This window comes from Vipera ursinii, assembly GCF_947247035.1.
Source record: "Vipera ursinii genome assembly, chromosome: 1".
NCBI lineage: Eukaryota > Metazoa > Chordata > Lepidosauria > Squamata > Viperidae > Vipera > Vipera ursinii.
In genome coordinates, this window is record NC_139512.1 from 110,318,732 (window position 1) to 110,390,820 (window position 72,089).

The 72,089-nt window shown below is 40.1% G+C and overlaps 1 protein-coding gene across 11 annotated transcripts; it reads right to left on the reverse strand.

The window, feature by feature from the left end:
• Positions 1–8,861: 8,861 nt before the first annotated feature.
• Positions 8,862–48,334, reverse strand: KMT5B (lysine methyltransferase 5B). Of its 11 annotated transcripts, none has more exons than XM_083349215.1 (11): positions 48,300–48,334; positions 41,138–41,231; positions 29,587–29,818; positions 27,720–27,867; positions 19,436–19,601; positions 18,154–18,263; positions 17,338–17,504; positions 17,038–17,057; positions 16,791–16,927; positions 15,368–15,564; positions 8,862–12,173 (listed from the first exon to the last, which is right to left on the reverse strand). In XM_083349215.1, exons 2-11 carry the CDS (start codon positions 41,201–41,203, stop codon positions 10,699–10,701), a joined length of 2,718 nt encoding a protein of 905 aa, XP_083205341.1. In that variant the 5' UTR covers positions 41,204–41,231; positions 48,300–48,334; the 3' UTR covers positions 8,862–10,698. The 11 variants fall into 11 exon arrangements, with proteins under 11 accessions (XP_083205341.1, XP_083205336.1, XP_083205340.1 ...); XM_083349210.1 differs by lacking the exon at positions 48,300–48,334 and adding an exon at positions 47,772–48,271; XM_083349214.1 differs by lacking the exon at positions 48,300–48,334 and adding an exon at positions 46,917–47,146.
• Between the last annotated feature and the right edge of the window lie 23,755 nt (positions 48,335–72,089).

The following is a 72,089-nucleotide window of genomic DNA, read 5'->3' on the forward strand; positions in this document are numbered from 1 at the left end:
CATTTCCGCAGAGATACCAGATCTGGGCTGCAAAATTCTAGGTGACAACTGGGTGACAGCAAAATGACACATTGTCATCATTACAAACCAGTAGGAAGGACACTTCCTTCAAAGAAGAATCCCTCTATAAAAGATAGTTACAGTTAGTTGTCACTGACATTTTGAGCCTGTTCACACCTTCTGTTCGTCTGTTTGCCAGTCTATATACCCACCCATTTATTTATTACACAAGGAAAGGAAGATACACGGAAATTACTAAATAGAATTATTGCATGGATATGTTTGCAGAGCAACGTAATATTAGAATAAAATGCAAACTATATAATATTAAAAGAAACAGTTCACTTTTATCTTTATACATCAAGATACGATGTATATCTTATTAGACCAAACCAAGAGACAGTTTCATAATAGTTTAACTTTAGCATTTCCAGAACTGTTACATTCAATTTTTATTAAAATCAAATCAGGAATTAGCTAAAAGACCTGTACAGTGATAGCTATATAATTACAATTGTAATTAAAGAATATAGAACCGTTATTTTAAGAGAACCTGAACCAGATAGGAAATTCTCCTACTCAAATTCTTCTACTCAAATTTCTCACTTCAGTCAGCTCTAAGGAAGTAGAAAACCCTCTTGAACCTTCTCACTCAAAGACCCATACCAGTCTTAACAAAACTTGTAACCACAAGAGGTAGTTATATAACGATAAAGACTAGCTTTTGGAGAAGGTTTTAATGAGAATTTTTCTTCTAAAATTAATGAAATTAAATTTCAAGTATGAAAATGAATTTTTTGTCAGAAAAGAAATTTAGGAAGAGGAAGGTAAGTCATAAATATTCCAAATAAAATCAATATGGCTAGCTAGCCAAATTGGTTACTTAAGTTATTCCCTCCTTGAATTAAGCTCTGGTATGAAGTTCGCTCTTTGTTCTTCGTTATTCCTGAGCTTTGAGAAGAAAGATCTCAAGTACCTTCCTGTCCATTGTCTTAAATGGGGTTGAAGGGAAAAGTGTTGGATAAGTCGGCTGGGATCTAAAGAAATTCAGCCCAACCGGTAGCAACTCAACATATTCTCTTTTAGTGAGAAACTCAAGGAAGAAAGAGTCTAAATGGTAGAGGACAGGAAGGCCTGGAGGAACGTTGTCCATAGGGTCGCGATGAGTCAGACATGACTTCGCAGCTAATAATAGCAACAAATGTGATCTAGAGTTGCCTGGGAAATTTTGGGAGTTGGTCTAAACTTTTGAAAGCAGCCAGGATTGAGAAACATTGCTCTGGAGAGTGGAAAAATCTGTGAACAGAACAGACACCTTTAGCCTGAAATCTTACTGATCCTTCCATAGGAATAAATCCCATGGTATTTCATGGGGTCCTCTTTCTAAGGAGGCCTGTACAGAAAGGAGTGACAAATAATAAGCAGGTGAAAGGTGATAGAGGAGAGAGCTCTAGAGTTGGGTTATGGTAAGGAAATTGACTCTTTCTTCTTGAACAACTTTACTTGGTGAAAATCTCTTCCCACCCTTGCTGCAGTTTGCTCTCTTATATAAAATTTACATATACCTTATCTATACAGATTAAATTTTCCATAGTTGTATAATAACTATACCAAAGCAATATGTGCATTATTTAAATATCTAATCTGAAGAACCAGGCTAGGAATGGATCATCATGAAGATAATATAGGTAGTCCTCGACTTACAACAGTTCACTTAGTGTCCATTCAAAGTTACAGCAGCACTGAAAAATGTGACTTATGACAGTTGTTCACACAACTGCTGCATCATCCCCATGGTAAAGTGATCAAAATTCAGACGCTTGGTAGCTGACTCATATTTACGATGGTTGAAGTGTTCCCAAGTTCAATTTCAGGCAAAAATACAAAAAAGTGCCTTTAGTTTTAATTAGAATTAGAATTTACAAAAGAAAAACATTGTAACATTTGACTTATTGAAGGAGGTCATTGAAGAATGGGGCCAGAAATTAGTACCCAAAATATCAACAATATCAGCAATGAAGTCTGTTTCTATAGAATTCTCTGAATTTGCTGTTACCGTATTTTCCGGCGTATAAGATGAATTTTTAACCCATGAAAATCTTCTCAAAAGTTGGGGGGTCGTCTTATACGCCGGGTCGTCTTATACGCTGGAAAAAAAACAAATCAGTCGAGCGTCCCCGTTCTTGCAAAGCCGGGCCGCCCGGCGCAACCGAGCTATCTCCGGCGCGGCTCCGGGACACGGCTGGGCGGGAGCGTCGGGCAGCTCTCCCCACGCGAAGGCGGCGCTGCCCGTTGGCTCTTGTCCGTCGCAGAGGAGGCAAAGGCCCGACTGGCCCCGCCGGCCCTCCCGCTGCTCCTGCGCTTCTGCCGGCCCCTGAGGTGCAGCGTTTCCTGGGCGGCAGGCAGCACCGGAGGGCAGCCGCCACCCCACCACGGCCGGCGCCCCTCCTGCTTCCCCCCCAGGCCTTGAACTTCTCCCATTCGGCGCAGGGCGGGGCAGCTCTGCCCGCAGCCTCTTTTTCATGTGCCGCTTCCCTCTCACCGTCAGCCAAGGCGCGCTCGGCCCGGGCTCCCGGTCCCTCTTCCCGGCCGGCTTCCCGCCCTGCCCCTCAGGGCATGTAAGTATTTTCCAGCGTATAAGACAAAAAACCTTGAAAAACTTCTTAAAAGTAGGGGGTCGTCTTATACGCCGGGTCGTCTTATATGCCGGAAAATACGGTAGGTTGTAATCTTCAGTAAAACTTATATATTAAAAAAAAACATTTTGGTTAAAGCAAATAGCTTGACCTTCAATAATAATAAAAAATTATTTCGGACTGTAAACCTGATTCTTAGGAGAAGAGTATAAATCTATTTATTATTTGCAATAGTGGTGAATATCTGTAGCTCAGTTGTAGGATGAGGGTGAAGGTTCATTTTCCGAGCTTGTGGGTTGGTTTCCAAACATTTCGTTACCAGGCTAGGTATCGTCTTCAGCTAGGTAACATCTTCATAGTAGGTTAAGTAACAGCTTCAGCAGAGTTGAACTTCTGAACTGCTGTTTAACTCTGCTGAAGACGTTACCTAGCCTGGTAATGAAACGTTCAGAAACCAACCCATAAGCTCAGAGAACAAACCTTCACCCCTATTTATTATTATTTTGATGAAGTGGATCCCTGTGTAAGAGGATATTCATCTCTTGTCTCTGTTACATCTTGTCTTAGCTTTCGTTGTTCGTTCTTACTCAGCAAATTTTATGTATTGGCAATAGTAGCTGGTATCTCTAAGGCAGAGGTCCCCAACCTTTTGGGCACCAGGGACCGGTTCTGTGGCGAGAGACTTTTCCACGGACCGGAGAGTGCGTGGTTTTGTGTGCTGCCTGCATCCCATGATGGGGCTTTGCTTGTTTGTGTGGACCAATTGCTGGCATGCTGCGGCCCAGCACTGGTCCATGGACCGGGGGTTGGGGACCCCTACTCTAAGGAACTTATGGCTCCCCTGTGTTCCATTGCACATTTCTCCTACTTGCTCCACTGCATTTCCCCTCTTAGGAAACCTTTCTACCGTTGATAGTTAAATGAATCACTTTTAAAGCAATCCGACTGATGGAATCAAACGTGGTTGCTTTAACTTATGCCAATGGCTGAGAATGTTGGCGGCAGTGGTCTAAAACATCTGGAGGCACCAACATGCTCAAATGCCTTTTTTACTCACATTTGGCTCCTCTGGCAACAGGATACTGGAGAAGTCACAGACAAAAGATACATTCAAACTGAATACTTTACAGAAATGAAAATATTTCATAACCAATATGCAAAATTCAGGTAATGTAGAATGACACACTCAAACTACTAGAAGTAGGATCTGAGTCCTGTGATTCAATTCTTCTTATTTTCTCTTCCTTTAACTTCCCTCAGATTAATTCCCCATTCACGTTTCCTCAGAAATCACCTCCCGCCACAAGAAAAAGATGCTTTCCTATTTATAAACTACTAGAAGTTGCCAAGTTCTACTTAGATTCAGAAATTAAGCACAGCTAACCTGGCTTTTTAATCAATAAAAAAGTCAGTTGTAAGCTATGTTAAGAAATAGGTTACAGCTATAGAGTATTAGCACCATCTACAGGGGATCAAAACCAATACATTATCAATTTCATAATCCTATTTCTATTTCATACACAAATGCAATCTGAATACGGCATTCTCTGACACAGACTTCATTATAAACATCAAGGCACCCTTGGGTGTAGGAGCACTGCTTTTAATTGCCTTGCATTTCCATTTAGCTAGACTTACTAGGAGCTGGTTAAAAACAGAAGACAACCTCAAAGGCTTGGGCTGATTTTTTGTAAATAAATGCAGAGTTGACTGGTGGAAAGCTGTTGGAAATATGGGTCAAATTTCTCCACTCCTTGAGCAAATCACATTCTTAGCTTTTTAAAGTGGATTCTCACCCCCACAGGTTATTTGGACAAATTACTGAAATGTCAGATATTATCTAAAATTTTTCTATATGTTACTGTTTGTGCATACAGTATTAATACTTTCTATCTGCAACTTCTTATTGTTTATAAATCTTTGCAACAAATTGTTGATTTCTGGGAGAATTTTTGAGGAATTTAGCAAAAGGATCGGGGGAGATTTTATTTACTTTTTCTGGAAAGCTTTTCAGGGCTGTCCACAAAATACTGTAGGGTCAAATGATCAAGCCACAATCATGCTACATGGTTGGCAAATGATTTATTCTTTCACTGTTTTATAATCCCTAATGCTACACTCTTAATATTAATGCTATTATAATTATATATGCCTCAGGTTTATTAGGGAATTTAAAGCATAGATTTAGTTGTGACACTTCATGCAATTTGCTTTCATCCAATAGATTAATTTTAATGTAATCTTTTAGTTTATTTTTCTACATTTAGTTACAATTTTCCATCTGGCACTTTCACATCTAAAGCAGCATAGTCATCTTCTGTAATGGTATGTAGTAAAGATCTTAGAGGAGACAGAAGGAAAGCTGCAAACTGGGCAATTGGCATGTAAAAGATTATCTCAGCCCAAAGAAAGGAGGGTGTAGGGAAAAATTCAGAAGAGACAACGCCGCCCCTGGTTTTAGCAACAGTGAAAGAAAAGGGAAGGGAGAAATACTTCAGATTGTTATGTAACCTTACAATAAAGATATAGAATTAGCACTCCTGGTTTGTTTCTCTGGTCTGGACTACCTTGCAGAGCTAACATCTTCATCGTCTCCTAGATGAAAGTTCTTCATTTATTTAGGGCACATATAGACCACAAAAACTCCAGGCTAAACGTATCACATCTTTGAACTCATTCTTTGTACGATTTGGGTTTCAACCCATCTCGACAGTATCTTCTTATTTACCCTGACTGTAACTCAGGGTAGATCTCACCTTATACCTTTGCATGATAAAAGATCCCAGGTCAGGATGAAATTCTTGAGACCTTGATGGATTAATCATATGACCAATTGGCTGATTGGGTTCACATACTGGTAGGATACACAGAACACACTAGATAGATAGATAGATAGATAGATAGATAGATAGATAGATAGATAGATAGATAGATAGATAGACATATAATAATAATAATAATATAATATAAAGTTGGAAGGGACCTTGGAGGTCATCTAGTCCAACCCCCTGCTCAGGCAGGAAACCCTATACCATTTCAGGCAAATGGCTGTCCAATCTCTTCTTAAAAACTTCCAGTGTTGGAGCATTCACCACCTCTGGAGGGAGGTTGTTCCACTGGTTAATTGTTCTAACTGTCAGGAAGTTTCTCCTTAGTTCTAGGTTGCTTCTCTCCTTGACTAGTTTCCATCCGTTGCTTCTTGTCCTGCTTTCAGGTGCTTTGGAGAATAGCTTGACTCCCTCTTCTTTGTGGCAGCCCCTGAGATATTGGAACACTGCTATCATGTCACCCCTCACCCTTCTCTTCGTTAAACTACACATACCCAATTCCAGCAACCGTTCCCTATATGTTTTAGCCTCCAGCCCCCTAATCATCTTGGTTGCTCTTCTCTGTACCCTTTCTAGAGTCTCGACATCTTTTTTACATCGTAGTGACCAAAACTGGATGCAGTATTCCAGGTGTGGCCTTACCAAAGCATTGTAAAGTGGTATTAGTACTTCACTTGATCTTGATTCTATCCCTCTGTTAATGCAGCCTAGCACTGTGTTGGCTTTTTTGGCAGCTGCAGCACACTGCTGGCTCATATTGAAGTGATTGTCTACTAAGACTCCGAGATCCCTCTCACAGTTACTACTATTGAGCAAGGTACCACCTATACTATAGCTATGCACTTGATTTTTCCTGCCTAAATGTAGAACCTTACTTTTTTCACCATTGAATCTACTTTGAAGTTTTACCATAAGGATTCCAAGAAAATGAAGAACTTTGAACTCATAAAGAAATTGCTATATAAATGCTACAATATTGTTTAGGTAGCTCAAATTGTGAACGCCAAATGTATTGTATAGCACTAACTCTAAAAATAGCATCAAAGCTTAACTATTTTTGCAACTTTCAGACCAGTAATGGGTCACATCAATATGCTTATATAGACCAGACACCTACAATTTTCTTAACGGAGTAGTTAATTATGGATTTGGTTGCTGTCTATAGCTCTCAGATTTCCTGCTGATCTCATCCAAGAACTAACCAAGTCTAGTCTTTCAACCTTACAGGCAAGAGCAAGTGAATACTATACAAGCCTAGATTCCTGCATGTAATAACTCTTCATTTGTCACAATTGATTTGGACTGATCACATTATATACTGAAATTCAAGCCATATTGGAAAAAGACTTTTTGAAAACAAAAGTTCTGGCATTTCCATTTTAAAAAATTGTGGTGTTTTTTTTTTGCTATTTTTATACATCTGTACTGTTCCAGATTTTAAAATGAAATGACTTATGGGAAACAAAAGAAAATTAGAGTATATACAATATGCCTTTTTTTGGCTCATGTCATGGATTCTGTATCACCAGGCCACAAATAAAAAAATATTATTTTCTCCTAGTTAGCTTTTAACTGGCATTCAAGCTACTTCAGATTGATAAGAAAAAAGATTATTATTTCACCAACAATACCACATTTGACTGGACTATTTTCACATTCTGCATTCAATTTTATGCCAAAGATGATAAGCCAGTAACACACTTCAACAACAAATACATCACATTTTAAAAGAAAAAGGGGTGTTCACAAACACAGGCATAATCATACAGTATAATCGTATAGTGCATTAAACAGGCCAATTTTTCCCCACAGCCAATAAATTTAAATTCTGAATTCCCCCCTTTTATTTGTTTCAGATTAGTTTGGGCAAGGAACACTGATATTTATATTCACTCTTTTGCTAAATATTTAATATACTGGATACAGCTCAGAGCAAGGATAGTTATCATCAAATATCCTTGGGATAGTGTTAAGTTGCAGGAAGGGTGGGAAAAAAATGCCAGAAAAGAATTTCAATTCCACATTCCAGACTTTACTGTAACTTGTGTGAAATCCTAAATAACAGAAACGTACAAATTTTGAAAGACTGTTTGATGTAGTGTTTTAGGCACTAGGTTAGAAACCAGATGGTAAGTTCTAGTCCTGCCTTAGATAGCAAGCCAACTGGGGGACCTTGAGCAAACCAGTAACTCCCTCTCAGCCCTAGGAAGAAGACAAGGGCAAGCCTAAAAACCTTGCCAAGAAAACTGCAGTGCCTTGAACAGGTAGTCATCAGGGATTAAGAAACAAAATGCAGCTTGTATAAAAACTGTAGCAATTTAGGGCTAAATGTGTCACTAATTCATGTGAGAAAATTCCCAATGTTCAGGGCAAATCTCAGAGCTTGCTATTATGAGTTGTTAGGTTTTGCATAAATGCATGCTCTTTGTAGCTTCACTAGCATCAGGTTTGCACCGTACTAATTCTAGAATAACTTTTTCTCTGAACAGTGGATAGCAAAATTTCTGCCTTAACCAGTTATAAGCGTGTACTTTTAAAGTAGTGCAAACTGACCATTATTTATTTAGAAAAAAAGTGTCATTTGTCTTGATATTTGTACAGGTCGTCCTCTGTTAATGATGGCAATCGAGATTGTAATTTACATTGCTAAGCAAAGTAGTTGTAAAGCAGGATATCATGTGAAGATATCATATGTATGTGCGACTCGATGGCAGTTGCTATGAAGTCAATCCCTCACCATTGTTAATAATGACATCATGAGGTCACCATTTACAACCTCCTGCCAGCTTCCCCACTGATTTTGCTTGTGGGATGCTAGCCGCGAAGATTGCAAAGGGTGACTGTGTGCCTGTGGGATGTAGTGGCACTGTAACTGCACAGCAGGCACAGAATAATCACTGGGCAAAGACTACCTGTACCATGAGAGAATAGGGTGCTCTCAGATGCAACTTCTCTAGAAATAAATTACATCAATAGTTCTGCCAACATAACTTGAACATCCTTCCAGGTGTGCATTTATATCTTGTCTCCAAAATCACTCTGCTATTTGTTGCCAAGCAAATGGGCTGATCCTTAATGCAACCAGAGCAATGCATAAAGTACAGTAGTGCAATCCCTGAACCACAGTAGTGCAGTGTCTGGCATCACTGCTCAACTAGTTGTCCTCCAGATGGTGATTACATGGCTTAGACATCCTGGGGATTATACACTTATTTTAATGGGAAGACGGCACATTGTGGAAGGTTGTGCTGGAATAATGTTATATAAGTCTTATGCCATACCATATACCACTGGCATACACGTTACTCTAGGTTCTTCTTGGCAGCACAATTATGGTGCAGTTACAAAATGTTAAGGTTAGCAAAAAGATTTACTTACAAAGTAAAAACTGTTTTTACTATACCCAAATTCCACCCCAAACAATATGAATGTATTTACAGTTTGCAAAATTAATAATCCTTTTGGGTGTTTTTTTGTCCATGCTAATTGCTTTTTTCTGGCAAATAATGATATTGGTAGGACTAAAAACAACTGGTAATAATGAAAATCACAACTGTAGAGGAAACGGTACAACTGGGAGTGAAGATAACTATCGTCAGAAACTCAACAACTGGATGTGGTTACAGAAGACTTAACAGGAATAATTTTCCATTGCACAAGAACTCCCCTATTCAACAGAGTCCAATTCGTGCTATTTGCGTCACTCCCAAATTGATAAGATTTCAAAAATTGCTTATAAACATGTATCCGGTAAATCAAGTGGTTTGAAAACTCAGAAAGGAGATGAAATTGAAATTGGTATCCTACCTGATGATTCTGTGCAAAATTCTACACATAGAATGGCAAAGACCAATAGCCCTGATTACATGCCCTATGAAAAATAATGCCTAACTAAAAATAATGAGGTTAAGTTTAAATAAATGGTTAATTTTATAGCATTGATTATGTTGCTTTTCATTCTAGCTCTAAAAAACAGAAAATTCTTTTTTTAAAAAACTATACAAATACTTAAAATCTCAGGATATGAGCTAAACAAGCCCAAGAACAAAAAAAAAAGTCCACTGGTCAGAGCTTAAAACTATGTTTATAATTTCCTATTTATTGGCATTAATGTATTTCTAAACTTAAAAACCCTTCTGGCAAGTTATCAATTTTTATGACAAAATTTTGCACAACACACAAATATTTACAACATGTACATTTTCTTTTTCAGTCTTTTTACACTGGATCTCAAAAGACAAAACATTTTATAGATTACCACAGAACAAAAGCTGTGACTTAGGCTTTTCTTTTAAATTTCATAAAACTATCATAAGTTAAAGTGAATAGGTTTCTTTAAATTCCTCGTAGCATTTTTTTTTACAAGTGCAACAGAAAACTATGAGGATCCAATTAGAATGGCTGCAATTAATTGGATAAATGTTGCCTGTTGTAATCATTGTTTCACAGCAAGTTCTTGAAAAAATAAGCACCAATCATTCTTGCAAAGAACAATTTTATCTAAAAGTATTGAAAAAGTGTTAAATACAAGGTGTTTTAATTTACATAACAAGAAATAAATACACCATCCAAATTTGTATTCTGCATACTGCTACTCTTGTACATATAATGTACTAAAAGTCAGCAAACTGTCAACACCTTTTTTTAAGAAATCAATTTGACTTCAAACCAACGGTTTGCTACTATAACAAAGGCCACAAACAGTACGTCTGGGGACAGCATACAGTGTTAAAACTGACAAACTTCAGAGGGGAAAACATCTAGCAATTAAACGGAAAAGCTGTATTTCATTGCTGGTGATATTAACATACTAGGAAACCTCAATAGGCCGCTACTATGATTTCTTTTAGATTCATTTAGTCAGATGTAAGAGCAAAATAATGCTCTCACAGATTAAAAATTGTTTAGCCACATTATTGTGATTTAATTATCCTTCATGGAAAAATCTGATGGCATTTTTGTAATTATGCTTGAGCCTTTATTTTACAATAGAGCACTTTTCTCTAATTCAGAATTGCACATAAGGAGGCTATTAAAAAGTACAATAAAAATCTGCACAACTTGACTTAAGGAGTCAATATGCTGTACACTTTCTACAATATTATGTTGATATAAGTGAACAAACAATAAAGAAGTGCTTCCACTAACATTTTGAGAAAGTTCATCAACTGAAGAATAATTGTCTGGAATTTTGTTTTAAAAAAATGGATATCCTCAGTTTAAGACCTGTAAGCTTATGCATTGAGCCTTAAAGACTGATCTTCTCTTCTCCTGGAAGAAATGTCAATGTCTATTGAATCCTTTCCAACTATAAGCCTTAAACGCTTAGCTGGAGGCAGAGGAATAAAATCATCCTCAAAATCATCCTCATATTCCTCCTCCTCCTCTTCCTCCTCCTCTTCCGATGAAGAATCATCAATAGTTTCTTCTTCATATTGACTATAATCGTCCACTTCCATCCGTGACTCTAGTAGTGAAAGAGGATCACTGCAACACACTCCGTTCTCATGAAGGTCATCCGTGTAAGTTCCCCTATTTTCTTCTTCTCGTTTTAGCTGTATTTTTAATTTTGTTGAACTACTACTAGATCCTGAGTTAAACCCATTATTAAGCTTTGCTACATATAAATTATTATCTTTCTCATGGTCTTTACTTAATTTGATGCTTATTTTTGAAGAATTCATTCCATCATTTTCTTGGTCATTAGTCTTACTGTTGCTATCATGCCGCCTTCGCAGAGTAAGTTTGGGAATCCCAGAGCTGTTTTCAAGAATGAGTTGTGCATCATACCTTGTGATTCGCCTTTTCTTTTTACTTTTTGCAGTTCTAAAGCGCTCTTTGACTTTGAAAGTGTCAGAAGTTACAATGGAACAGCCACCAGATGCAGGAATACAGTCTTTATACCCGATGGCAGAATCCATTACACTGTTTATCTCTCCTAGGTCAGAGTGTGAACTGATCAAATCTGGCAATTTATCTTTGCCAGTCAGCGTATGTGCACAATCCGTTTCCTCCATTTTTGCCAATGGCTTCACCAGTCTCCCTTGTCGAGATTTCTTTTTAGCCACAATTCTTTCACTCTTCTGACACCTCCCCTCCTCCTTCTGTGTTGCTATAAGAGATTGCTCACTCTCCAAAATCACGTGAGACTGCTGTTCCAAGCTATTGGCTCGCAAGCCTGTCAAACTGTTTTTATAGCTACTTAGCATATTTGGTTCAAGCTTTAAGTCGGAGGTCTCTTTCAGATTCGTTCGTGTTCTCATTGACCTCCGTGTTATGTATGTACAGGGTGATATTTCCCCAGGTTCATGAGCACCTTTCACTGAATTTAATTTATATTCTCGCGCTGCATGCCTCGTTAAGCAGCCACTAGACACTGCAACTTTCACTGGTCCCTCTGTTTCTTTCTCCTTCTTAATGGGCAAATTTTTATATAGAACTATTTTGGGTTCTTTAAGAACCAAATTCCCCATTTCGAGTTTCCTAGATGCATTTTTTTGTTCTGGCCTTTTGCACTGATTTCGCAACTTTATCTTTGAAAGTAAAGGCTTTGCAGGCTTTCTCAGTCTCTTTGGTACCCTGGAATTATCTAAATGAGTTAGTCTGGATGAGGTAGAATTTGATGAAGTTGGAATTCTTGAAATAGACTGCCTGGTTAATGTTCTATTCTTGCTGTTCTTTTTTACACCAATTGATGATTTCCGGGTAGCTGTAGGAGTAAACAAAATAAATGTTAAAAAAGTTCATTCTGCCTTCAAGTTGATATCAAAGTGTGCAGAAATAACGTTTTGCTTATTCCAGTGCTACATCCTACATAAAAAAAAATATAAAGGCTTGATTTTTAATGGGTTTTAAAGCTATAATATTAATGGGTTTTAAAGCTATAATAAATTTAACAAGGAAAAACTTCTGTATTTATTCACTAATTTAAATTTTTGTAATTCAGGCACTTAAAATAATGCACTGAATATGAATACCCTGTACAGACTATACCAACACTGCAGCAATATATGCAGTTAACTAACCTTTCCTGGGGCAATTTTCCAGAAATATGTGGCTTCAGAACTCCCATTTTACCACGATGAAATCAGTTATGCCTATTGGACTTTATGAATGTGGTATTAGAAAAGAAATATGAAACTAGATTAATATTGTATGGTAACTGCTGCAAGATTATTGTATGCCAAGATTGGAAAGTAATGAAATCCTATAGCGGAAGAACAGATTATAAAATTAACTGAACTTGCAAAAATGGCAAAGGTGACCAGTCTGATCAGGGGAAAAAATGATGATTTTTTTTAAAAAAAAAGATTGGATTAAAAGGGATGGGGAAGAAGGGGATAATATTGATTATTGCTTGATAGAAAGAAGGGTAGGAGGCGTCAAAGTAATTTTTTTCATTCCTTTTTCATCTTTCTTTGTATATTTTTACTATATGAAAAAACTGTAGTAAAATATTTTTAAGATATTATCTGTTAACCTCATTATTATAGAAATGAATGGGAAGTCACTTATTTAGGGCTTGACTCAATACATTTTGGTTTAATTTCATATTTTTCATATAATATTACAAGGATAATGCCGTTTAAAAATGTAAAAGTACTTGAATATCAAGTATATTATATATCAATAAATTGGAATTTACTACTAAATGAAGAAATCATAGGTTTATCAAGAACAGGATGCAGCAAAAAGAGAGTATGGCTCCAGAGTTACCACCCTGGATTAACGAAATGGTTTATAAACTTGCACTCTATCTATGTAATAGAAAAACCAATCAGTATTACCAAATTTGAATATTTAATAATATGTTTAAAACCTGGATAGGCTTCTCTATTTGGTTCAAACTGTTCTATGGTGATCTGGGTAGCAAAGTGCAGTTACTTCTATCTTAGTGAGCCTGCAGAATGTCAGCCACTATTTAGGGTATCCTGAACCTTATAGAACAAGTATGAATTATGGTTGTCTGGCACAGCATTTCATAGATAAAATTACTTGTGTTCACTCTTGAGTTGGAAGCCCGAGAGAAGAAAGCTACTGAGATGATTTAGGTAATGTCCTATGATATTATACTGAAAGGTTTTTATATCTGTGCATCTTGAGGATGTGGATAGAATTCTCTTGGTTATGTTACCTGCATGTCAGTCTTTCAAGGTAGATCAGGAAACACACTGGACAGGAAGACTAGAACTATACTACACTGAGATAGGCTATAGTAAGAGAATATTGCCTTTGCTTCTCCTCTCCACCCTCTTATACGTAGTGAATTGGAGACATCCTGAATTCTTTTTGCAAGATGCTTCTTAATTAATGTTTCTGTCCTCTTTATTTATATAGCAACTTCTGCATATTTGCTCCAAGCAGTAAACACTCTTGATGAAAGGGGAGAATCCTACAGCCTTGGAAGGGATGCTGGTCTGCTCATTCCGTAAGTTGTTCAACCTGGATTTGGTAGAATGGAGCTAAATAATTAACATCCATTTCCAGCCTCTCTTTCTGATTTTTAAAGTGCTTCAACTCCTTTCTGAAAGAGCAGCCTAATCAGTGGTAGTTAGAGGATAAATGATGGTCTACATACACTCCATTATGGATATGTCCCAGGGCTCAGTCCTTCTATATAATATTTACATGAAATTTCTAGGTATTATTAGTCAATTCAGAGTGAAGTACACTCAATATGCTCATGATACTCAGTGGTACTGCTCTGTTTTGGGCGCTAAGGGAGATGCAGTGAAGTTCTGACGTATGACAAAGTGAGGGAAAAAGAGACTGAGATTCAATGCAAGCAAGATGGATAGCTGTTAATTTAAATATCTGATTCCAAGATTGAAGCAAACCTGATTTTGATGGGAATTGTGCTCACAACCTCAAAGACTCGTACTCGTTCCTTATTATATTGTTAAGCTATTATAATTTGCTGGGAATGGGCTGCCCCTGATCACCTGTAAACTTTAGTTGGTTCAGAATTCAGTGTTTCCTAGGAAGCCATGATCTTACACATTATAGCTTTTCTGCAGGTGCTGCATTGGTCACCATCTGTTTCCAAGTGCAATTTAATGTGTTGGGTCACCTTGTTTCAGGACCTAAGTATCTAAGACAGGGGTGTCAAACTGCCGGCCCGTGGGCCAGACGTGTCATCTGGAAGCCGCACCCACCCCACTGCCGGCAATGGCAAAACTGTCCCCATACGTTGCGTGACACATGTCTGATCTAAGAGATGGTATTTCCATTTCCATCCAACTCAGGCAGCCCGGGAGCCCTTGCTAAGTGTTTCTATATACCAAGTGAAATATTCTCTAAGGAAGCTCACTTCCTATAGAACAATTTCCCCTGAGGAAAGAATTGCTTCTACTCTTATGGCTTTCTGAAAACTGATAAAAATCTGATTCTTCCAGAAAGCCTTCAAGAATTATGGAGCCATAATTGAAACACAGATCAGCCATTGCATTAATAGAATCTGCAATTTATGATTGTATATTTTAATAATGCACTATTATTTATTATTGTTACTTTTACTATTTATAATATTCGAAACACTAAATACTGGATTAATACAGAGGTAAACAGCACAAATAATAAATGTTTTTGTTCTTTCCTCTTTTCTCCTGTTCACTTTTGTGATTTTTGTTTTTTGTGCTTTACACAAAAAGGATATTAAATATACAAAAAAATGAAAAAGTACAACCAATTACTTCATTAGATTTTAAGCTACTGATTAATTGCAGAATACACTATTCCAAATATCCTTTGCTACCATAAAGCTTAAAATGTTTATTTTCCCTTTAGAAGATCTGTGAAGAGTCTACCTCAATCTTGAATGAAAAAAGGGAAACGTCTTTTAAGCTAGTATGTTCAGAATGCTTACATAAAATACATTTCAAAATATTCTTGCCACTTGCTTACTTGCATTAGCTTTTTCCTGAGTGGTATCTGCATCAGTGTTAGAGCTGACAGATTGACTGTCAGAATTTTTACTGCTATCACCCAATTTCTTAAGCCTGTTTAAACGTTTATCTGTTTCTCTGAGTCCATATTTGCTATTGATCACAGGAGTAGGTGCAGGCAGTCCCACTCTTGATTTAAAAGCACCAGTTCCACGTCTAGAAAAAAGAAGAGTAACACATAGTAATTATACTACACAAGACATTAATAAAATTAAAGCTAATTAAATATGAATTCTGGGTCTGTATTGGTATTTTAAAGAAAACAATCTTTCATATAGTTAAAATTCTGCTATTATAATTTAAGGGAAGTTCATTAAAAAATTTTAAAAGATACTCTAACATTTCTCTTTCTTAGAAATCCATATATCAAGTGAATATGCTTCCTCAATTTAATGAACCATATTTCATTAATAACATAAAATTAGAACCTACACTTCTCTTGCTCAATGGTGCTGTTAAACCTTTGTTTTTCTCAACGTATTATATATTACAGATAGCCCTCACTTAATGACCACTCTGCTTAGTGACCATCTGAAGTTAAAATAGTGCTGGAAAAGTAACTTTATAATTGGTCCTTGCATTTATAACCACTGCAGAATCCTACCTAAGCAAGCAGTTCCAATGGTAGTCAAGGAGGGAACACTTGAGCTCTTAATCCTTCCAATGTGTATGAGGTTTAACATTTATAAGGACATGCTGGGAGAAGTCACCCACCAATTAGATGTGAGACGTAAGATTAATTTATTCCAATTTGCCTTTGGTTTGGACTGATGATGTTATTATTATGATTAATGATGTTGGAAGGGACCTCAAAAGTCATCTAGTCCAACCCCCTGCTCAGGCAGGAAACCCTATAGCATTTCAGACAAATGGCTGTCCAATCTCTTCTTAAAAACTTCCAGTGTTGGAGCATTCACAGCTTCTGGAGGCAGGTTGTTCCACTGGTTAATTGTTCTAACTGCCAGGAAATTCCTCCTTAGTTCTAGGTTGCTTCTCTCTTTGGTTAGTTTTCATCTGTTGCTTCTTGTATGATTCTGTATGACCATTATAGTTAGACTCAGTGGTGGGATTCAAATATGTGAACAACCGGTTCTCTGTTGGATGCTGCTTCCAGAAGTCCATTCTGGGCCTGGGCAACAAAAAATTAGCTAGCAGTTCTGCCAAAGTGGTGCGAACTGGCTGAATCCCACCACTGGTTAGACCTATTCTTTCACATTTTAATGGGTTTTCTTACATTTTTATTGAACTTTGATGTAAGCTTCCAGGCTTAATAGAATTGGGTATTCAATAAATAATATTAATAATATCAATCAATACTAATAACTGGAGGAGGGTATGCTACAATGTTGCCTTAAGATTATAAACTGTACATTCCATTTTACCTTTCACATGTGTAGCATTCACAAAATTCATTATTTTCTCCAAAAAAGCCATCTCCATAATAGCAAGAAATTTCCTCCCCAGGTTCAATATCTCGCAAAGCTTTCACGCATGCTGTATCCCGGCCAGTTGAAACAAACTGTAGAGGATAAATGATTAAAATTTATTTTAATTTTTAAAAAGGTTTTTTTTTAAAAAAAAAGTAATTTCATTTTAAAATTCTGATTATGTAAAACATTGCACACCTACCTTACAGTTGGGTCTGCAATCTGAAAAAGGTCCAAAAGATAAAATCAATTAACTGTTGATAAGACCTGAAACATGAATAATTACAGATACCTAAAATAAGGTTTCATACAGGTTTTATAATGTATTGCAAACTTTAACCGAAACAGGCACAATACCAAAATTCAAAACATTTAGTAACTAATTCTAACTCCATTTCAAATAGTATTATTTTAGATCATTCTAATTTAATTAGGCTATAAATAAAAATACATTAAAAAGGACTTGCAAATTCAACGTATTTTTTAAAAAATGTGTCTTTACCATGATTAATGAAAGCAGCTGGACCAAGCCACAGTTGAGCACAGTTTTTCCGTGTTGAATACATGACACTGAAGTCATTTTCTCCATGTCTGAGCAGCATATTCTCTTCCAGTTCAGAGAGTTCAGCAATGCAACCTACTAATAACTCTATCTTGTCATTTCGTTTCCTAGGAAACAAAGAAACATATTATTTTGTATAATTTTATTTCCATAATACAAAATGCCCCTTTCGAATCCCAGTTTGCCGACCAGACTTTTTTGTGGAATGTTGGCTTTCTTAATGAAAGGTTAAAAAAAGCCCTAATAAGCAGGCATATACATAGAATGAAGGCTACTGCTAAGCTTGTAAGCTGCCCTGAGTCTTCTGAGAAGGGCGGGATATAAATGGAATTAAAATAAAATAAAATAAAAATAAAAAAATAATTTCTAGTAGTAATTACTTCTTGAATTTGCTAAATTCAATAGTAATTGAGGTTGCAGAGGTTACAAGTGGTTCTATACATATTTTACTTATTTGTTTGTTCAATTCAATTTTGGCACTGCCTGACTTCAAAGGTGGGTGAAGTTCTGACAAATCAGTCTAGGAGGAAATCCTTCCTTTCACCTGAAAGAAAATAATGCTGAAGCAGCAGCAGACTAGGAAAACCAAGAATAATGAAAAACAGATAAAAGCTCAGGAGCATTTTAGAAAGGCATCCCTGTCACCAAAAATGTTGCTTTTATTTTATTTATCACATTTTAAGCTACCTATTTCTCACACAATATTATTACTTTAAAAATCTGACTTAGCACCAACTTTTTTTTTGCAATACTTACCACTCTTTTGTTGCAACTATTTTGGCTCCATTTTGCTCTGATGAATAGCGATTGCATGGCAATATTTCAAATCCACTGTCAGTTGCAAACATTCGTAAATAAATAAATACCTGCAGCAGGAAAAATTTTATTTTAAAAAAACTGCTAAGAACTTCACTACACTCTATGCTGCCAAATGCATTGAATGGATGCTATACTTGCTAAAACCTCAGAATATTATCACCTCACTGATATGCTTCACAGAAAACAGTAAATATAAATTAGCATGTATTTTATACAACATACAGTATAAAATTAGAGCTTTCAAATAATCACTTTTGTGTGAAAAGGGCAAGGGGAAAAATAATGTTATCCTTACACACTTCCAGCCAATATCACATGAATTATCATACTGTGTATTAAATCATATCATCAGGAATTCCAGCATTCTCCAACCAGGAAAAAAAGTTACCGTAGTTTTTTAATGTATTATTCTTTAATTCTCAAATGTCTGATAATTCTCTCAGACACAGCACTACCAAAGTATTCAGGAGTATTCCAGGCTTTAGTGTACTGAACTAAGAATTTCTTTTAAAATAACACACCTTTTTCCAAAGGACAGACTTTCAATGTATGAAGCCCTAATTTCCTCAATGTGTAATTCTGCAGAGATGAGATGTAAATTTTATCTTTTAAAAAAACCAATAAAAATAGGACGCTACTAATTGTTTTAGCTATTTAATATTTAAATTTTGCATCTCCTGATAAAACCATTAAGCATATATTCCTGAGTAAGAGTTTCTTGCTTATTCCTTAAATTCAGTCTTCAAACTTATATTCACTTCTTATATACCACTCACTAAGGGAAAGCTGTATTTTAATATATCAGTTTAAAGTCATATCAATAAACGTTCATAGGGGACATAATTCCAGTTATTTATCATGATTAGGTAATCAAGTATATCTTGATTTACAGGGCATAGCGTTTCACTCTAAAGAGCACACAATTCCCTTCATTTGATTCTAGCTGCCTTGGATAACATCCTGTTTTTTTTCCTTTTCTTTGAAGCTTTCTAATATCTCAGTCCATTCCCTTTTTCCACGGTTAATTTTCATACAGCTAGTTAATTTTTAAAAATCTTACATAATATTTATTTATTAAATTATCAAATTTGTACATTGTCCGACTCTGGGCATTTGCTAAAGATAGAAACATTTTTTTTTCTACCAGTTTAACATCCACAATATCCTATATACTGTACTTGTAACAAACTGAACTTGGATTAAGTATAAATACACCTACATGTTCTTTGAACAACCTTTCCTGCATTTTGTTCTTGTTAAGAAAATAGTGCCGGGCCCAGTCACCTGACGTCAAGGACTTGAAGGCTTTTTCCAAGTGCTCATCTTTTTTAAAACGCTCAATCACCTCCTTCAGTTCCTCCTGTCTTCCTTTGACTGGTCGAAACCTCAGGCAAAAAAGGGAAAAAAAACCAAGATAGAACTTCAATCAAGCTGCATTTTATTTTCCCATTTTATATATTCAGATAAATTAAATTACAATAGGAGCAGAAGTAGAAATGAATATTGTTTCAACAGGTTTTTACACAAATGATTAAAAGAGGAATAATTATAGTTACTGGATCAGGAGAAACATTTTAATAACAAGAAGGAAATATCAATCGCCCCGTAAAAGCGTAGGGGAAGGAACGTCTGAAATGTAGAACAGTATTTGTTATCTCAATGATGAAATATGTTACCGTATTTCTTTTGCACGAGAGATACCAATCAAATAAAGCTTTTAAAAAACATACGTACATATATAGGTTGTTTTACAGATGTATAGTGTTAACCTTCAAGGTAGTCCAGACAAGAAGCACAAACCATGTATTACTATCACTGCCTTTAATGTAACAGTATCTTACAGGTCTGAAAAGCATTTTTCTCCTCCTTTACTTTTATTCTGCACAAAACTAGAGAGGGTTTCTTCTGAGATGCTCAATTGCCTTCTATGGGAGGAGGTACCTTTTGCATGACGGCTGGTAGGCTGAGGCTCCCATCTCCCAAGATCATTCCTGCAGACCATTACATGCACTGAGGGATGAAGATTTTCCTCATTACAACAGATTCCTCTCTTTTGATACTTTTGAGCATCATTTTCTCCCGTATGTTCCTATTTACACGCTCCAGTTATGTGAGATTTATCTTTCTTCTGACTTCATTAATGCAGTTCATCCCAAGGCTCAATCTTCTATGTTGCACTCACCTATGCGATGCTGCAGCAAAATATGCTGAACTCTGATATTGTACAGTTAGGTGATGTGTTAAAAAATGTCCAAGGAATTTAGTCAAAACTTTAATTGAACTTGGATATTTTTAGTTCTGTTTAATGTTCTTATAAAGTGTTTGTTAATTTTACTTATTTTCTTTGCTTCATGAGCTTTTTTTCATAGGAATAGGTGGGATACAAGCTTTCAGAGAAAATCTGATTTAGAAGTAATTCTCGATTTACTATCACAGTTATGACCAGAATTTCCACTGCTAAGCAAACGGTTGTTAAATAAGTCACACCCCAGGTTTACAAAGTTTTTTTGCCATGGTTAAGAGGATCGCTGCAGTTGTTAAGTGAATTGTGTGGCTGTTAAGTGAATGCGGCTTTCCTCATTGGCTGTGCTTTTTGAAGCTGGCTGGGAAGGTCACAAATTGTGATTACATGTCCCAAACATGCTACAACCATCGTTGCCAAGCACCCAGATTTTGTCCATGTTATCCTGGGAATGCTGCAACGGTTAAGTATGAGGACTGATTGTAAGTCACTTATTCAGTGCCACTATTAACTTCAAAATAAATGATTATAAGTCAAGGACTATCTGTAGTATAGAGATAAAACAATATAATTTTGTGCTATCTGATCTCTTTAGCAACAGTATCATGTTTCTAGATTCTGAATGCTGAAATAGTATTCTTATTACACAATTTAATGAACAACACAGAGAATATTTTGGTATAATTTTAATTAGGAATCCTGTATTTTTCTTGAGATGGTGTGGTGGGCTAATTATCCTGATTTTATTTTTTTTTTGCAAATTCATGCATTGGCCTCTGTAAATATGGCTTGGCTCATTTATTTATTTAGTAAATGTATATGTTACCCATTTTGCTGTCTCATGATTCTGGGTGGCTTATATGATAAAACAATATTATAAACAATTAAAATAATAAAACAATAAACATTAAACACTTATTTGAAGCTATTGTACAGATATTTCTCAGCAATACAGGGCTATGGCATTATTTTGCTTTGCTTTTCAGTTATTTGTAGGAGATGGTGAATAAATGGTCATACAAGTGGTACTTGCTTAATGGCCGCTCCTTAAGTGACTGTTTGAATTTATGATGGTGTTGAACAAGTGCTATTTACAACTGGTCCTTGAAGTTTCAGCTGTCACAACGTTCCCATGGTTATAACTGCGATCTGGGAGTTTGGGCCCAGCTCCCAATTAGGCTATGGCATACCATGTAATTTGCCAGGTTCTATCAAATGAAGTCAATGATAAAGCAAGTGATGATCAAGTGACCTTCTGATGATAACCAGAAGCGCCGGAATTGCTGTTGCTAAGCAGCCATGAAATATTGGACTTTGCAACCATGTTGCTTAGTGATGGACATTCCAATTCCAATTGCCATAGTTAATTGAGCACTACCTGCAATTTAGGCCAGAAAGTTGGGCTAAGTGCCTGTTTGTTATTTTTGAAAAGTTACATCTGTGCTGAAGCAAGAATTCCAAATGGGAAATGCATAAAAAGCCAAATGGGGGAGGCTAGCAATTTGCTTGTCCTGTATTGTTCAATCAGCTTCACTTTGTGTTCCTTGAGGAGACAGCAGTATTAAGACAAATTCAGACCACCACATGCTCTTTTGACGTAGTTTTCCTCTTGGTTGATACTGGCTGGATCAGTTGAAGGGGATCTAGTCAATTATCAATATCACCATAACCAGTACTCTTTCATGGAAGGGAGGTGATACCTAACTTGAAGAAAGCAGTGCCTTGTATTCTCTTCAATGAAGTATCATTAAATATGCTTGTTCTGATAACTGTAGTTGTCAAATTTGCACTGTTGGCGCAAGTGGTTGAGAGTGTCTTGACTGAACAAACCTGAACTGTCCTGGCTGGAGAATAGGATTTAGATCCATTTCAATTGATTAGAAAACAGATCATGGCATGGAAAAAACACATCTGTTAATTACTTCAGGCGAAATAATCTATAACATTAAATATCATGACACTTAAAACGTATCTATTGTGACAATCTTCTTTAATTTTCAGCTTCAGATGACCTCTAAAATGTGTTGGTAATCAAAATATAAGAATAACGAAATGTCATTTTAATAAGACATGGATAGTGTTTGACTTATGACAAATGGGACAAGGCAGTTGTTAAATGAGTTGTGCCCGATTTTATGACTTTTGCTATATCTGTTAAGTGAATTACATAATTTTAAGTTAATCACCATTAAGTGAATTTGGCTTATCCCATTGACTTTGCTTGTCAGAAGCCAGCTGGGAAGGTCACATACACTGCAACCTTTGTAAATATATGCTGGCTGACAAGTACCCAAATTTGTTAATGTGATTTTGAGGATGCTGCAACAATCAAAAGTGCGAGAACCAGATGTAAATTAGTTTTCTCAGTGCTGGTGTAATTTGAACTTTGTCATCCTTGAACTTTGGCTAAATGAACGGTTGTGAACTGAGAACCACCTGTACCAAAAAGTATGCATTAGAGCTTTGTATTAGTTCAAATTGAGAAGGCCTAATAAACAACCTGAATAATCCGGAGTCCCATATTGCCTTCCTCACACACCCCAGTATATTAAATATATTTATATAGCAAACCTGCAGAGTACTGCTTTATAAAAAAACTATGGATTTAGCAAACATTGATGATAGCAAAGAAGAACATTGTTCAATGTTGGAAAGACAGAGTTACTCAGATTTACAATTTGGGGTTACAAATACATGTTTACTTCTGTTTGTGAGATGGCTCTTTATTGATGTAACAGAACTGACGAATATTGTCTCATGTAGTCTGTTTAAAAATGAGGCTCAAATATAGTTCTTGCATGTAAAACATGTTTCTTGTATCTTTTTACCTTTTTTGTTTTTTTTTCCTCGTTTGTCAATCAAAGTAAAAAGGAAAATATAGTCCATCCTAATAATTTAGATAATTTCTGATCATAGCCCAGTCTGGCTAGAGATTAATAAGGAGAATAGAGATAGGCGCTCGTGGCGCGTAAATGAGAATTTGTTTAGAAATCAGAGAAATGTGGAAGAATGTAAACAGCGGATGAAGGATTTTTTTGAAATTAATATGAATAAGGGCACCTCTATGGACATGGTTTGGGATGCTAGCAAGGCCTATATGAGAGGGGTGTTGATATATATGAACAACAAACATAGACGAGCTGTGGAAGCCAGGAGGAAAGAATTGGAGAATGAAATAAAGGAAAAAGAAAAGGCTTTGATTTTGAATCCAGAGGATGTGAAGACTAAGGAGGCTATTAAGCTGTTAAGAGGACAATTTGATAAATTAATGGCTGACCAAGTGGCAACCAATTTGCGGTTTGCCAGGCATAATACCTTTTGCAACGCTAACAAACCAGGTAGATGGCTAGCTTGTAGACTGAGGAAAAAGCAAAGGGCTTCTAATATAGACAAAATTGAGCATAAAGGAAGGGTTGTGTTTCAACAGGACCTTATTAAGGATGCTTTTGTGGATTTTTATTCTAAATTATACGCTAAGGAGAAGATTAATGAAAAAGACATTGATGTATATTTGGAGAATGCTAGCATCCCGGTTCTTACGCAAGTACAAAAAGAGGGGATTAATCAATTGATTACAGAAGAAGAAATTTTTATAGCAATTAAGGAATTGAAGGTGGATAAAGCACCAGGTACGGATGGTTTGACTGCGGCTTATTACAAAAACTTACAATTAGAGATGATAAAACCGTTAAAGCAACTGTTCCAGACAATTCAGAGGGGGGGAAAGGTGCCTCCGTCTTGGAGAACTGCTTTTATTTCTTTGATTCCGAAGGAAGACCAAGATGCTACTCAAGTTAAAAATTATAGACCGATATCGCTCTTAAATACAAGATATTTGCTAAGGTGTTGGCTAACAGACTGATGAGGGTTCTGCAACAGGTGATTCATGGGGACCAAACGGGGTTTATTAGTGGTAGGCAAATGAAAAATAATGTGAGGCATATAATTGATGTGTTAGAGTTTTTGGAAAGGAACAACCAGATCCCTGCGGTGCTAATCTTTTTAGACGCTGAAAAAGCTTTTGATCAACTGAATTGGCAATTTTTGATGAAAGTTCTAGATAAAATGGATTTTGGGGAAATTTTTTTACAACCGATTAGGGTATTATATCAAAAACAAACTGCCCGAATTATAGTTAATAATAGCCTGACAGAAGCATGTAATATTGAGAAGGGCACAAGGCAAGGGTGTCCGTTATCGCCCTTGTTATTTGTGTTAACATTAGAGATATTATTGGTTAAAATACGGAATTCGGAAAAAATTAAGGGTATACAAATTAGAGATCAGGATTATAGATTGAGAGCATTCGCAGATGATCTGGTTGTTACAGTGACCCAGCCAGAGAACTCTGTTGTGGACCTGATGGAGATAATAACACAATATGGGAAGGTTTCTGGATTTAAAGTTAATATACAGAAAACCAAAATTCTGGCCAAAAATATGACAGTTTCGCAAAAGGCTCTCTTAGAAGGATTAACTGGATTTGAGATTGTTAAAAGGGTTAAATATCTGGGGGTGCTTTTGTCGCCCTCTAATACAAAGTTATACAAAAATAACTATGAAAAGCTATGGGGGAAAATTCAAAAAGAAATGGAGAGTTGGGAAAAATTGCAATTGTCTTTGTTGGGACGGATCGCAGCAGTGAAAATGAATGTCCTGCCTAAATTTTTATTTTTATTTCAAATGATACCGATTCTTAAGAAAGATTCTAATTTGGAGGAATGGCAGCGAGGTATCAACAAATTTGTTTGGGCAGGGAAAAGGCCACAAGTTAAACTTAAGATTATGCAGGATACTCGTGAGAGAGGTGGTCTTAAAATGCCCAATTTTAAACTATATTATGAAGCTGCTGCATTAGCAGGAATAAGTGATTGGATTAATTTGACACAAGAGAGATTATTAAATCTTGAGGGTCATGACTTGTTGTTTGGCTGGCATGCATATTTGTTGTATGACAAGAAGATAGACAATGTGTTTAGAGTCCATATTTTAAGACAGGCATTGTTGAGAGTTTGGAAGAAGTATAGACATAAGCTAGACTGCAAGATACCATTGTGGGCAATTCCAAAGCACGCAATAGAAAATATAAACGTTGGTTTTAAACATGATGTGACTACGTACAAGGAGATTTTAAGCTTGGAAAGAAATGTCTGGTGTCTGAAACCATATAGCCTCTTGCGAGATGAGAAGATTGTTCAAACTTGGTTTCAATATATTCAGTTACGGGCCAGGTGGAAAGAAGATCAGAAAATTGGTTTTACAATGACTGATGAAAATCTGATAAAGCAAATTAGAAACCAGGGTCCAGCACATATCAAACGGATATATCTTGCATTGATAGAAATTGACTCAGAAACAGAACTTGTTAAAGATTGTATGATTAAATGGGCCCAAAATATTCAAGAAGTTATTACAATGGACACGTGGGAAAGGATTTGGGTGAGGAACGTAAAATTCACACAAGCTCAAAATCTAAGAGAGAATTTTTATAAAATGTTTTACAGATGGCATTTAGATCCTAAAAAGCTTGCAAGTATGTATCCGAATTATCAGCCTAAATGTTGGAGGTGCGGTGACGAAGACGCAACATATTTTCATATATGGTGGACTTGTAAAAAGGTTAAGGCTTTTTGGATAAAAATCTGGTGGAATATGCAGAAGATTTTTAAGCAAAGGATAAAGTTTTGTCCGCAACTTTTTTTGTTGGGAATAATTACAGATGCTACAGTTGTGGACACTAAGTTGACGTTGAATTTAATTACGGCAGCAAGACTCTTAATAGGTCAGTATTGGAAGAAGGAGGAACTGCCGACTATAGAAGAATGGACTTTAAAGGTTTCTGACCTGGCAGAGATGGCAAAGATATCGGCCTATTTGAAAGATCATTCGCAAGAACGCTATATTACGGAGTGGAGAAAATGGATTGAGTATATCCAGAACAAATATGGGACTAAGAAGTTTCATGTAGCATTTGAATAAGTCTTCCTTTATTTTTCCCATTTTTTTATATATATTTTTATATATTTTATATTAATAGTGTTTGTAGTTATCCTATATGAGCTAGAGAGTGATAGATTTTAGAGCTCATGGTTGTTAGCATATGGATGTTTATGATTTTTTTTCTTGTTTTTTATACCTTGTACTTAGCTCTGGGAAGTCGGGGTGGGGGGGGGAGGGGGGGGAGGGGTAAGGAGGGAGGGATAGGGGAGGGGTAGGGGGGGACTGTCAAAGATAAAATGTATGATAAAACTTTTCAATAAAAAAAAATGAGGCTCAAATATAGTTCTTGCATGTAAAACATGTTTCTTGTATCTTTTTACCTTTTTTGTTTTTTTCCTCGTTTGTCAATCAAAGCAAAAAGGAAAATATAGTCCATCCTAATAATTTAGATTAAGATGTTTTAATTTAACTATTTTTAAGGTCAATCCTACTGATAAAATCTTCAAATGTAAGGATGGCTATAAAGCAACAAATTCTAATCTTTTTGTTGGTATTAAAAATATATATATATATATCCACAGAATCAACATTTTTATAGGCTGTTTAAGTACGAATAAGGTTTTTTGCTCAAAAAATTATGATATATTCCAATTACCTAACACACACAGACACACACAGAGCGTGCCATATAATTAAAAACTCTATGATGGTGTCTAAGGAACAACAGGAATACTAGGAATAAAAGTGATTTCTAATAAGAAAGGATTCTTTCAATAATACAACTGGTAAATCAATCAACTTCTCTCTATTACTGGCTTTAAATAATTTGCCTACATGTAATAATAAAATGAAGCAGTCATTACACAATGCTCATTAAAATACTTTCATGTTATTTTAATTTATTAATTACCTATTATGTACTAGTCTATATACAGTCCAATTTCAATTCTTTGCACATTGTAACATCATCCATACATAAAATGGTTATAAAAAAAATCCTTAAAAAGCAAAACAAACAACTTCAGGAAAACCCAATAAAGATGGATTGATTGTCAGGAGAGGTCCAGAAAATAGGAAGAGGGAAACAAATCTAGCATCTTGAAATCTCTGATGCAGGTTGCCTTTCATAATACAGTTTGAGGGCTTATGAAGAATATGTTAATGAAGACAAAAAAATTTCTGAATTAAAGCAGTCAAATTTTCCTTAATTAATTCCCAATACTCCGGTTATTCTTTTTTCACATTTTAAATTTGTCAGATCTACATAGATTTTAACTAAAACAAATAAGGTTTTATGTTTGCTAAATAATAAAACAATTACCTAGTGTTCATTTTATGTGTTTGAAAGCCTAAATATGGATCAAGAACCAAACTAGTTGCTAGGTCATCATTCTCACATAGCTCCTTGGCAGACATTCCAGAAGAAGGCACGTAGCGACTTTGGCCCTCAAATCCCGAACCACCACTACCTGCATAAATCGAAACAAATGATTAGCTGATACTGAACACTGAATTGTATCGATCTTTCTCCTTGTATAGGGAACAAGAAAAAAAGCAGGAATCTTGAGAACAATGCAGAAGCTTATTCCATGTATGTGTTTGTCCAGTGGTGGGCACAATGCTTTGTTTATGCAGAAGATTCATTTTCACCAGGCTATTTGCGACGACAGAAGTACCACATGACTGAACAGAGACTTTCAAGTGAGGCCCCAAAGGAAATGTTCAGGGAACGAACAAAAAATATATCATAAAGAGCCAAAAGATGATAATAGTCATCTTTGGTATGAATTAATGGAATGCTTTACAATGCAGGTTGTACGGCATCTTAGATGAATTATTTTCATTAGAAAAAAGTAATTTAGCTTATAAAATTTATACCATATTTTATCTGAAAGTGGTCTGAACTTATATATTTTTACTTTTGTGAAATACTAACACTGCTTCCTAGTAAATCCTCTCTATTCTGATATCAATTTACATGGCTCTTTCATTTTATCCCTCAAACATTAAATAAAAATAACCACTCTGATTTTAAAATTTTATCACATCTAGACAACCAGCGTTTTTAGCGTAGCCTGCAGATGTTCCTTAAAATTAGGTGTAATGGTACGAGGTGATTGATTTGCAGTTGGTCCATTCAGTAAACCATATAATAAAAGGAGTCATGATTTCATATAACTTATGTTATATAAAAGAAAAATGTGAAAGCACAATCTGCCAATAAATAATTTGTTATTTAGTTTTAACATATTGACATTTAGAGCAAAACAAATTCTTTTCATTGCATGCTTTTTTTTCAGGACAAAACCATATTGTATGTCCAAAAAGCTAAAGCAAATTGAAGTTTTCTATCCTACTCAGAGGTTCTCCAGTTACAAATGGAAAGGAGAAGTGATTGTTGTAAACTGAAAGTTATGTTCCTCTGCTGGATTATTAAATTAGTACCGACTTCAATAATGCAGTTTTGATCTTGGCCTAGTTGTATAATGACATATGAAGTATGAGGTGACAGCAAGAAGGTTTTACTTGGAGTTGCTCTAAAAATGAAGGCATACAAGTCATATGAATCTTTATGACCATTAAAAATATTTAGTAGTAAAGCATGTAAACTTGTTTCCCCATGTGAAACAGATTATGATAAATAAATGGCAACATTCAAACCAATCAAAAACCAGAAAAAATTGCCCTCATATGTTCAGCAATGGAAACTCAAATTAAGCTTGCCTTTAAATCTTCAGGTTGTTTCTTTTAAACTAATGTTCTATCACTTTAACTGAGATCCAATATCTACATGAAAATGAAATTAACAATTATGAGATCTTTAAAACTGTTCCTGTAAACATACACTCCCCTGAATAGTGTAGATTGTAGATTGTGTTCTAACGGTATTTTCTGGGACAAATTATAAATATGTGGAAAACTGAATTCTTTACCACTGCAAATTATGCATTAGCAACATTTTTTTTCACATTGAAAGGAAGACTATCAGGCTCACATTTAAGCTTTCATTGGGACTTCAATTTATTTAAAAATTATAAATTATTTGCACACATTACTGTGTCATCATTTATAAATGAGAAAGTTTGTAAATATATACAAATAAGAAAATATACTTGGCAAATACAGCCTTTTAAAAATTAACAAATATGGAAACTTGAGATCATCCTAGCACATTAACATATACATACATCTGCTGGACCGTCTTTCAACTCCATTTTTGCCAGTCTTTGGATTTTCCTTTCCAGAATGCTGTATTTTGGACTGATTTTGATGGTGGTCATTAGATAACCTGCTTCCATTTCTCCGGCCATTCACCACCATGTTCTTGGATTCTCCCAACCACTTCATTCCCACAGACAATTTGCCCCCGTTGCATTTAGTCCTTCTTTCAAAAGCTGTAGTTAACTGTAGTTCAGTTTCCTGATAGAAAAAGAATGCACAAACATAAACTTTCAAAGCAATTTTATTCATGCTATATAATAGTATATAAAAATAATACGTAGCATATTTTTAAAATATTTTCTATAGGTAGCTATCAATTTATGAACATTAGTTTAGTGACTGTTCAAAGATACAACGGCACTGAAAAAAATGATTTGTGATCAATTTTCAGTTATGACTGTTGCAGCATCCCCATCATCCCACCTTTTGATCATGTGATCAAAATTCAAGCACTTAGCAACTAGCATGTATTTATGACAGCTGCACTCTCCTAAGTTCACATGATCACCATCTGTAATCTTCCCAACTGGCATTCAACAAGCACAGTCAATGAGGGAAGCAGATTCGCTTAATGACCTCATGTTTCACATAACTGCAGTGATTTGCTTAACAACTGTGGCAAAGTAGTCAAAAAATAGGGCAAAAATCATTTAACAATTGCTTTACTTAACAATAGAAATTTTGGGGTCAATTGTGGTTGTAAGTCAAGGATTATCTGTACTACATTTCTTGATATATATTCTAATTTTTCCATTAAAACAAAGTTTCTCTTTGTTGCTTTGCAAATTTCTCCCTTTCACATTGTAGAACTCTTGTTCCAAGCTGATCACAGCAAAATCACTCAAGTTAGAAGATGGGGAAATTTGTAACATTTTGTGCAAGTCCTCCTTGCCTCTCCTTTCTTCAGAAGGCAACTTTAAGGTCGAACTAGATATAACAATATTCATAATCAGATGGAGATGTTTTGACTCCACTCAGACCTTCTCCTGAGTTCTTCAGAAGTGAGGAACTTGATTTTTACGAAAAATCTTACTGTTAAAGAACTCATAGCACAATGAATCACACTAGTTCCAATCCTAACTCTCTAGGTTACTACCTAATAAAACGACGCAACTTTTAAGACAATGAGAGTGGTACCAGGTTGAAAATCAAAGAATAGAGAGATGGGGAAGTGGCAGTTTTCAAGGAGAGTACCAGAAGAACAATTATCTTAGGAATCAGGAGCTCCTCCTGAGTAGCCTTGACTCTTTAATCAGGATAATTACCATAATCAGCCTGATTTGGGTAGAGGCTAGAAAACTTTCCATATAAAAGCTTCAACTTGAGGTCAACAATAATTTTCCTTGTATCTCCTGAGATGGGAACATAACTTTGTAACTGACTTTGTGAATAACTGACCTTTCTAATGTCTAGAACACGCCTCGCTGTGCGTTTTAAACATTGAAATATTTCACTATCAATTTCATATCAATTTTGTAAAAAAATATTGAAAAATTCAACCTTCAATGTTTTAATTGGAAGTTTTTATTATAGCTTTAGCCTCAGATACACAAGAAGTGGGGTAAACAATGAAGAAATTTATGACACTATAGGGCAGAGGTAGATTCTGATCTATTTATACTTATAAAATTGGCAAATGCAAGACAACAAGAATAATCAGCGCTGGCAAACAAGTAACCAAGTTAGTAGATATATTTGTGTTTCTCCCCCATCTATTGACTTTTATGGACTTTCAATGGAAATCAGATCTACCAGTCTGATCTCTCATCTGGGTATTTTTGCTTTATCTATTTCTTCCCTTTACATTTCTAAGATACTTAATAGTTATGTATGCAACTATGGAGCATTTCCCAAGTTATCCTTCAAGTAGATGTCTTACATACATTGTGTTTTTATTTCTATAGCACCTATAGGAAGTAAAGTGCTATTGTTGTTCTAGCTTCTGCAGCACAGTGAGATAAAAAACAGGTGAAAATTGGAAACAGAAAAAGTGGTATGCCAGGGATGAAAATAGGCAGTGATAATTCAATGTACTTGCACCCATAGCTGTGTATCTTTTAGAAAACTTAAAGAAACTGAGCTATTTTAATAACAAATTTTTATTTACAATTTATTTAATTTATTCAATTCCGAATAAATTCTGAAGGGGTGAAAACACTTGAAAGTTTGAAAAGAAGCTTTTTTGACAGTTTGAGTTTGAAATGGGCTGTTTGGATCTCACAGGAAGTGCCATGATATTGTTCTAATCCTACCAGAACTGTCTGAAATTTGAAATGACCCTGCTTTCATTTTAGAACATGAAAAAGTCCATTTTGAATCCAAAATCTTTCACATCTGAAACATTTTACATATTCTGGCCAGCAATGTCCTAATGGTTTGGAAAGAGATGTGAAGTAGTTGATACATTCATATTAAAATTTAAAAATTGTATGTTAAGTTATTAGTCTCAGGAAAGAAAAGCTTTATGCGACATCACATTGCACAGAGTATCATCATAACCCACACATCCAGTTACTTCAATGCCTCTGCATTTAAGGGAATAAAATCACCCTCCTGGCCTGCTCAGAGTGCGTGTAGCGAATTCTACCCATGTTTACTTCAATTAAGCACTAAGATTTCAAATACAGATGGAAAGGACCATTTACCAGGTCCAAACCCTGGCTAAGTTACAAAATCCAAATAAAGACATCTACATAGATGGTTGTCTATTGTTTGCTTGAAAACATCTAGTGAAAAAATTGCCTGGTGGGTAATTCATTCCACTGTCAAACTGCTTTTAATGTTAGATTTTTCCTAAGCCAGTTTGGTCTAGACTAGCAGGACTTTCAACCAGTGGTACAGGTACCACCTGTGGTACATTGGCACCTGGCAGGTGGTATGCGACAATCCTAGAAAAGTGGTAGCGGGGGAGGGGAATGAGCTGAACCAGTGGCAGCACTGCACAAGCCTGAGTGAGAGATGGCTGGAGCTGCAGGGCTGTCAGGGCTCAGTGGAAGGGCCAGGATCAGTGCCGCTTTCCAGCTGATCGGCACTTCTTTGGGGCTTTCAGGGTTCAGCGGAAGCGCCAAGATCAGCGCTAGGCTCCAGCTGGAGCTCAGCACTGATCCTGGTGGTTCTGCTGAGCCCTGAAGAAGCACCAATCAGCTGGAAAGCAGCACTGATCCTGGCACTTCTGCTGAGCCTAGAAGAAGCGCCGATCAGCTGGAATGTTGCAGCATCTCCAGGGTCTTGTAATTTGCATTCAGATGCTTGGCAACTGATTCATATTTATGATGGTCACAGTTTCCCAGGGTCATGTGAAGTGACCAAAACCTGCAGCAACCACCTAGCAGATGGGGGGGGGGAATAAAAACCAAATACCCATTCCTACCCCACCCCACCCCTGCTGCCAATCCTCAACAGAAATGCTCACAATAATGAAAACCCTGGACAGAAGGAAGAGCACCGCCGGGCGGGCAGGCAGGTGTCTTGCTCGGCTGTGGCTTGGGGGGTACTTTTTTCAGTGCCATTGTAACTTCAAACAGTCACTAAGCAAACTGTTGTAAGTTGAGGACTACCTGTACTTCATCACGTTTTTCCTTTTTTGGGGGGGGGTTCATCAAGTTTTTGACACCTTGCTAGGCGTTTGGTGGTACTCGGATGTTGCCATATCCTAAAAGTGATACAATGGGTGAAAAAGTTGAAAAGCCGTGGAGTAGAGCATCTGTCCCCAACCCTTCCGGCTTGGCAGTCCAGAAGGGTGGGTGGGTGAGGGGATGGTTTCTGTGTGAGTGGTAGGTATGCATCTGTGAAAGGTAGGTGCTTGCGCAGCCCAATTCCAAACAGGCTACGGCCCACTAGTGGGCCGCAGGGCCCCGGGACCCCTGGTCTAGAGGTTAAAGTGGTGGCCTAGAAACCAGGAGACTGTGAGTTCTAGTCCTACCTTAAGCATAAAAGCCAACTGGGTGAGCTTGGGCCAATCACTTTCTCTCAAACCAATTCAACACCTAGGGTTGAGGAAAACAGGAGGAGGAAGGAACATTATGTATATTCATTACCTTGAGTTATTTATAAAGATATGATGTAAATAAATAGTCAGTAAATTAAATCCACATTAAGTATCCTGTACTCTGGAACAAGGAAGAAAGGGCCCTAATTAGTTCAGCTTTGACAACATGCACCTGCAAAGCAGTGTCAATGTTTTGAGTAGACACATGGCTCCTCAATATTATTTTTAATTAGATCCTGTGAGGTGGGTTGGAATGAGAATGTGTGACTGGCCTAAAATCATCCAGCCAAATTCAAGCCTAAAGGAACACTAGAACTCAGTCTTCTGGTTTCTAGCCCTGCTCCTTAGCCACTACAGCATCTTCATGGTCGACAACCTGAAAAAGGAAAAGAGCCACTGGGAACCGGTTCCATCACACACACAAAAAAGTGGGAGCCGTGTGCGTGCGTCCATGCACGCACATGCGCAAAAAATGCTTTGCGCATGCGCAAAAGGTTTTTTCTTGTGCATGCGCGGACCCGCACGGTTGCCATTTTTTTAATGTATGATGGAACCGGTTGCGCGACGGTGACGGCCCGTTTGCAGAGCTGCTGCCTTTGGCAGCCTGCAAACGTGCCGTGGCAGCTTTCCCAGAGCGGCGCCTCTGCCCGTTCGCGCGGAGGTGCGCGCGCACCTCTCCAAAGGTTTGGAGAGGTGCGCGCACACCTCCACCCATTCGGAGAGGTGTGCGCGCACCTCCGCTCATTCGGAGAGGTGTGCGTGCACCTCTCGGAATGGGCAGCGGCGCCACTTGTTGGGAAAGCTGCTGCGGTCCGTTTGCAGAGCTTCGGTAGCCTTTCCCAGAGCGGCGCCGCTCCCCGTTCGCGCGGAGGTGCACGCGCACCACTACAAAGGTTTAGAGAGGTGCGCGCGCACCTCCGCCCATTCGGAGAGGTGCGCATGCACCTCTCCAAACGGGCGGTGCCACTCTCCATTTGGAGAGGTGCGTGCGCACCACTGCCCATTCGAAGAGGTGCGCGCGCACCAGGAGGCTAGGAGCCGCAGGAGACGGCTCAAAGAGCCACATGCGGCTCCGGAGCCGCGGGTTGCCGACCCGTGACCTAGAACAACGCATTTGTTAACTCTCAGAGCCTGTAGCCCCTTCTTCACCTGAGATTCACTGAAGACATTTTTATCATCTGGCCATTGAAATTTATCTTTCATCAAATTACACCATTACCTTTAACAACTTCCACCCTTCCATCAACTTCAACCTGTTAACAGAACAAGTTCACTTCTTTGATGCCTAAAATTATACAGTGAATATAAAAACATCACTAGGAAACCTACAGATTGTCAAGCATATCTATATGCTTCCAGCTTCCACCAAGAACACACCACCTAATCTATCATTTATAGCGGAGCTCTATGCTACAACCACGTTTCTTCTGACCCACTTGATTGATATATTAAACTGATGGAATTAAATCAGTCATCCAGGAGACTGAAGTTCTTATCCAACAAGATCAACAGGCAAAGCAATTTAATCAGATCACTGGAGGACCTATTACAAGATAGATCATAGAAACAGAACACCTCTAGTTGTCATCTGAAGTTTAAGCCACTCAAATGCATTATTGATCAGCTATACCCATACTGCACAATGACACCACATTTTCTTAAACACTGTGTGGCAGGCCAATGTTTGCATACTGTTAATTACTGAACCTGAAGCAGATTCTCAAAGCAACAAGCAATAGCAGGACAATTATGACAATCAAACCCTGAAACAAACCTAATGTCTATTTTATTTATGTCAACAGTTTCCTCACAGGACTCGATGTAGATATATATGAATACAGCTACTTTCATGTGTTCTTCTTCCAATGTGGTATTTACCATCATCTGCCAGCAATGTCCCTCTGAGTTTTACATAGAACATATAAGACAAACTTTGTATAAAATAATTGATGTACACAGGTTTGACATCAGGCCACAAACTAAATAATACTGAGTATTTCAACCTCCCAAATTACATTGTAGAATATCTCAAAATGACTATTTTGTAAAAGCGGACTTAATAGCACCATCAAGCAAGATACTGTTGAACTTGTAGAATAGCTCAAGATATTCTAGATACATCAAAAGACTTCAGGGACTCTTAGGCAGTCTCAACAAACACAATGTGTTTTAATGCATTTCTACTGTTAACTGATAAAATACTTATACGATTATAAGTATATAACCGGCAACTGCATAACCAATCTATTTGAAAAAGGTGCAGACTTCTGATTTTTTTGCCACCAACATGACTCCACCCCGACAACATCTAAAGTCAACTAGCTGTAAACAATTCTAACATCTCAACTTGAAAGTAAATTTAAGATTCTAGATTAGATAAAAGCTACATTAGTTTCATTAGAATTGACGACTTTCACTTAGCACTTCTATCAATCTGTCAAGATTTGGCAACAAAATAGTATGAAAAACAGCAAATGACAACTTCGTCTTTAACTGACAAAGAAAGAAGAAAATGTCCCTCCCACTTACACATACTTTACACTTATGAGATTAATCATGTCCTGTGAGAATTTGTTTACACCAGTCCCAGTAACCTAGATTTATATCAAAGTTCGAATAGTGACAGGATGAGTTTTAATGATAGTGTTAAGACTGTTCTGACTTCCCTTTTCTGCCGATTTATATATTTTTTCTTTTTTGAAAAAAATATTTGATAAATTTTATCTGTTCCATGATTGGTCTAGTCCAGGGGTCGGCAACCTAAAAAAGAAAAAGAGCCACTGGGAACCGGTTCCATCACAAATTAAAAAAAGAGGGAGCCGCGTGCGTGTGTCCATGCACGCGCATGCGCAAAAAGGTTTTTTGCGCATGCGCAGACGCACGCGGCTGCCATTTTTTAAAAAATGAGATGGAACCGGTTCCCGGTTGCCCGATGGCGACGGCCCGTCTGCAAAGCTGCCGCTTTCGGCAGCTTTGCAGACGGGCCGTGGCAGCTTCCTCAAAGAGCGGCGCCCCTGCCCATTCCGAGAGGTGCGCGCGCACCTCTCCGAACGACCGGAGGTGCGCGCGTACCTCCGCACGAATGGGCAGCGGTACCGCTCTTTCAGGAAGCCCGCCGCGGCCCTTCTGTGAAGCTGCCGAAAGTGGCAGCTTAGCAGACGGGCCGCGGCAGCTTCCGCAAAGAGCGGCGCCCCTGCCCATTCCGAGAGGTGCGCGCGCACCTCCGGTCGTTCGGAGAGGTGCGCGCGCACCTCTCGGAATGGGCAGGGGTGCTGCTATTTGCGGAAGCTGCCGCGGCCCATCTGCTAAGCTGCCGCTTTCGGCAGCTTCACAGACGGGCCGCGGCAGCTTCCTCAAAGAGCGGCACCGCTGCCCATTCGCGCGGAGGTACGCGCGCACCTCTCCAAAGGTTTGGGGAGGTGCGCGCGCACCTCCGCCCATTCGGGGAGGTGCGCGTGCACCTCTCCAAACGGGCGGTGCCACTCTCCATTTGGAGAGGTGCGCGCGCACCACTGCCCGTTGGAAGAGGTGCGCGCGCACCGGGCGGCTGGGAGCCGCAAGAGACGGCTCAAAGAGCCGCATGCGGCTCCGGAGCCGCAGGTTGCCGACCTGTGGTCTAGTCCCAAAAACGGAGGGAAAAGGCTGACAAATGACATAATGCCATAAGCACAGAAAGCGACAAGACAGAATATGTTTTATTTTTTTCCCCTTTAAAATGTAACATGGAGTATAAGATTCCTAATTTCCTATATATAGTACCATGGAGAAGAAGAAAGGTATCCATGACACACTCCTTAGAAGACAGGTAACATAACAAGAACTAGTAAGACACATACCAAGGCAGGAGGTAAAGCTAGGGTATATTGGCTCAGGTCTTCTGGGAAAAGGAACACTAGAACTCAGTCTTCTGGTTTCTAGCCCTGCTCCTTAGCCACTACAGCATCTTCATGGTCGACAACCTGAAAAAGGAAAAGAGCCACTGGGAACCGGTTCCATCACACACACAAAAAAGTGGGAGCCGTGTGCGTGCGTCCATGCACGCACATGCGCAAAAAATGCTTTGCGCATGCGCAAAAGGTTTTTTCTTGTGCATGCGCGGACCCGCACGGTTGCCATTTTTTTAATGTATGATGGAACCGGTTGCGCGACGGTGACGGCCCGTTTGCAGAGCTGCTGCCTTTGGCAGCCTGCAAACGTGCCGTGGCAGCTTTCCCAGAGCGGCGCCTCTGCCCGTTCGCGCGGAGGTGCGCGCGCACCTCTCCAAAGGTACCTTAGAAGACAGGTAACATAACAAGAACTAGTAAGACACATACCAAGGCAGGAGGTAAAGCTAGGGTATATTGGCTCAGGTCTTCTGGGAAAAGAGGCATGAAATCATATCTCTTTCATCTTAAACACTCAGCACTGTGACTGTACTATGTTATTATTTCTCCACTATATGAAACAATATAGTTCCAATATAAAAATGTGTAAAGTTACAATAAATGCTGTATAATCGTTTTAAAATGTCACCTTTTAAAACATGGAATTATAAATCTCTCTATTGAGCATCTGCCCTGCTATAAATCCACTATATTAACACTTAGCCATAATGCAAACACAAACATTATTCTCTTACAGAATAAAAAGAAAAGGCAAACTAAAGAAATTAAAGAAAACCAAAACTAAAAAATAATCCTTAACACTGTATTTCTAGAAAAGTCATGCATGGTCTGACCAAATCAACACCCAGACCACCTGCTAATCTTCCTAGTAAATAATAATAACAAAAACAAAAACAACAGAGTTGGAAGGTACCTTAGAGGTCATCTAGTCCAACCCCCTGCTCAGGCAGGAAATCCTATACCATTTCAGACAAATGGCTGTCCAGTCTCTTCTTAAAAACTTCCAGTGTTGGAGCATTCACAGCTTCTAGAGGCAGGTTGTTTCCCTGATTAATTGTTCTAACTGTCAGAAAATTTCTCCTTAGTTCTAGGTTGCTTCTCTCCTTGATTAGTTTCCATCCATTGCTTCTTCTCCTGCCTTCAGGTGCTTTGGGCAGCTTGACTCCCTCTTCTTTGTGGCAACCCCTGAGTTATTGGAACACTGCTATCATGTCACCCCTCGTCCTTCTCTTCATTAGACTACACCAGGGGTAGGCAATCTTGGCTCTTTTATGACTCGTGGACTTCACGAGTCATAAAAGAGCCAAGGTTGCCTACTCCTGGACTAGACATACCCAATTCCAGCAACCGTTCCTTATATGTTTTAGCCTCCAGTCTCTTAATCATCTTTGTTGCTCTTCTCTGTACTCTTTCTAAGAGTCTCAACATCTTTTTTACATTGTAGTGACCAAAACTGGATGCAATATTTCAAGTGTGGCCTTACCAAGGCATTGTAAAGTGGTATTAACACTTCACGTGATCTTGATTTTTCCCCTCTGTTAATGCAGCCTAGCACTTTGTTGGCTTTTTTGGCAGCTGCAGCACATTGCTGGCTCCTATTTAAGTGATTATTCACTAGGACTCTGAGATCTCTCTCACATTTACTACTACTGAGCCAGATACCACCTATACTTTCTTGCCTAAATGTTGAACCTTACTTTTCTCACCATTGAATTTCATTTTGTTATATAGCGCCCAATGTTCAAGTCTGTCAAGATCCTCCTGTATCTTAAGCCTATCTTCTGGAGTGTTGGCTTTTCCTGCCAGCTTGGTGTCGTCTGCAAATTTGATGCGTTCTCCATCTATCCCCTCATCCAAATAATTGATGAAGAGGTTGAAGAACACTGGGTCCAGAACATAGCCCTCGAGCACCCCACCACACTCTTCCCTCCATGTAGATGCACGCTGAGTATGGCCGGTCAGCCAGCTACGAATCCATCTGGTGGTGATGCTGTCTAATCCACATTTTTCTATCTTATCAAGTAGTAGTTTGTGGTGTACTTTATCAAATGCCCTACTGAAGTCCAAGTAAATTATATCAACAGCATTCCTCTGCTCCACCAATTTTGTCACCTGGTCAAAGAATGCCATAAAATTTGTCTGGCATGATCTGTTTTTGACAAACCCATGTTGGCTTTTGGTAATGACTTTGTTTGCCTCTAGGTGTTCACTGATTTGTTGCTTGATTATCTTTTTCTTTTCACTTATCTCCCCTTAGTTAAGAAGAATGGGAGGCAGGCTGATTCACAGGCCATGCAAAGGAAGAGAAAAAGGAGCAAGGTGCACCAGCTTTGTCTTAGTCACCTATAACTCTCCTAAATATTATGTCCTTGGTGAAACCTAGAACAAATAAAATATTCCACGTTTTGATTCATTTATTTATTTATTTATTTTATTGCATTTATATACCGCCCTTTCCCTGAGGACTCAGGGCGGTTTACAGGGAGTTAAAAATCAAGCATACAAAAGTTAAAAACCAATTTAAAAAATATTAAATCAACCCTGTATTATTAAAAACCCCAATTAAAATAATTTTCTCCTCAGCCTGGGCCAGAGAGCTCAAAGAGCCAGGTCTTCAGGCCCCGGTGGAATGATCGGAGGTCGGGGGCAGTCCTCAGCTCCACCGGCAGCTGGTTCCAGAGGGCAGGCGCTCCCACTGAGAAGGCCCTATCCCTGGGTGTCACCCGCCGGCAATCTCTTACCGGCGGAACCCTGAGCAGACCCTCCCTGTGGGAGCGCACTGGGTGAAGGGCGTTTGATGCCGGCAGCAGGTGTTCCCTCAAATACCCCGGACCCAGGCCATGTAGGGCTTTATAGGTAATAACCAGCACCTTGAATTTCACCCGGAGGGCAACCGGAAGCCAATGCAGCTTGCGGAGTAGAGGTGTTACATGGGAGTATCGGGAAACCCCCATTACAACTCGCGCGGCCGCATTCTGCACCAGCTGAAGCCTCCGAGTGGTCTTCAAGGGCAGCCCCATGTAGAGAGCGTTACTGTACTGTAGTCCAAACAGGAGGTCACAAGCGGATTCAGCTTGTGATTCAGCTATACATATGATGGTAATTGAGTCCAAAATTATGGTTGTAAGTTGTTACCGTTGTAAGCTGAGGCACCCACATGACTGGAAGTAAATTTCCAGCTTTTTTTGTGGTGATCATTAAGCAAATGCTTTGGTTGTTAAACAAACACTATGGTTATTAAGCAAACCCATTCATTTTAATGAGTGTTTTTTGCCAGAAACCAGAAAACCTTCCCCTGCCCACAAATTGCGGTCATGTGACAGGAATACCACTGCGGATCATAAAGCTGACCTGCCTGACATGCAGTCATATGACACAGAGGAGCATGACATTTAAAATGGCTGGGACACCTGTTCTGTGGCTATCATAACTTCGAACTATTGTAAAATGACCAGTCATTAAGCGAGGGCTACTTATATTGTGAACTGCCTGCAATGATTTTATCCATTTTTTTTCTTGGACTGTATTTTTTTCCTAGCATTTATTTTAATTCCACTCTTCAATACATCACTATCATACCAATCTGTACAATATTCCTACTAGCATTCCTTTAGTCATTTTTCCAGCAATTTATTGGGAAATTACCTTCTGATGCCTTTTATACACAATACATACTTTCTTTCCCAAGTACCTACAGGCTACTTTTTTCATTTCTTTCCTTTTCTTCCATGCCCAAGTTCTGAAACCAGATAAAGAGAATCCAATTAAACAAATGGGTCACAAATATCACACTTGTTTGCTGATTTATTAAGGAAAATGGTAAAAAGCTACATATTTGTGCTTAGAAAACCAACAACAAATACCTCTGCCCAAACAAACATGAGCATTATTGATAATAAGATATGTTTCTGGAGTTCTTGTAACCCATCCCTTTCTTCTAAATGAATTATGTTAATAAAACTGCTGTGCTAACCATTTTTGGGGGAAAAACCCACTTTTAAACAGCTGCATAAGACCCTGACACAAATAAACAGAATTAGCAATTTGTGGAAGAATTGGTCCTTAACAAGTTTCTGTAAGAAAAGATATTCATATCATTGTCAGTTTTTAATTTATTATTACAAGTGTTATGTTATTGGTGGATATATGTATTGAAACCTTAATAGAAACAAATGGGGGAATATAAGGACAGAGATTCAGCTTGCATGACTCATTCAAGTTTGGAAATAAATAATAGAGGAAAGCCTTATACAAAATAAGTAATAAAAGTGTGAGATACAAATTAAAAAAAAGAATTGTGTGTTGCATCCCATATTGGACTATGATAGCAAAAATCAGAAGTCTGGGAACACCTTTTCTAACATATTATTTTATTTAATTTGTATTTAATATAAATGAGCTCATTTCTCCAGATATAAAGAGTAATTTTATGGATACAGGATTAAATTGGGCTGTGATGAGAGGGAAAGACAGGTTGTTTATATTGATACAGGCTACATGTGGGACAGATTACAAGTATGCATCAAAGCTCAACACCAGCTATAACAAAACTTTAAACATTCATACAGCTGTATGTTCGTATTAACATCAGAATCTCTTCAATGGAATATATTTCCAAAATAATGTTTTGTGGGCTTCTAAATTTCTACTTCTAGCAGCTACATGGACAAATCCATGCATACAAGTCCAGTTTTATTGGCAACGTTTTTGCAAGTGGTTTGCCACTGCCTAAGGATGAGAGAAAGTGACTGACTCAAAGTTATCCATATGTCTTCCATGCCTAGGGCAAGATTAGAGCTCACTAGATCAGAGGTCCCCAACCTTTTGGGCACCAGGAACCGGTTCCATGGAGAGAGGTTTTTCTGTGGACCGGAGGAGGCCTGGTTTCTTGTACTGCCTGCATCCCGCGGATGGGGCTTTGCTTGTTTGCGTGGACTGGTTTCTGGCATGCCGCAGCCCAGTACCGGTCCACAGACTGGGGGTTGGGGACCCCTGCACTAAATCCATGACCCATTCAGTAATTGTTTCAGGGATATTTCCTTATCTAAACTTTCCGCTTCCTGCAAGCTTCCCCATTGACTTTCCTTTAGGAGGCTGGCAAGGAGTGTTGGAAATGATGATCATGTGATTGTAGCTGACTGACCGGTGAAGTGGCTATGATTTTGCCAAATTTCAATCCCATGGGGGTCAGGGAGATCCCATGTCAACCACTTGCATCTCCCAAACCCTACCTCACCAGCAGCCATCTGATTGCTCCTTTGTCCTTTCCTTGCAGTCAGCTTCAGTTCTAAACCAGCCAATTGCTGTTTGCCTGTTGGGGCTTGCTGCCAGCAAAGGGGCAGAAAAAAGCAGGCAAGAAAATAGGGATACGGCTTTACCATTTTCCCCTACACCACACAATCGATAGAAAGTGCAGTTGAAAGGTGCAGTGGCAATGAAGTGGCCAAAACTTTCCCAAATTTCATTCCCATGGGAGTCATGGGTCCTAGTATTTTGTATGTTAGTCCGAGTTACTCTAGTTCAATAATTTCTCCAAATGAAGGTTACAAACAAAAGACACAAGAGTATATAGATGGTCTCCTAGTTTCTACTCCAGCATCTTTATCTGCTACATCCAACTGGCTCATATTTTTTTAAAAATCTGAATAATACTTCTGTCCCACATAAATTATAAACTTTAGACAATATACTATCACCAAAAAATGGAAACCATGACTACAAGTTAGCTTCACAAAAAAAATCTATTGAGCAGTAGCTGCAAATCCAGAAGGACCAAGTCCATACCAGTCTTAAATAGTGAAGTACATCCACATCCAATACCCTCTTGATCCCTCTGGACTGGAGGGATCAAGCCAGGAATGGTTTGGATCAGAACTGGTCTTCGCCTAATGACCAGGTGTTATTTGGTTAAACACAGCAACTGGGACTGCTGGAATTGCCATTGCTAAGTGATGAGGTCATGTGAAGTCAAGCTTTACAATCGCATAGCTCAGCAATGGAACTTCTGGTCTTTGTAACATCATACTAACAAACTTATGAACATTAAATTAGCATTGATATATTGTGCCGGCATATTCACAGGGAATATCAAAGTGGTATAGAAAAAGGTTATTATAACAGTCATTATTACCACATCTACCGTAAGCAGGTTCCTCTAAAGAACGTATCAGATCCATAAAGAGGTCGGCAGAAAAGAGAAGATTTGTAAACTTGCAAGCCTTTGAATCACAATGGAATTAACAATGTAACAATGAAAATTCCGTAAACAATACTTAGGGAAATACCGAAAGTAAGACCTACCACGAAAATAAGCCCTAGCTTGATTTTTGGGGATGGGCCTAATATAAGCCCTACCCCAAAAATCAGCCCTATGTTTTGGGGCGAGGCATACACTTAAAAATCAAGCTAGGATGAGGGAGGGGGTGTGGAGCTGCCGCATACGCCCTGCACCCACTTACCTTGCAGCCAGGCCAGGCTTCTCCTCATCAGCCAACTTCTTCTGCGGCATCCCCAGACCTGCATTTCGCAGTCAGAGACCTTTCTGGAAGGCCATTGCAGCTGAGAACTGAGCTATGGATTGAATCCATAGCTCAGTTCTTGGGTGCAGTGGCCTTCCGGAAAGGCCTTTGCTCCTTTGGCCCCAGAAGAAGTGGGCCGGCTGGGCAGGGATGTCGGTGCTGGAGGTGAGTGGAAAAGACACACACACACACACACACACACACACACACACACACACACACACACACAAAGGAGGCAAGAGAGAAAATAAGACTGATTTTGGGGGAAACACAGTATGGGAAAGACAGACAATAGGTTGGATTTGCCTAATTTGCTAAACTTAAAATATATGTAGCAGAGTTCTGTCAGCATATTATGCAGTGTTAACATAACTGCCAGAACCATTTGTTTAATGTTGACTAATTAAGCATTATAGAGAATCTAAAGGCTTACTCATTCACTAACATTAATATCACTCCTAGTAAAGATAATGCCCCATTGTACACAATCATAATTTCATGATACCCTGTTAATCAATATACATAAATTAGAACCATAAAATATTTTTAAATTGCAGATTACAAACAAAACAAAAAATAACAAAAAAAACCACCCTAAATTTCAAAATTCTTACTGTATTTACAAATTAGATACATAAAAGAGAATCATTCCAACAAATGCTGAAATTCAAAAGTAGATCACATTCTCAAAAGAAAAAAAACTACCTTAAGATCTACCTAAAATGCAATATATATCTGTCTAACAACATTTAAAAATATGTTTAATATAATTTTCAGATTATGAAAGAAAAGAAACATTTTTTAAAAAATGGAATAATGGAAATTATAGCCATGCACACCAGAGAAATTAAAACAAAGAAAACCAAATATAATACATTGAGAAACTCAAGTATAAAGCTATCTATATCTATCTATGTGAAATCATTAATAACAATTTGGTTTGTACCTATTTGACAAAGAAGAAAAAATAGGTATATTTTTCTTTGTTTAGTAAAACAAAGTAATGCACACATACAAGACCAGTGACTTCCCCATCTCTTTGTTTACTATCTAGCTTGAATAAGAATCTTCTAGAGAACTTAAAGCTTACACAATTCAACTTTAAGTTGAATTAATAGTAATATTGCACACAAATGGATTTTGTTTTTTTAATGGCTAGCATTATTTTATAAGATACTTTATTTAAATACAAAAAAGCAACATCTCACCAAACAGCCTAATTTTAAAGTAATATGAACAAAAAGTTTGCATTTGGAACAAAGATTCAAAAAGACAAAGTTAAAATGGCATGGACATCTTAAAAAGTGTAGATTGTGCAGGTATTTTAAATTTCATGATTATACTACCATCCATGAAGCAAATACATCTGTAAATAAATAGAAACTATCAAAATAATATTCAAATTTCATGACAGATGTCTTCAACTAAATTTTTCTAATTCTGCACAGCTCCAAAGATTATATATCTACAATAAAAGGCCTAATTTCACCTTTCCTAGAACCTTTTGACTTACTCGACCCAAAGAAATTTAAAACTATATCTATTTGGACAAATCACTTTAGACAACAGGTGGGATTCATATATTTTTAATGTTCTGACACTCAACTATTCATATAGAGAAAACATTAGCTGAAGAACAAGCCTTTTAGCCTAGTCTTTCCTAATGTGTTGATTTTCTATATTTTTTCCCTTTATGGCAAAGCATTCAAGTCTCCACTGTTAGCCTGACAATCACACAACTTTGCGATTTCACAGGCTACCTTAGCTCTTATTTTGGAAGAATGAAATATGGCTCCATTTACAGCTATAATTTTCAAACTTTTTATATTTTGGGTACATTTTTCATACTGTACTAATTGGCCATGCAATTTCTGTGTATTGGAAGATAATACAGATATCATCTCTCTCTCTCACACACACACACACAATCCTGCTGCAAAGCACAGATTAAGCTTATCTTTCGTAACTGGTGCCTTTCAGATGCTTTAGGACTGCATCTTCCAGTGTTTCTTATATGTAGATTTGAAGATAGAGAATACTGGATTAGATCTGCTAGTGTGATATTTGTATCCTGCATTGACTGAAAGCACACCCTCAGTTATTATAATACAGAGTCTGCTTATAGCTATACCCTGTAGGGCAATATCAGCAATATTTGAACAAGTCTTTTAGAAATGCTTATTCAACATTATATGCCTTCTCCTCTAAGTATCCCAGCAAGCCTTTGAGTAATGCCAAGTGCCCTAAAATACTGTCTCAAAATAATTATTTTCCAAACCATTTTGTGATGTATCGCTGTACCTATTTCTATTTCACACTACGGCACAGTAAGTTATCAACTTTAATCAAACTGCTAGACAACAAAGACATTTTTTTCTTCTCAGTAAACATGCTGCTATCTTGCTGATGTTATCATCTAATTGTGTTAGCAAGTATAGTAGTATTCTTTGAAACAAACATTTTTCGGGGGGGGGGAAAATGGAACGTTAAGAACCAAAAAAATAATAGGACGCCGCTTCACAATAATCGAAAGGGGCTGTTACATTCTTTCTTTTCCCAACAATTATCTTTCATTCTACAAGACGGGGAATACCACCTTCAAATGCATACCAGTACTGAAAAATCCTTCTAATCGACAAGGAGCAGCGTGAATTTCCCTTACCGCTCCTCCATCGGGACCATGGATATAAAGTCCCTTCTACTTTGAGACTCTTTTCTAAACCCCCAGTGCCCCCTACAGGCCGCCTCTGGCTTTTCTCCACAGCCGGGGGCGGCCAGTTCCTCCAACAGTCAACCCTACCCGGTCCAGTCATGTTTGTTTCTGCCTCGGGCACGACAAGCCCAAAACCTCTCCGAAACGTTAGAAAAAAATAACGACTCCTCAGAACAAAACCAGGCTTACGAACCTCCTAGAGAAATCTCCTCCTGGCCCGACTCTCTGAAGCGCCGCAGGAGCGCAGGAATGTCAGCTGTCATAGCTCCTTAAATCCCAAGCGGGCGTTGGGCAGTCTCGGCCGCCGAGTGGCCCGCGACCGCTACGCTCCGGCCCTTTTCCGACGAAACTGCAGGCTCCCAGACTCCGCTCTTCCAGGAAGAGCCCATCCGAAGATCCGCACCCTCAAAGGCCAGCGCTGAAGCGAACAACCCCCCCCCCCTCCAACCCCGAGGCCTAACCCCGAGGGAGCTTCAGCCTCAAGTCTCTCCGGCTCCTTGGAGACGCCAGCGCAGGAAATAACCCGAAGCAGCAACGGGCATATGGAAGCTTCACCAGGGAGTGCGCCGAGTCGGGGTGGCTAATTGGCAGTGGTCTCTCACGATACCGCCAGGCTCCAGCTGCCTCCTCCAGCTTGACAGGCGTCCCCGGCCCTGCCAGGGAGGACCGGTTCCTTCCCTCGGAGCTCTTGCCGAGCATCGCCTGGCGCTCCCCCTCCCCTGCTGCCCTCTCACCTCGGCCGGTCCTCCCCTCAGCCCCGCTCCCTATCGCATTGTCCTTCTCTCCGGGGAGAGGGAACAGACCCCTCCTAGGCCGAGCCCCACGGGACATAAAGGTCCTCCCCACATTTTCTCTGCGAGGACCCCTTTTCTCCTCAGCTACGAGAAGCAACCCCCCCCCCTCAAACACACACACGCGCCTCCCTGTCCCCCGGCCAGGCCCAACCCAGCGGGCCTCGCTTCTCCCTCCCGCCCCCACCCCGGAAGGAGTGGGGCCCTTGCCCGTGTGCCAGTTCTAGCCCCCCCTTTCGTCCAGGCGAAGCACTCACCTCCCAACGGCCACCGGGCCCTGCCGTCCTGCTCGACACCCGCGGCCCCCGAATCCAAAGCCTCTGTCGCCGAGGTGGAGGCTCCCAACCAGAGGCGGAAAAAAATTAATCATAAAAAAATAATAATAAAAATAATTCCAAGGGGGGAAAAAAATGGCGGATTAAAATCCAAGATGGCGGCACCGAAGGGCGAATTCACTCGAGCAACGCTAGCTAGGGATCCATCCGCCGCGGCCGCGAGAAGAAGTCCCCGAGGCCGCAAACCACGACCCTGCAGCGCTAACAACGGGGCCGCGGCACGTTGTGAGTCTTCTAGGAAAAAAGCCCGTCACCTCCAGCAGACCAGCGCGGGCGAAATTCTTCTCTGCGCAAAAGTCTTTTGTCTTTCCTCTAGGCCCCCCGCTTTCCTCACACAGCCATAAGAAACGCCTCCTGCTTGTGCGCTCCGTGAAGGCGGAGGAACACTCCAGACAGGGAGAGGACCTCTTTTGCGAGAGCGGAGGAATACATCGCCACAGAGATTCTTACCTTAGTCTACCCGTTTTAACTCGAGGGACCAGCCAAGCATCGCCTCTGCAGTCCCAACACCTCTCTGGGAGGCGGAAGAACATTGCTCATACGGTTACATATCCCTCGCAAGATTCGAGGCGGAGGGATACACGCGATAAACAAGAGATGTTTAGTATAGCTTGGAGAGGCCGAAATAAATCCATTAAAAATCAATCCGCCCTGCTCCCTCCCCTCCAGCTCTTTAAATAAACCCGAGCTTTGGCGAAGCCCATCGGGCCGGCTCGGGGCTTCGCCTTGGCAGCCTAATTCAACTTGCCATAAACTGAGACCGGCCAAGGGAAGTGCAGCTCCCTGGCCGAGAGTTCCTCGGACGTGTCCCCGGGATTCGAGATTCCTAATTTGGCCTCCCTATAGAGACCGCAGTTAGAAGGAATTCGAATCCAGAGCCAATTGTTCATACTTCCTTTAGACAAGTTAGCCCTCCGAAGCCTGAGTGGGGCAAAGGTCTCTAGGAAAAAAAAACACGCTCGCGTGAGGCTCTTGTTCCTCAAAACCGAACAAACCTTTGATGAGTCGTAGATTGCTTGCCCCCTCGTCTCATTTCTCGAACAAAAGGGAAAGTGACAGGTGATGACAAGGGGCTTGTCACCTGGAAAAGACGGCCCCCTTGAATTCTGTAAGAAGAAGCAGCAGCAGCCGTCTTTTGCACATATTACTCCCGGAAAAATAAAAAGTGTGGGGAAGGTGAAGACTTGGGTAATTCAAGAGGAGTGGGTCTGTCCTGGAGGTTCACAATGGAGGTTCACCTAAACCAGGGGTAGGCAACCTCGGCTCTTTTGTGACTCATGGACTTCAACTCCCAGAATTCCTGAGCCAGCTTGGCTGGCTCAGGAATTCTGGGAGTTGAAGTCCATGAGTCACAAAAGAGCCGAGGTTGCCTACCCCTGACCTAAACAATTATTTTCCAAAGAGGGCTGGATAGACAACTTGGTGTCATATTCTTTTAGTGCATCCTGTAGGCGGGCTGTTATTTAGCTTTGATCTTCTGAGGATTGGGCTTGTAGGTTAATTTGGTCGCTAAAACTTGCCTCTGTATAAACAGCGCAGCTTTTCTAGCTTTTTATCACTTTCTTTGTCTTGAATGTAACCTTTTGGGGTTCCCCTTTTCTTGTTCCCCTTCAGTTTGCAGTAGTTTGGGTCTTTAAGATTTACATCTGGAGCAGGAAGACAGTAGACTGCAGCAACTTAGTCCTTTTCTGGGGAAGATATCTTTGTTCTTTCCTAAATAGACTAAACTGTTACCCATTTCCTCTAACTAGGTCTGTTGTATGTACAGGTATTTACCTATGTTGGAGAGCTCCTATTAATAATGAATTGTTCTGTTTTCTCAACCCTTGGGCAGAATTCAAAAGCATAACTTCTGTTATGTCAGGTTTTTAAAACAACAACAGAGAAATGTATTTGTTAAATGGAATCAAGGTAAAAAGATGGGAACCTGAGGAAAATTGGGCAGGAAAGAAATGGGAAAGTAGTTCATATGTATGAAGAATGATTTTGCAAACTTTCAGCAACAGTGGTGTTCTAGATTGGACCTCTTTGAATTTTTTTTCCAGATCTTTAATTTAGGAGAATCACTGTGCTATGTTTGCCACAACATATCTAGACAATGAATGACATTGAAAATGCATGTGCTGCCATCTTAATTCCTTCCCCCCTTGTCATAACTTAGCATGTGAACTAGGTCCCATGCTTATGTGGTATAAACCTGGGATAATATACATTTCCAGTTTGAATTACAAGTGTCCTTGTTTAGTGACCACAATTGGGACCAGCAGTTTGGTCATTAAGCTAAATTGTTGCTAAATGAAACCATGACTGTGTTGATCTTTCTTCAGCTTTCCTTTGCTTTACAGACCCACAGATGCAAAGACTGGCTGCAAACTTAGTTTGTCATCACTGTCATCACTACAATTGCTAAATGCAGACCACCTTATTGTCTGAGTCTTTCTACACAGTACAGACATGTCAAACTTGCGATGTCACATGACGTCACACAATGTATCAGGACGGTTTTGCCATTGCCCACAATGGGAAGGGCGTGCCTTCCACATGACGCATCTGGCCCGCAGGCCGGCAGTTTGACACCCCTGGTGTAGGACCTCCAATTACAACATCCATGACAGAAGCCTTGTTGTCTTTATCTGAAGGTAGCCAATGAATTGAAACTCACCATCTTCCTATTATTTATTTATTTTATTACATTTATATACCGCCCTTTCCCGAAGGACTCAGGGCGGTTTACAGGGTAATTAAAAACCAAGATACAAAAGTTAAAAACAAGTTTAAAAAAATTAAATTTGTCCCTGTATAAATAAAACCCCAGTTAAAATAAGATTAATCCTCAGCCTGGGCCAGAGAGCTCGAAGAGCCAGGTCTTCAGGTCCCAGCGGAATGAATGGAGGTCGGGGGCAGTCCTCAGCTCCACTGGCAGCTGGTTCCAGAGGGCAGGCGCCCCCACTGAGAAGGCCCTATCCCTGGGTGTCGTCCAGGGATATTAAACAGTTCCATTGCTGAACTATTAACATTAGAATATTTTTCTTTACATTTGGTGGAATATCTGTAACATTTGAACCCACCCAGAATGGTGGTTGCTGTGGAATGTTACTCAAAAGTGAGCTTGGGACCTTGATTAAATGCAAGTAATGTGATGCATCTACTGTTAATCAGACTGATTGGCTTAGTCTGTTTTCATATGAAACCTTGAACTGCAAATTATATTTGTGCGTAGCACAACAGTATTTGTGGGGAAAGGTAAAAATAAAATTAAGGTAGTGATCTCATTTACAATGTACCAAGCCCTGTATGTTAGAAGGGCATACAAAAGGTATGAGGCTTCAATTGTTCTTTCACAACCACATTTTGACTTTTTTGATCTTTCCAGATGGCCTTGATCTAGTTTGTTGTGCAAGCACACCTGGTGTGGTTGATAATTCAATATGTCATACACACCCAGAAAATTGGATTAATTGAATAAAACTTATAGTTAAAAATCTTTTCAGCCAGAATAGATAGTTCAATAGGCAATACACTAGAGAAAATAGTTAGGTAGACTACATCTTTTTCTTTTCTTCAACCATGTCTGTTCTGCATAAATCCCTGCAGTTTTCTTGGCAAGGTTTTTCAGAAGTGGTTTGCTATTTCCTCCTTCCTAAGACTGAGAGAAAATGCCCAATGTCACCCAGGAGGTTTTGTGCCTAAGGCCAGACTAGAATCATGGTCTGCCTTAACCACTACACCAAACTGTCTCTCATAGACTGCATCTAAACCACTTTAAATAATTGTTGCTTCTGCTTCTATTGCTAGTTTATAGAGAAATCTATGGTTGGATAATCAGTATGAGAGTCTGAGCTTGGTTGTTTTCTTGCAGGCATTTCATTACCCAAACTAGGTAACACCATCAGAGGTTGTTAGAAGTAGGGTTCACTCTCAGTTTACCGTATTTTCTGGCGTATAAGACGACTGGGCGTATAAGACGACCCCTCAACTTTTGAGAAGATTTTCAAGATTTTTCGTCTTATACGCCGAAAAATACTTACATGCCAGTTGCCAAGTGTCCGACACAAGCCCGATTCAGACCCGTCTGATGCAGATGGTGCAAAGCCCTGCCGGTTCCCGCCCGACGCTTGACGGCTCCGCCGGTGCCACCTCGAGAGGGAAGGGCGTGAGGCACCTGTCACGGCTCCCCGAGCACTCCTTAGCAGCCGGGGAGCACGCACGTGCGCAGGACTGCCCTGCCGGCTCCCACCCGACACCGGACGGCTCCGCCGGTGCCACCTCGAGAGGGAAGGGCGTGAGGCGCCTGCCACGGCTCCCCAATGACTCCTTAGCAGCCGGGGAGCGTGCGCGTGCGCAGGACTGCCCTGCCGGCTCCCACCCGACGCCAGCCTGCCCTGCTTCCTCCACAGTGAGAGGAGAAGGCGTGCCTTCCTGGGCTCGTCAACTTGCAGCCACGCCGGAGCCGAAAGGGGCTTTTCCTTCCACCCACCCTTTGGAATAAACGCAAGAGCTCCCGGGGTCTAGCGTTTGCAAGGGGGAGGGGAAGGGGCTTAGAGGCTCTTGGGGGTGGGAAGGGAGAGTCACGTTGGAGGGGGGGCTGGACTAAGGAGGCTTGAAGTTGCTTTGCAAGAACGGGGGCACTCGATTGATTTATGTACTATTTTCCGGCGTATAAGACGACTGGGCGTATAAGACGACCCCCCAACTTTTGAGAAGATTTTCATGGGTTAAAAAGTCGTCTTATACGCCAGAAAATACGGTATATTCTAATGGCTTGCCCTGTCAGTGTTGGTGAGAGTGGTCTTGGAGATTCTTTGGTTGGGCTTTTTACTGTTAGCCAAAGAACCTCTAAAACTATCCCAGCCAACACTAACAGAGCAAGCCACTAGAATATAAACTGAGAGGAAAGCCCACTTCTTACTAGCACTGATGATGTTACCTAGTTTGGATAATGAATGCCTGCAAGAAAACAACCAAGCTTAGAGAGCAGCAAAGAACTCTCATTTCAACCCTGAGCTACAAATATTCTCCTTTATTGGTAATTCAGTATGTCATACAAAGAGAGCCAGTTTGTTGTAGTGGCTAAGGATTCAGGCTACAAATGGGTTGGACATGTAATTGCTAAAATATATAAACTTATTCTGAGATTTGAAACAAAAGAAACAAAAGAACACGTTAAAACATCCTAAAGAGGTCTGATACTTTTGGTCATAATATACCAGGGGTGTCAAACTCAATTTCATTGAGGGCCGCATCAGCATTGCGGTTGTCCTCAGGGGGCCGGGTGGGTATGGCCAGGGTGGGCGTGGCCTACTGGGTGGGTGTGGCTAGAGTGCGTATGGCCTACTGGGTGGGCGTGGCCAGCTCTACATTGTTCGCATCAAGGGTGCCAATGGGGGCCTGGGCAGGAATGGGACAGATCTGAGGGTCTCTGGCAGAAGGAGGGTCTCTGGGCCAGGGCCAAGGCAGTGGGGGCCATTCCCTCACTGTTTCCAGGATGGCTTCGCGGGCCGCATGAAACCACTTCGCGGGCCGGATCCGGCCCCTGGGCCTTGTGTTTGACATGTCTGTAATATACAGATGAAACAATGGGAAAGAATGCGGCTGAAAGGACTGAAATTACTTATAATTTAAGAGAGTTTATAAAATAATGTACCACTGGTGCAGGACATTTTCTAAGATTTATAAAGGTAATTGTAATTAATATTGGAAATGTGAAAAACATAAAGGGATATTTGACCATTTATAGTGGACGTGAAAAAACAAAAAAATGGATACAAATACACATAAAGATGCAAAGAATGTTGAAGATTAAATTTTAGATGAAACCAGAGGTTTTTTTTAATTTGGACTTATGGATAGCCAATTAGAAAAGATTTATGGAAGACTGGTTTTTTGTATAACTACAGTGAGGTAAAGGTAAAGGTTCCCCCGCACATGCGTGCTAGTCGTTTCCAACTCTAGGGGCCGGTGCTCATCTCCGTTTCAAAGCCGAAGAGCCAGCGCTTGTCCGAGGGCGTCTCCGTGGTCATGTGGCCGGCATGACTAGACGCCAAAGGCGCACGGAACGCTGTTACCTTCCCACCATAGTGGTCCCTATTTTTCTACTTGTATTTTTACGTGCTTTTGAACTGCTAGGTTGGCAGAAGCTGGGATGAGTAACAGGCGCTCACTCTGCTACGCGGCACTCGGGATTCGACCCGCCAAACTGCCGACCTTCTGATCGACAAGCTCAGCGTCCTAACCCACTGAGCCACCGCGTCCCTTCCAACTACAGTGAGACTACTGTGCAAAAATGAGGAAAAATACTGAAACACCCACAATGGAGGAATACAATATAAAAGTGGCAGCAATGGCAAAATTGACCAGTTTGATCCAGGATAAAACAATAAGAACCTTTATAAAAGACTAGAAACCTCTTAGAGACGTCTTGCTGAAAATGGAAAAATGAATTGGTTATTTATGGATGTGCTGATTAAAATGATTTATATGGAAAGAAGGTAACCCGTGTAATGTAATATTAAAGAAGGAGGAGGGATAATTAGTTTGTAACTGCTATAAAGATCAGAAGTTATTTTCTGATCTTTCTCTTTTCCTGTCTGTATTGTTTCCTGTTCTTTCTTTTGTCTATTTCTTAACTTTTAAAAATATTTTTTCATGTTTATCTTTTACCTACAGTGTGTTAAAATATCCAGTAAAAATTATGTTATTGTATGCTGCTCAGAGTCACTTTTGGCAAATTGGTTGGCAATTTCAATTAAATAAATTTAGTCAAACGTCTATTCTGGATGTACACTATTAATTTTGCCATTGCTGAATATTTCTCAAGTTTCGTTTCAAGTCAGATAGTGTTGACAAATTATCTGTTTTCCGATGGGCCAAATTTGTCATTGCAGCTGTGAGCATATATCTTAGCAGACTGTGATATTTAAATTTGTTGTAATGGAAAGATTTTAGTAAAAAACCCCTGAGGTTTCTATTTAATCTTTGAAAGGTTTTTTTTGAATAATGCTGTATATTTCTTTCCAGTGCTTCTGAATTTTTACATGACCAACACATAGGATAAAATGTTCCTCCTGTATTACAACATTTCTAACAGCTATTTAATAGGTTTTATCTATGTTTGCAATTATGACTGGTGTTATATACCATCTGTAAAACACTGAGTCCCAGGTTCTCCTAAATTATAGTTTGGGGTAAGTTATATTGAATATTTCATTAAGCTATCCCATAGTTGTAATTTGTTTTTTAAACTTTTGTATCACTTTATCAGAGTCATTTGCTTCTTCTGTCTCCATGTCACATTTTGATAGCAATCTGCATATAACGGTCTTATTCTGTATAAGTCTTTCAAACTCTGTCATTTGTCTTAAAAATGATCCTCCTCCGTTCTTAAGGAAATGTTTTATTTTTCCAACAATCTTTAAATGCTTTTGACCTTTGCCAAATAAGCCTTGCTATATATTTAGTGTATTGCTAGAAAATGGATGCTCCATATCTGCATACATAATTACACTTTTCTTATAATGGTCTCTAGAATAGAAGACGTTTGAAAGTGAAGCTAAAAGCAAGATTGCTGGACTTTTTTTTAAGAATGTTCATATCAAACTCTGCTCTCTTTGACGATGACAAACGGTTTGTCTGGCAATATAATTTCAAACAATTATAATCTTTGTAGGCATAGACAAAACTTGGCTTCTTTTCCAAGGTCCTTACTGCTATTCTACCAAGTGCTAGTCTGTAGTGTAACCCTTGATTGCTGGTTCCTTTAATGTTGACAGTTGATCCTAAAGACAGAAGCTATCCTCCAGTATCTTCATTATAAATTTTAAGACTAGCTGCTGGACCTGTTATCAATTGTTTGGTTTTATTTATATATAATCTTAGTCCCATTTTCCCCCACTGTATCCTTGACTTGACTTTCATTACAAAGGCTGGCAGATCATTTGTATTTTCAGGCATCAGAATTGTATCATCAATATAGCAGAGATTATGGATGTTTCTTTGTTCAGTTGTAAAACTGTACTCATCTTGTTCCGATTCAGCTTCCTTCAATATATATTCTGCATATAGATTGAATAAATTCAGGTAGTCCTCAATTTATGATCACAATTGAGCCCCAAATTTATGTTGCTAACTGAGAAATTTGTTAAGTGAGTTTTGCTGCAGCTGTTAAATTAGTAACATGGTTGTTAAGTGAATCTGGCTTTCCCATTGACTTTGCTTGTCAGAAGGTTGCAAAAAGAGATGGCATGATCCCTGGACACTGCAACCATCATAAATATGAACCAGTTGTCAAACAACTGTAATGTAAATCACATGTCCATGGGGATGCTGCAAGATTCATGAGTGTGAAAAATGGTCATAAGTCACTTTTTCAGTGCAGTTGTAACTTTGAATGGTCACTAAACGAACTGTTGTAAGTGGAGAATTATTTGTACAAAGTATAGAGCCTTGTCTTATCCCTTTGCTGACCTGGAGTCATTCTATTGGCACGTTCTATGCATATTGTTCCTTCCTGACCTATGTATAGGTCAGATGAGGATAATGAGATATTTAGGGATTCTCATTTTTCTAAGCGCATTCCAGAACTGGACATGGTCAATAGATTCTAAAGTCTTTCTATAAGCGATGAAGCACCTATTAACTTCAATTTGATGTTCTTTGGCTTCCTCAATTATCCATTGTGCATCAGCAGTAATGTCTCATATTCCTCGGCCTTTTTTAAAAACCAGATTGAGCATCTGACATCTTTCTTTCAATACAGGGGTCTAATCTGTGTTGGATGATCTGAAACATTGTTTCGGTAGCATGTGAAATTAAAAGTATTTTACATAATTTGCCCAATTTGTTGTCTCTTTTCTTTGGTATTGGTGTGTAGACCTCTTCCAATCTGCTGACTACTTTGTCCTTCTCCAGATTTGCTGGTATAGCTTGGTTAAAACCAAGTTGGTTATAGATTCTTCTTCTGTCGCTTGCTATATTTCTGTAGATATTCCATCAATTCTGGTAGTCTTCCAATTTGGTAATGATTAGAGTGCTGATCTAAATCATTTTTGAGTACTAGTGATTCCTCTAAATAGTGAATAACTTCTAATTTATTTTGGATATTGGTATCTCTACTGTACAAATTTCAGTATACTCTTTCTTTAATGTTTGATGTTTTTTGGATCAGTTGTTATCTGCCATTGGCATCCTTCGGCATACAATTTGAGATTGGAACTTCCTTCTTAATTCAGAGATCTTTTGGAAGACTTTCCTTTTTTATCCATATCTATTTTCATCAGTGTCTTTACAAGTGCTGCAATACTGATTCTTTTTTTCTAACAGTTCTCTGAAATTCTTTGTTAACTTCGTTTCTGAAATATTTGTGTTTCTTGGCATTGACTTCTCTTCTTTGCAATTTTCATGTTTGTTGTGATATTTAGTTTGTTTTTATTCTGCTTCTTGATCTTTGGCAGTCTGTTTTCACATTCATCCATAACAACTTTAAGATCATTCCACAGTTCCTCTATTCCTAATCTATGAAGTTCCAGACTTAAAAGCAATGCCTGTTGTTCTCCTTGAAAATGATGGATATATGCTCAAGTTTACATTGTAGAAACTGATCCTCCTTCTTCCTCTTTATCTGTTCCATGGTCAGCTACATCTTTGATGTTATAAGTGAATTCTTTTTCTGACTTCGAAGTTGACTATAATTATAATGTTGGTTTTGGTGTACTCCATCTGGTGATATCCATGTATATTGGTCATTTTGATTGTTTAAAGATTGTATTAGCAATCAGGAAATCATTCTGCTTCATTTTGGTTTCCAAGGCCATACAGTCCAACTCAATTTTCCTCCTCATTAATTCCACCTTTGGCATTACCATCGCCAAACACAAGCAGCGCGTCTTACTTGCATATTCTGTTGATTCAGATTGAACTTAATCATAAAACTCATCAACCTCCTGTCCTGCGTGGTTGGAGCATAAACATGGATAATTGTCATATCCAAAAGTCCTTGAAATCTAATTGCTACTATTTGCTCATTAATTGTATGGTAGCCTAGTACATTTCTTGCTATAACTTTCCTAACTCTGAAAGTAACAACATTCCTTCTGTATCCTGTGTGGTAAACAGTATCATCTTCTGACTGAAAGTATTTGGAAAAATAGTGAAATGTGTTTTAAAACTCTAAAAAAATAGTAATCAATGACACTAATTTCTCATTTGCACTTCTGTGCTAAATTTTATTCTCTCCTTGATGAAGAATAAGACAACTGTCATGGTCCCGACAGACAGAGACAAATAAAGCAGAACTCCGAGGCTTGCAGATTCCTCGAAGAACATGTTTATTAGTTACAAAGCATCAGCACCATCAAGAGTGAAACCAAGTCTGAATACACAAGTAACAATTTCCCAATACAAAGTTAAATGTCCCACTCATAAAACTATGCAAGCAACTACGTTCCCCAATATGATTATTTGGCAGGTTTTTTATGCAATGCCCAGTCCCTAGTGTCGGGACCAGCCGATGACCTTGGTTCCCATGGGAGAAAAGATTATTTTAACTAATGAAGCACCTGGGCAACCCTCTTCCCTCTGTTCTATGTGGCAACCTAGAATGAGAAGAAAAAATGGCTGCAGCCATGCTCATTTGTAGAGTTGACAACAACCTTCTCATCTGATGCTGGCCAGGAAGGAACAGAAGCCGAATTCAGCTTTGTGTGTTCTAAACATTTTCCATATTCTCCTTTGATTAACCTGTTACATTTTGGGAAGTAAAGAGGATACTGTCCTGTTACCAGTGTTGAACTTAGAGATTCAGCTGCCAATCCAATAAAGAATTCATGGATGTGCCTCAAGCAATAAAATGACTAAGGATGGCGCTTCATCCACCTATATTCCTCCTTGTCCCTTAAATTAAGAGACAAAGATAAGTAGTAGGGATGAATTTTTGTCTCACTGTACTAACCGTCTGCATAATGGTCAACACTGAAATTCAATCCTAGTAAGATGAGAGTACCACGAGTAGAGAGTTTTCCAGGTAAGGAAGAAGTAATTCAGCTTGTTTCAATAGACTCAAACTCTTCTTCAATAATGAGGCACACAGTTTGGGAGGGCTCTTTATTTTTGTATTATCACTTGAGGTTCAGCTGTACTTGACAGTATGTAATGGCAATTGTAATAGGGATGCGGTGGCTCAGTGGGTTAGGACGCTGAGCTTGTCGATCAGAAGGTCGGCAGTTTGGTGGGTCGAATCCCGAGTGCCGCGCAACAGAGTGAGCGCCTGTTACTCGTCCCAGCTCCTGCCAACCTAGCAGTTCGAAAGCACGTAAAAATGCAAGTAGAAAAATAGGGACCACTACGGTGGGAAGGTAACAGCGTTCCGTGCGCCTTTGGTGTCTAGTCATGCCGGCCACATGACCACGGAGACGTCCTCAGACAAGCGCTGGCTCTTCGGCTTTGAAACGGAGATGAGCACCGGCCCCTAGAGTTGGAAACAACTAGCACGCATGTGCGAGGGAACCTTTACCTTTACCTAATGGCAATTGTGGATTTCTTTTGTGCAGGAATAACCTTGCAATTGTGATTCATGCTCTGGTACCTATATCATTTACTGCAGAGGTCCCCAACCTTTTGGGCATCAGGGACCGGTTATGTGGTCAGAGGTTTTTTGGTGGACTGAAGTTTAGTTTAGTTTAGTTTTATTAAATTTTTATACCGCCCTTCTCCCAAGGGACTCAGGGCGGTGAACAGGGCATATGATAAAAGTACAAAACTACAAAAGTTAAAATAGAATTAAATTAATGCCCAAGATAAAACAATAAAATATACAAATATTTAAAACCCAAATTAACTCCCCATCAGGCCAGGCCAGCTTGTTCAAACAGGTGGGTCTTTAACCCGCGCCGGAAGGAGCGGAGATCCGGTGCCATCCGGAGCTCCACCGGCAGTTGATTCCACAAAGCCGGGGCGCCCACAGAGAAGGCCCTCCCCCTGGGGGCCACCAGCCGGCATTCTCTGACTGAAGGCACCCTGAGGAGGCCCTCTCTGTGGGAACGCACAGGGCGGAGGGGAGTTGACGCCGGCAGCAGGTGGTCCCCGAGGTATTCCGGACCCATGCCATGTAGGGACTTAAAAACCATCACTAAGACCTTGAACCTCACCCGGAAGACAACTGGTAACCAATGTAGCTCGCGGAGCAAAGGTGTAACATGGGAGTACCGGGAAACTCCCAAGACAACTCTCGCGGCCGCATTCTGTACCAGTTGGAGCCTCCGAGTGGTCTTCAAGGGAAGCCCCATGTAGAGAGCATTACAGTAGTCAAGGCGAGAGGTCACGAGCGCATGAGTGACCGTACACAGGGCATCCCGGTCCAGATAGGGCCGCAACTGGCGCACCAGGCGAACCTGGGCGAAAGCCCCCCTAGTCACAGCTGCTACATGATCTTCCAAGGTAAGTCGTGAATCTAGGAGGACTCCCAAGTTGCGAGCCCTATCCACAGGGGGTAACAGCTCACCCCCCATAGAAAGGGATGGAACATTTTGAATGTCCCGGGATGCCGGAATGTACAGCCACTCAGTCTTGTCCGGGTTGAGTTGAAGTCTGTTCCTCCCCATCCAGACCCAAACCGCCTCCAGGCAACGGGACATCACAGCGAGGGCATCACTGGGGTGGTTTGGGGTAGAAATAAAAAGTTGGGTATCATCAGCATATTGATGATACCCAACTCCAAAACCACGAATGATCTCACCCAGCGGTTTCATGTAGATGTTGAACAGGAGAGGCGAGAGAACCGACCCCTGAGGAACTCCACAAACGAGAGACCTAGGGGCCGATCTCTGCCCCCCTGCCAACACCGACTGAGAACGTCCCAGGAGATAGGAGGAGAACCACCGAAGAACTGTGCCTCCCACTCCCAATCCCCTGAGACGCCGCAGCAGGATACCATGGTCGATGGTATCGAAAGCCGCTGAGAGGTCTAATAGGACTAGGACAGAGGAACATCCCCTATCCCGAGCCCTCCAGAGATCATTCACCAGAGTGACCAATGCCGTCTCCGTGCTGTACCCGGGCCTGAAACCCGATTGGTACGGGTCCAGATAATCCGCTTCATCCAGGACCAGAGGGAGCTGATGCGCCACCACACTCTCAACAACCTTTGCAAGTAAGCGAAGGTTGGAGACTGGACGAAAGTTGTTCAACACAGCTGGGTCCAAGGCAGGCTTCTTGAGGAGGGGTCTCACCACCGCCTCCTTCAAGACGGTGGGGAAATTACCCTCACTCAAAGAAGCAGATATCACCTCCTGGAACCAGCCTCGTGTCCTCTCCCTAGCTGCATAAACCAGCCAGGAAGGGCACGGGTCCAATAAACATGTGGTGGAGCTCAGCCTCCCCATAATCCTGTCCACTTCATCAGGGGTCACAGAATCAAACTCCTCCCAGATAACATTGACAAGACCGCCCGTGTCCTGATCGTCAGACTCTGCCCAGCTGGAGTCCAAACCGGTCCGAATCCGAGCGATTTTGTCCGACAGATGCTGACCAAACTCCTCGGCCCGACCCTGTAAGGGATCCCCCCTCACCTCCTGATTAAGAAGTGAGCGAGTCACCCTAAACAGGGCGGCCGGGCGATTATCTGCGGACGCGATGAGGGTGGAGAAGTAATTACACCTCGCCACCCTCATCGCAGCGAGATAAGACCTAATATAGGTTCTTAACCGCAATCGGTCGGATTCGGATCGGCTGGACCTCCAGCAGCTCTCTAGGCCCCGTTTCCGACGCTTCATCTCCCGGAGCTCCGCGGAGAACCATGGAGCTCGTTGGGATCTGCACCGGGTCAGGGGCCGCAAGGGTACAACTCGGTCCAGTGCCTCAGTGGCTGCCCTTTCCCAGGCTTCCACTAAGGCATCCGCCGAGTTGTGAGCGACGGAAGCAGGTGGGGATCCCGGCGCTGCCTGGAACCCATCGGGGTCCATTAAGCGCCTGGGGCGGTACCATCTAATTGGTTCCGTATCCCCACGGCGGGGGGTGGTAAAACGGAAGACCAAGGGGGCGTGGTTTTGTGTGCTGCCTGCATCCTGCAGATGGGTCTTTCCTTGTTTGTGCAGACCAATTGCTAGTATGCCACGGCCTGGTACTGGTCCACGGACCGGGGGTTGGGGACCCCTAATTTACTGTACATAGGGGTGCCCTTGAAAAGTGTCCAGAAGCTTCTGGTTCAAATGCAGTCCTATCTGGGAATACTTAGATTGCTAAGCCTGGGAGATTTGATTGCTTGCCAGTTCACTTTCAATTCTAATTTGGGGTACTATTTGTTGAACAGGGAGAGCATATTGGTATTATTATAGTTAAATCTTAGATCTCCAGAAACAGATATATATATATATATGAAGGATTTTATCATTAAAATAGCTTACTTTGGTCTTTTGCTCTGCTTTCATTAAAAATTGTGTTGAAGTTCCCAGAGAACAGAAGAGCCATTTACAAATTATTGCAGTCAGTACTAATAGCTTAACAACTGTATCATTGCAAATCAGCTTGCCTAGCCTGTACATGTCTGTCATCAGCTCTTGAGATGAAATGAAAGGCAACAAAAGAAAAGGTTGTTTCATCTGTGGCATCTTTGTTATAGTGTATGTCATCTTTCCACTATGGGGTTATTGCTTGCTTGATGTTAGTATAATTTTATTTATTTTAATAATAATAAATAATTTGTCAAACCTTTATACTGCCTGACTCCCATTAATTCTGGGCAGCTCATAAAAATTAAAGATTTTACCATTGATTTGGATTTTAAATTGTACTATAATCAATCTAGGGTAATTATGAAGACAGTATATAAACAAAATTTCCCAAAGGTGCATCCACTGCGGCTATAATAAATAGGTCTGCCTTGCTGTTGATTGCCCATTTTTTGTTCCTCCCTTTCTCAGAATTTTAGACTTCTCAAAGAAGCTGAGACTTTGCAAAACGTCCAAATTATGATAATTAAAGTCTGTACATTTGTGCTCTCATGTGAGAACTCTGGATTGCTTTGTATAAAAAGTACAAATCAAAAGCAACTTTTGCAGAGTTGTTTACAAAGACTTTGAGGATTGCAGCCAAAGCTCTGATGAAGGGTGCTGGTTTTGTATCCTTGTTTATACTGTACTGAAAAGGCAAAAGATACTGTTACAACGCAGTAAGTATTGGTAAGTATTATGGATGCCGTTAGAACAAGTAACTACTCCTCTTGTTTGTGGGGCTGGAAAAGCATTAGCTTTCCTTATACACTGAATTATTTAAAATACAAAACATGCACTATTTTCCTGTCTAAAAACTGTAGAAAATAGTATGTACAAGTATAAACATTTTGAAAAACATAAGCAATTGTTTGAAAGACCACATCTAGTATGGTACTTTGAGTCCATCACTGTTTCTTCCAACTTGGAAGAGAAAGGTTTCATTTGTTTGCCGAAGAGCATTCTCTTCCCCTCATTGACAAATAAATTAAAAATATCTGTCAATGCATGGCATCTACTTGAGAAATAAAATATAAAATATGTTCATACAAAATGTATCATTTGTAAGGCAGTGTTTGTTTTGAATTTAAACTGAAATTCTGGAATGTTCTTAGAATAAGTTTTATAAGCTTTTCAGAGGCTACTAAATGATTAAGAACTAATTGTTTACAAATCACTGCTAGTTATTCTAAGTTGTTCTATAGTGGCTCAGTTTTTCCCCCCTGTTCTGACACAGCATAGTTGTGATTTAATCTTGTCCTTGGTACTTGTCTTGGTACTTTTCCTGCAGGAGCAGGATCTGCTTTTCACATCAACAAACGCCATTTCATATGAGCAAATGCAACAACTGGATCCAACTGAAGGGCCTTCATGTTCATGTCAATTGTGTTCTGACATCCCTGCTTTGCTCTTCCAGATGGGTGTTTGCCATCAAGACAGTGCAGGCAACAGTGTGGGGTGTTGCTTGTAAGGAGTGGCCATTATCACTGAAAAACATTTTCCCCACATTATCTCTATGTAGATAAACCTAAATATTGAGTGTGGTATCAACTGTAGTAGTTATCCATTACAGGTAGTCTCCATATTAAAACATCTGCCTTAAGAACAACTCCTAGATCTGTATGGGCTGCCTGTTACTAAAAATGTGGATAGCATTCTCTCCTTCCTCAAGTCGACGAAGTGCTGAAGCCAATGCTTTCGGGAACTGCAGAAGCTGCATATTTTTAGTACACAGTTTATGTTCAGTGTTTTTCAGGGGTTTCCGGAAGCATTGTGGCTCAGAGAAACACCAATGCCATCACCATTTTTAATAATAGAAGTCCTTTAAATTCTAACTTAAATACAAATTCAGGTTAAAGAGAAAGATAGAATTAAGAGAGTGGAACTATTTTAACTCAGAGGTTGCCTGAAGAGGTAGCTTCTTCCATTCATTTCTGATTGCCTTCTTTAGCATTAAAAAACAACAACCACCCCATCTGTATTTTGGCTAGTCTGAGAAATTCCAAGAAACAGTTCTGGGAAAAATTTCCATTTGTCATATCCTTCAAAACAAACCTCTCCTGACTTTTCCATCTTCTGCCATAGATCTGTGGAGGTGTATCAGTGATTGCATAACTCAGATATACAGTATACATCTTTACACCTATTCCTCTTGATTGCATTTTTTCCTGAAATTCATTTTTTCCCATGCTGTTTTTATGACAGTCCCAAAGGTGCTTTTTCAAGAGGCAACTGGACTTTGTTTTTGTTTGAAGACGTTTCGCTTCTCATCAAAGAAGTTTCTTTAGCTCTGAGATGAAGAAGCTTCTTGGATGAGAAGCAAAACGTCTCCTAACAAGCAAGTCCAGTTGCTTCTTGAAAAAGCACCTTTGGGACAACCGTGACCTGGATGACTAATAATAATAATAATAATAATAATAATAATAATAATAATAATAATAAGAAGAAGAAGAAGAAGAAGAAGAAGAAGAAGAAGAAGAAGAAGAAGAAGAAGTTGGAAGGAACCTTGGATGTCATCTAGTCCAACCCCCTGCTCAGGCAGGATGCCCTATACCATTTCAGACAAATGGCTGTCCAGTCTCTTCTTAAAAACTTCCAGTGTTGGAGCATTCACCACTTCTGGAGGCAGGTTGTTCCACTGGTTAATTGTTCTAACTGTCAGGAAGTTTCTCCTTAGTTCTAGGTTGCTTCTCTCCTTGACTAGTTTCCATCTCCCTAGACATTTTTTTATGACAGTTCTTTCAAGCAGCTGTATCTGAAGGCTCCCAAGTATAACATACTTCAAAAATCTGCAAGAGAATCAATTTTAATAGTAAACGCTGGTAGTGACGATACACTTTTATCGGTAGAGAAAACCACAATGACTTTCTATTGGCACTGTAGAATTATGAAAGAGATTGGTGAAATGGTTTAGATTGGAATCTCTGGAATTTTCGATCAGGGTAGAGCAAAGCATCAAAATGTCAATGGGATTCATAAAGAAGAAAGGATTCCTGCTTTCCAACTATATGAATGCATTTAATAGAATAATAAGAGTTGGAAGGGACCTTGGAGTCCAAGCACCCACTCAAGCAGGAAACCTTATATTGGTAGTGTAATGTACTGGCCTTACATGCTGTAATTACTTGCTGATGTTTAAACTGTTTGCTAATGGCTGAATTCACTTGCATGTGTTGTAACGGTTGCTGGGCCGAACTAGACTGGGTGTCTCCAGGCGATTAAGTAGGTTTTTGGATGGGAAACTGCTGCTTTAAATCTATTGGTTACCGCCTAGAGGCCAACTGTATAAATAGCTGCGCAGCAGCTATTAGATTGCTTCTGTTCTGTTCTGATTCTCAAGCCTATTGCTGTTTGAACTCAATGCCTGTAAGAACCAAATATATTACAGGTAGTCTTTAACTTACAACAGTTCATTTAGTGACCGTTCGAAGTTACAACAGCGCTGAAAAAAGTGACTTGTGGCCATTTTTCATACTTACGACTGTTGCAGCATCCCCACGGTCTTGTGATCACAATTTGAACACTTGGCAACCGGCATGTGTTTACAGCGGTTGCAGCATCCTGGGGTCATGTGATCTCCATTTTGAAATCCTGGTCCCAGTTATGGTTACTATATGTATGTATGTCAAGGACTAACTGTATTGTTTTACACATCTCACCAGCTAAAAAGTATATGCACAATATAGGGATACTTTCAAGGTACTTTGAAAGTTATCAATTTATTGAAATTGACCTCCTTGTAATATCCCTTTACTTTCTGCGCTGGCTTATAAATCTGCCACAGTGTATAACAGCAGCTTTAAAAAGGGTGACTGTCATTGATGAAAGTGGACCTGCATCTGTTTCTTTCCCCCATTCTCAGTCTTGGAAAAGACTGGCTGTAATCTGTTTTGATCCCAGCTGCTGTTTCCTGCAGCTTGATCTGAAATAAAAACCACTGTGGGTTCCTCCCTTTTTGTGTCAGACCTCTGAGGAACCAGAATAACAGGAAGGCAAGCAAGTTTCAAAACCCAATGCACATTTAGCTGTTTAAGGATTGACTTTGGATTTGAAACCAATCTTATTTCTCTGGAGTGACTTCAGAATTCCCAAATGTAGGTTAGGGCAGAGGTCCCAAACCTTTTGGGCACCAGGGACCCGGAGTGTGCATGGTTTTGTGTGCTGCCTGCATCCCAATGATGGGACTTTGCTTGTTTGGGTGGACTGGTTGCTGGCATGCTGCAGCCTGGTACTGGTCCACAGACTGGGGTTGGTGACGTCTGGGTTAGGGCATAAGAGCTTGTGACAGGATCTAAAGAACTCCTTCAGCAGATACTTTTTTAAAATTTATTTATTTATCAATCATGTTTCTATCTAGATTGCCCATCTTCCTCAAGGAAGGGCTCTGTGCAGTGTATAGTATAAACATATAAAACAGCATATAAAATTAATGTTAGGTTTAAAAATTAAGGTTAACATTGTTAAAATTGTGAGATTACAATATTATAAAATTTCAAAGAAATAGACAATTCCAAGATGGCCATTTAACATGGCTAATAATGGCAGGGGGACAACTCTCATGGTGTCACAATTGCATGTTCCTTTGTACCCCCTAGGCAAGGCCACAGAGTCAAGTTTTGACCCCTTTCCAGAAGGCCAGGAGAGTGTGTGTGGGGGGTGCTATTCCACCTATGGGGGAAGGATGTTCCATAATTTGGGGGCAGCGACAGAGAAGGCTCTTTTCCTAGACCACAGGTCGGCAACCTGCGGCTCCGGAGCCGCATGCGGCTCTTTGAGCCGTCTCTTGCGGCTCCCAGCCGCCCGGTGCACGCGCACCTCTTCCAACGGGCAGTGGTGCGCGTGCACCTCTCCAAATGGAGAGTGGCACCGCCCGTTTGGAGAGGTGCACGCGCACCTCCCCGAATGGGCGGAGTTGCGCGCGCACCTCCCCAAACCTTTGGGGAGGTGCGCGCGTACCTCCGTGCGAAGGGGCAGCGTTGCCGCTCTTTGAGGAAGCTGCCGCGGCCAGTCTGTGAAGCTGCCGAAAGCGGCAGCTTAGCAGACGGGCCGCGGCAGCTTCCTCAAAGAGCGGCGCCCCTGCCCATTCCGAGAGGTGCGCGCGCACCTCTCCGAACGACCGGAGTTGCGCGCGCACCTCCCCAAACCTTTGGGGAGGTGCGCGCGTACCTCCGCGCGAAGGGGCAGCGGTGCCGCTCTTTGAGGAAGCTGCCGCTTTCGGCAGCTTCCTCAAAGAGCGGCGCCGCTGCCCCTTCGCACGGAGGTACGCGCGCACCTCCCCAAAGGTTTGGGGAGGTGCGCGCGCACCTCTCGGAATGGGCAGGGGCGCCTCTCTTTTTGAGGAAGCTGAGACAGGCCGCAGCAGCTTCCTCAAAGAGCGGCACCGCTGCCCATTCGCGCGGAGGTACGCGCGCACCTCCGGTCGTTCGGAGAGGTGCGCGCGCACCTCTCGGAATGGGCAGGGGCACCGCTCTTTGAGGAAGCTGCCACGGCCCGTCTGCAAAGCTGCCGAAAGCAGCAGCTTTGCAGACGGGCCGTCGCCGTCGGGCAACCGGGAACTGGTTCCATCTCATTTTTAAAAAAATGGCAGCCGCGTGCGTCCGCGCATGCGCAAAAAACCTCTTGCGCATGCGCAAAAAACCATGCGCACGCGGCTCCCTCTTTTTTTAATTTGTGATGGAACCGGTTCCCAGTGGCTCTTTTTCTTTTTTAGGTTGCCGACCCCTGTCCTAGACCAACCAGTTGACATTTTTTGAGTGATGGGGCCACAGCATGCCTTCCCTGCCTGATCAAGTGGGACAGGCTGATGGTGGGATGTCAGTTCTATAGATAGCCTGCTCCCATGCCATGTAGGGCTTTGTAGGTGATGGCCACCACCTTGAATTGGATTTGGAAGCATCTAGTGGAGATTGTGGAGCAAGGGTGTTATATATGTCCTTGTTTGAACACCCAATATAGCTTGCACGGCCCCAATCTGCACCAGCTGAAACTTCCGAATACTTTTCCGGGGTAGTCTCATGTAGAATGCATTGCAATAGTCCAGTTGGGAGTTGACCAGGGTATGAATGTCTGAGTGTAAAACCTCACTTTCCAGGAAGGGGCATAAATGGTGCACAAAGCGAAGTTGGGCAAAGACCCTTCAGGCAATGGCTACCATCTGCTCTTTGAACAAGAGCCATAAATTCAAGAGGACCCCCACGTTACACATTGGGTCTATCTGGGGTAGTGCAATCCCATCCAAGACCAAAGATGATAAACTCCTGGATACTGATACAATTGTTTCTTCATAAACAGAGGCATTTACTGGTAAATAGGAGTTTTTCATCATGATACCATGATTCCCAATATTTAGACTGTGTTCACACATCATACTAAACCATGCTTGGCTTAACGAGGTTTTATTGAATCATTCACAGCTGAATGTTACAGTGTGCTAAGCCCAAACCATATCATTAATGGTTGTCCACAAAGAAGTCTGGCCATTATTCTTAGGCTACATCTAGGTTTGATATGAGACTATGACTAGAAAGTAAGGCATAAAACTTTTGTTGTTTATTGGAAAATTTTCTGAAAGAGGGGAAAAATCTTCAGCACTTATCTACCTATCCCAATAATTTAGGGTCCAAATATCTTGCTGGAAGTGTTTATCCCTACTCCTTTGGCTTTACAGAACATAAATTGAATGTACTAGCTACTATGGGAAATAAATATGTCTGAAAACTAAGTTAATATTGGTTCCATAATTATACATCCACTTATACCCAGAGAGGAGAAACTAAGGCCTTGCAAATGTAGTGCTACTACTTATATTACCTTTTGTCATTCTCTCTTTACCAGTGCAATTGCCCTCACACCAAAAAAAAAAACCTTTCTAGAAGATGCAAGGGATCTTCTAGATGGGATGGAGCTACAGCAGAAGAATGTTCCCAAAAGTGAACTTAGCCCATCAAATTTTAGATAACTCTGCTATGTGTGAGAGTGAGAGTAAAATTCAGCTTCCAAATTTATGTTGACAGTGAAGCAGGTTCTTGACAGCTAAAATGACTAAAACAAACAGCTGGGCTGTAAAACCTCAGTTGACAAGGCAGCAAAGAGCTCTTCCCAATACCGTCTTCCTCTCTGAGCCAGGAGAAAACTAAACTGGCATAGTGTCTATGGAGATTCTCAGTCATTCAGGTCACGGTTGTGCCAAATATACTTGTTCAGGATGCAACTGGACTTTCTTGGCTTTTTTGGAAGACGTTTCGCCTGTCATCCAAGAAGCTTCTTCAACTCTGACTGGATGGTGGGGTATGGAACGATCTGCAAGGAATATAAATCCTTCCATTCCCCACCATCCAGTCAGAGCTGAAGAAGCTTCTTGGATGAGAAGGGAAATGTCTTCAAAGAAAAATAAGAAAGTTCAGTTGCCTCCCAAAAAAGCACCTTTGGGATAAACCGGCCTAGATTTTGCTGTCCCCATTGCCAGTCATAATGATCTCTGCTCAGGTTTCCAGGCTAGAAAATGATAGGCTTCTTTTTTTTCCACATGTGGGGGAAAGCTGCCTTCCCCATACTTTCTCACTCTCACTGCCTAGCGGAAAACTACCAGTCCCAGCCACGGTTTTAAGAGGTAGTCCCACAGATTTAGCCATTTGTCAGAAACCCCTCCCCCCAATACCACCATCCATGCTCCCTATCCCATGAAGAGATCAGCTGCTTGAAGTCAGAGGGGTGAAGGTGAAGGTGGAGAGGAAGATTTTTCTCAAGTCTTCAGGTGATCCTGAGCCCAGACACTTGGATCAGATCAGATAGTTGACAGCCTAAGACAAAAGTAATGGCTTCCTTCCCCTTTTATTGTACAACACCCGATGCCTGTCAGGGCTGTTGGAGCTGTTGCCATGAACTTGAACTTGATTTCCCTAATGCACAATTGGCTCAAAGTGATTTTGCAACCAACATGCTGCTGTGGGTGCTATAGGGTGCCATTAGGTGCTTCACGCAATTCATTGGCTATGTCCATTGCTAGGATTTTAGTTTCATTCACTCTGCAGTGCACTAGATCTGTTTCAGTTTGCCTTATCCAGTTTTTCCTTCATATCCTGCACACAAATTTTCAGTCAAGGGGTTATGTTCTTCAGACCTGTATGGGTAGTGACGGGACCCATATTCTGTACACACACTTAAAATGCCTTAGTCACTTCCCCCCCCCCAAAAAAAAATCATCATTTTATTGTTGACTGGGTTGCCGCTTTGATGAATGGCTTCATTTCTTATGCAGTCCATCCCTGTGATGAAAAGTATCCTCTAAAATTGTGCTTTTGGAAGGTTTAATAATTTTTGGATCTCTGCAGTAGAAGCATCCATGATTCAACTTACTGTGGTAGCACTGATAATATTCATGATTGAAACATTTGTGGTTTGGTGTGTCTTGGGCTTCTTCCATAAACCTTAGACAAGTGAGCAAAAGCTGTGGTAACGATACCAATTTTGCATTTGAGCTGTTGAGGCAACCTTCTTTTCTGTATTATTGTCAACTCTGTTTAGTCTCTTTCTCCTGTCTCTCAAGGTTATTCTGACAATCCATGACAATTATGGAACTAAAATTTTGCAACTCTCATTATAATTCATTTAACTGGTTTGAGCACTGGTGAGTCATTAGTGGTCAGTATGTTCATCTTTGCCATATTGTTGACTGGTTTAAATGGCTCTGCTATATTCCTGATATCACAGACGACATCAGTGGCTTCCACTTCATCACCAACAAAAATTAAAATGTCATGCACATGCAAGAGGTCCGTGATGAATTTCCCCAGGCCAAATCCAGTTGCACACCTATTTCTAATGCCTTTTCTCCTAGGGTATCCATGAAATATTGGAGACAGGACACGTACCTGGTATATTTCCAAGTAGATTGGGAAGCCCTAAGATAGTTCATCTTTGATGGAAACCCTGCTGATTGAGACATCCTAAGAGTGCTGAGGAGCCATATGACTTTACTTGGCATTCTCTCAATAGCAATTGCTTTCCAAAGAGCTGGTTGCTATAAACTGTCAAAGTCAGCTGGAATGTGAATACTATGATGAGCCCTTCACTGCAGAACTTTCATTTTTTTAATGACTTCTTGCAATGTATTTAATTATAGCCATTTGGTTTAGGTCAGGGGTAGGCAACCTTGGCTCTTTTATGACTTGTGGACTTCAACTCCCAGAATTCCTGAACCAGCCATGCTGGCTCTGGAATTCTGGGAGTTGAAGTCCATGAGTTATAAAAGAGCCAAGGTTGCCTACCCCTGGTTTAGGTGGAAAATTGTCCACTGAATTAGGATGGAACCAGACTTAGCTTCTTTCTTGCACTTTCTCTGTTTCCCATATTCAACCATGCTTTGGTTTTTGAAAATTTCTGCATATTTTCCCCAAGGTCATCTCTATGGCTCTCCACAACAACCTTGAAGGCAGCTTCCTCAGTAATGTGCAACTTCTTGCAATTCTGCAGCAATATTATCCCAATACTGTCTTTGTTCCAATTTTATATGATAAAGATAGCGATGGCAGTGGGGCATCAACTAAATTGAATCTTTTCCTTTGATCAATCATGTTTAAACATTCCTCAGATATTGACACCCCAGTAGCTTTATGGTGGGGGACAGTGCAAAGAGACTTGGCACACTTGCTTGTAGTTGTAGCAAAACAATCTACAGCTTCTTGAATATTTTCTGATTCGCAAACTTTATGAAGTAATGACAAAGGGCTTGTTGGAATTGTTGCTTAAAAATAGGGTCAGGTAG

Coding starts and splice junctions, on each gene's coding strand:
- KMT5B (XM_083349210.1), bottom strand. CDS start 47,884: ATGATTAATTTTTTTCCGCCTCTGGTTGGGAGCCTCCACCTCGGCGAC. Junction 16,928..17,037: donor ATTGCAGACCCAACTGTAAG/GTAGGTGTGCAA, acceptor TATCCTCTACAG/TTTGTTTCAACTGGCCGGGA. Junction 15,565..16,790: donor GAATGCTACACATGTGAAAG/GTAAAATGGAAT, acceptor TCTTTTTTCTAG/ACGTGGAACTGGTGCTTTTA.